This window comes from Lissotriton vulgaris, unplaced genomic scaffold, assembly GCF_964263255.1.
Source record: "Lissotriton vulgaris unplaced genomic scaffold, aLisVul1.2 SCAFFOLD_1997, whole genome shotgun sequence".
In the NCBI taxonomy this organism is placed as follows: domain Eukaryota; kingdom Metazoa; phylum Chordata; class Amphibia; order Caudata; family Salamandridae; genus Lissotriton; species Lissotriton vulgaris.
The window spans coordinates 48,014-120,102 of record NW_028254282.1 but is presented as its reverse complement, the minus strand read 5'-3'; the positions used below and the strand labels follow the sequence as shown (position 1 = coordinate 120,102).

The 72,089-nt window shown below is 46.6% G+C and overlaps 1 pseudogene; it reads right to left on the bottom strand.

Moving 5' to 3' along the window:
• Positions 1–41,106: 41,106 nt before the first annotated feature.
• LOC147659595 (uncharacterized) lies at positions 41,107–65,821 on the bottom strand (annotated as a pseudogene).
• Between the last annotated feature and the right edge of the window lie 6,268 nt (positions 65,822–72,089).

Below are 72,089 nucleotides of genomic sequence, written 5' to 3'. Positions count from 1 at the left end.
TAGATTGCTTTGCTAGCTGTATCGTAAGTTTTCCTCCATTGCCTTTCCTTGTTCCGGTTAATTTGCTTTTGCGACCTTAGTTCCTCGTTATACCAAGGAGCAGTGGGTTTAGTTCTATTTTTGGATAATTCTTTGGTAGGGGCTGATTGATTTCTGGCCAGACCCAACTAAGTGTGAAATTGAAGTAGTGCTGAATTGGGTTCAGCGGACAGCAATGGATGAGTATGGTCCAGTTTTAGCCTAAGGTCGTTCTGATTAATATTTTTCCAATCTTTAAAAGGCTTTTGAAGAGTGGAAGTAGCTTTCTTGTTGGAAGGGGTATTGGTGGTAATTGTAGCAAATATTGCGTGATGGTCTGTCCACGGCATGGGTAAGATATTTGTTATTTGTAGGCCTTCTAAATTAGAAAATATGGCATCCAAGGTATGGCCAGCTGAGTGGGTGGGGGAGGTAACCCGTTGTTTTAACCCTAGTGTTTCCAAATCGGAAATTAGGGTAGCAGTGTCTGTTAGGTGAGCTTGGTCCAGATGAAAATTCAAGTCACCTAGGACCGTAAACGCACTTTCAGTGGCGACTGATACCTGCCTAAACAGTGATTGACGGCTCTCTTTTCTCTCCTCTCCTATGAGCCTCTGGGGAGACACCATCAAAACCGAGGAGGAGCCGGGAACATTTCCCTCAGAATCCCTGTCCAGCTCAACCAAGATCGAATTTGGAGAAGAGCAGGAGGAAATACACTCTGAGCAAATTACCAAACCCATCCCTGATAATAAAAAACGTACTTTTGAAAAATATATTCAGCCTCCTCGCCTGTTTATCAAACCTGCCCTCCCACAAGTGGTGTCAGAAGTGGGATTGAAAGGCAACATGGAGGCTGCATTAGCCAAGATGGCAGAAAACCAGGAACACCGGGGGTAAGTGATGGAATGCTTCCTGACAGTAGTCGGAGAGGATCGGGGTAAGCTACAACAAGTACTCACAGGACAGAGCCAGACTCATGGAGCAGCTAAAGATAAAATTACTGAGGCTCTTGGACACCAGAGAGGACCCACCACCCTTCCCTCTGTAGTCTTACAACGGTACGTGAGTGGGGAAGACCCTGACTATTTTTTCAATAATTTCGAAAGGATGGCCATGGCAGCATCTTGGTCACCCAATAAATGGGGCCAGTACTTGGGACCTCTCCTGTCTGGTGATTTACAAGCAGCCTATCAGGTTGCTACAGTTCCAGGGGTAGCTCCTTATGCTGATATAAAGAGGTGCATCATGGAGAGGTTGGGTGTAGATGACAAGACCTACCGGCTAAAACTACGGCAAATGAAGGAAGGACTCCAAGAGACACCTCAAGCCTTGTACGGTAAAAGATATGGCAGGTTGCTGGTTAAAACCAGCCACTACAGATAAAGATGGAATCATGGCCAAAATATATTTGGAGCAATATTTGTCCTCACTTCATCCGCCCATTCAGAGGTGGGCGCGTCAACAGGCTAATTTGACCCTTAAAAACTGCCGTAGAGATTGCTAGTGCCTACAACAGAGATCAAGAGATTCAAAAAGGGGCGAGAGGGGTCAACGGGGGAAGGAGGAGGCCCAGGAGTACATCGTCATCCCCATCCAACCCTAGCACAGAAGCCAAAACCCATAACCATGATTCCTGGAACCCCTATTATCAGACCTCCTACTATGGGTCCTCAATGTTTCCAGTGTGGAGGGATGGGACGTATTGCCCGGTTTTGTCCCCAAAAGGAGGAGCCCATGGAAATAGGTATCGCCCGCGACTACTATTGCCCCCCTTCAGAAAAAAATCACCTCCCTATACATCATCCGCTGTACAGTATCAGTGAATGGACACCCCGTGACAGCTCTGGCTGATATGGGATGCCTACACAGCATAGGCCGAACTCAAGACCTGAGATCCCGCCTTGGCCCGATTGATGGAACTGCAGCTATACGTTGTGTTCATTGTGACACCAAACTGTACCCCACGGCACAATTACAAATACAACACCCCCATGACCCAGGAACCACTTTAACTGTAGGACTTATACCCCGGTTACCAGAACAAGCTATACTCGGAAACGATTACCCAAAGTTATCTCAGTTGTTGCACAGCACTAAACTCGAAGATGAAGAATGGTGGGCCACAGCACCTTTTTCACAGGATACAGACAAGGAGTGGCCACCATCAAAAACTAGGAAGAGTAGAAAACAAAGGAAGGCAGAAAAAGGCAGGAATCCATTGGTTTTGCCCTTTCTACAAGATGAGAACCCCTGGGAAACCGATAGAAATTTCCATGCGGCACAAAGGGAAGATCTGGTGTTAGAGGAAGCATGGAACAAGGCCCTAGAGGTCAAAGACCCACACCACGTAGGTCCATATTTCTTTAAGAAAAAGGGGTTGTTGCATAGAAAAGGGAGTCCCACTCAGAACCCCCAGCTATTGATCCCCGGTCCATTCAGGGAAAAAGTGTAGTATCTAGCCCACAGCCACTTATTGGGGGGACATTTTGGGGCAGGCTAAACTGAAAAACAGATCATGGAACAGTTTTATTGACCTGGCATATACCAGCATGTGAAAAAATACTGCAGAGAATGCCGGGTATGCCAACAAAAATAACAGATACCATCCTCCGACAGCACCCCTTCAACCACGTCCCATAATAAAACCACCCACAAGAAACCCTACAATCCTCAACTGCCAACCTCCTCATGATTCCCCACACAAATAAGGTCACCCATCCCTAGCTTCGACAGTGGCGGAGGAGACCGCTGGGCCGGGAGATGAGGAGATGCCATCACTAAATAATTTCTTGAAACTTTATTTAATTCCCTGCGCGGATATTTTCAGGCGCTAAAACAGAAAATGGCCGGAGAGCACCGCGAGTTGCGTCGAGATGTAGATGGATTGGGGGAGCGAGTGGCGGCGGTGGAGGAGGCGGAACAGTCCAGAAGCGAAGAAGTGGAGCAGCTTCAGCAAGAAGTTATCCACCTCAAAGAACAGCAAGTTGACCTGCAGGCGCACGCGGAGACCTCGAAAATCAGAAATCGCTCTAGGAGGAACAACATTAGGGTCCGAGGCGTTCCATCCAAAGCAGAAGAGGACAGTGTCACAAGCTTCTTGCAGGGAATGTTCCGGGAGATTCTGGGGGAAACTGACGACTTTGCAATTCGCATAGACTGGTCACACAGGGTAGGCCTGGCATGGGGTGCACCTGCCCCCCCGCCGACATCCTGGCCTTCCTGCCTGACTTTCCCTTGAAAGAGAGGATCCTTCGAGAGGCGCGTCAGAAACAACCTCTCCAATATCAGGGATACTAGATTGCATTGTATCAGGACCTCTTGGCCATCACCTTACACAAGAGGAAGGCCTTTAAGGTGGCCACGACGTTCCTGCGTGACAAAGGCATCCCCTACTCGTGGGGCCACCCCTTTAGACGGATCTTTAAATGGAAGGGGACCCTGCACCAACTCAGATCCCTGCACGACACGTACGCCCTCCTGGGCATTGACCTCCATGAGGAATCCCAGTCACAGGAAGCTTCTCCGCGATTTTCACAAGAGAAATAACCACGGCCCTCGCGAGATGGGTGGCAGCGAGTGGGCCGCAGGCGTTCGCCCAAGGTCAACTTAAAACCGGACCCGGCCACTGTGGCACAGGAACAAACCTCGGCTATCCAGGAGGTGTCTAAGGACACAGCGGCATTGAATTGACCTAACAGAGATGGGGTCTTTCTTCGCATTCTGATCATGCGGGTCAGATGGGGGGGCGGGCCGGGGCGAACGGGTCGCCACAGCCACTTGCTCCTTCACATAATGTCACCACAGACCAGAACTGGGTGTTATCCGGCCTGGGACTATGAAACGACTCTGGGAGTTCTCTGTTGGGGTTAGAGCGGGGGTGGAGGGGACTGGGGTGCTGGGGAAGGCTTTGGGGAGGTTGGGGTTAGGGAGGGGGGAGGTGGGCAGAGGGTGTTGGGGCTCGGGTGGGGGTTGGAGGAAGGCGGGTTTGGAGGGGGAAGTTGGGGAAGGGGGGGGCGGGTAGATGGGTGCGACGGGATGGAGGTAGGCGTTGGGTGAGTTACGGGGTTGAGGGGAGGGGGGTGGGAACCAGTGTGCTGGCAGGGGCCCTGTGCGCAAGGTGCAATGAGACAGAAGGGGGCGAATCTTGCACACACCACTCATCGACGCCACGATGACTAACGATACCTTACAAATCGTAACACTGAATTTGAAGGTCCTCAATAACCCCATTAAAAGGCGAGCAGTACTATCATATCTAGAGAATTCAGGGGCGGCAATATGCCTACTTCAAGAAAGACATTTACTTTCTAAAGATTGGCACAGGCTGAAGTCCGGGGCATTCCCTCAACAATTCTTCTCCTCCACCCCTGATAAAAAGGCGGGAGTCGCGATTTTAGTTGCCAGGCATTTCCATGGTCAAGTCAGAGACAAAGTGGGGGAGATTAAAGGCAGACTTCTGGCCCATAGTATCACGGTAGGCAACATGCAGCTGACGGTGGGGTCCTTATATGCCCCGAACATGGGGCAAGAACCTTTCGGTCGGCACTCCCCAAGATATTGTACATCTTTCAAACTATTCCTGTGACCCCGCCGGCCGGGACTATCACACAATTGAAAGCAGCGATCCATCATTTTGTCTGGGGGGGAAGAGACCGCGCATGCACAAACAACTGGCATACCGGGGAATGGACGAGGGGCGATGGGGATTTCCAATTTACAACAATATTTTCAGGCAACGCAGCTACGATACTTAGTTGAATAGTATAGGCCTGAATCAGTGAAGAGATGGCTCTTCCAAGACAGTGGTTTTTAGGTGATAAGTTATCACCGGACCCTTCCTGCACTACAGATGCTAACCTGTGAGGTTTGCTAATAATTTATCTCATTGAGTATTATTTTTTATACACAAATGATTAATCTTTATCAACCTTTTGTCACTTAATCTCGATATTGTTGTAATTTATTTACATAAACAAAGAAACAAATTGTTTGCCTATTGTTAGAGTCCATATGCAGAATAATACATGTCAATTAACAATCATCAACACAAATAATTTCATGTAATTTCACTTTACATCATAACATAATGTTTTTGTAAATCCCAATGCATTTCGAGATCATCTGATCTCTTCTTCAGGGGAACTGCAATGTAAAAAAATTCATATCAATGTCATATACATCTGTTTAGAGTCAAACAAAGAGGATCAATTATATGGGGTTTTACAAGTTTTGTGGCATGCAGATAATTAGCAAAAGTTATTAGTTCCTGATGTGAAAAAACGAACAGCACATGTGTGGATGGACAAGTGAAAACAGCTTACCAACGACTTGGTTATTAGTTCTGACTGAACTTATAAGGTCCAATAAAGCCTCTCTAATCTGGGTCACGAAACCTGGAAAGTCAGAAGCAAGAAATATATAAACCTGCTGGTATACAGAAGGTGGACTTAAAATACAGCGACTGTAGAATGCTGTCCTAACTAAAATATGGGGCAACTTAGCATACCTGTAAAGTACGAGGAAAATTATGATGATGTTTAGGCTGTAAACTTCCAAGACAGAGCCATGGCTCAAACATCTCTGCGGAATATTCCATTCCTACGCCGCCCGCACAGACCACGATACCTCCAGAATTCGCCCCTTCACGCGCACCATACAAAGGGTGTGGGACTCGGTTGCTGCGAGGTGTAAGCTCACAACCTTCCCTTCGCCGCTCACTCCTCTATTGGACAATCCAGAGTTCCCCCCGGGCACGGATCTTCGAGCATTCCCGCAATGGCGATGTTCCGGCTGTAGATCTGCAGGGCATCTCGACAAATTAGAGGGCTTTCTCCCATTCACCGAGCTGTCCCAAGGGTACGACATCACATCGCCACAGCTCTTTCAATACTTTTAGCTGCGGCACTGGCTTCTGCAACCCACGATTAGCCCACTTGTTGGTAGACGTATGACCGCGTTTGAGAAATGGTTGGTAACGAGGGACTCGGATCGAGGCTTTATCACGGATCTATACAAGATGCTTACTCCTCTCCCTTAGACACGCCACACTGCAGGGCAGAGACGCTGGGAACAGGAGTTGGGGAGAACATTAACATTCCAAGAGTGCCGAGCGATTTATTACAGAGCCAATCACACAGTGAGGAATGCAGCAGGCAGAGAATCAGCTGTGAAATTGGCCACGTACTGGTACCTCACACCTGCGAGGCTTCACAGGGGTAACCCAGCCCAGAGCGCGTCCTGCTGGAGGGGATGCGGGGAAATAGGCACGCTAACACATCTCTTATGGGAATGCACTGAAGTCAAGGCGTACTGGACCGCAGACCTCAATGGTATAGATAGTTCCATAGACACTGAAATCCCACAGCTTCCGGCCTACACCATTCTAGGTCTCCCGAATTCACTCACTTTCCCTCTGAAATCCAGTAGGGGGCGCCAAATGGGACTTTGCGATACAGTCTGCCTCCCAGCACATACTTTCCTTCTGGGGGACAGACACAAGGCCCACCCACACGGGCTGGCTGCACAGACTTTGGTTCACACTAGGGATGGAACGTATCCAAGCTACACTTACACAAACTACAGCAACATTCCACACGGTATGGAAGCCACTGCTTACACTTCTCTCTCAACAGTTCAATGAAAATACGTGCCTTAGATACCTCCGTCTATTGCGCCTGACAGACACAAATGATGATACCATAGAGCCCAAGAAGAACGCACCATGAAGCGTCGTACTTGAAACATCCTATACTCATAAGGTTCGGCACACTGGTTGGGGAGGGGGGAAGTTTTGGGGGTTGGGTGGGGGGTTTGTTCTTCCTGTTTTTGCTAGCTAAGCTTCACGGAAGATTATTGCTCGATGCCACAACTCATTGGAGTGATACAATGAGAGAACGACTATGGGATCCTACAAACTGTGTGAGTTATTTGTTGTATCATACGAAGTGGATCGTCCAGCATGTTCGCCACTTTTTTTTGTGGCCGCAATATTGCATTGTATTATCTGTGCTTTTTTCTTTCCCTGAAACCAATAAAACAAATTTAAACATAAAAAATTCAACATTCCCTTCCACCTCCAAGCAGATGATACCCAGATCTTCTGGAAACTTCCTCCACTGAAGACATTCAGAGACTGAACGGCACTCTAAGAGAAGTCCAACACTGGCTATCGCGCAACCACCTAAAACTCAATCAAGACAAGACAGAAATCCTACTAATCTCCAACGATGAGAAGAACCCTCAAATGACAGAATGGCTAAAAGGGATTGATGCGCTCAACTACAAACCCACCTTAGCCTACTCTGCAACATCTCTGGGAATCACCCTGGAACCTAAATTAGACATGAGCAAACACATCAAGAACACTGCAAAGAACGCCTTCCTCAACCTTTAACTACCCAACAAAATAAATCCCTTCAGCCCTCTGAATGACCTCAAACAAGCTACTCGAGCACTTGAGCTGTCCAGACTAGATTACGGGATTGCAACCCTCACAGGATCAGCCAAATCTCACCTAGCTCCCCTAAGGTCAACTCTGAACGCAGCAGCCAGAACGGTCACAGGAGTAAAGAAATACGAACACATCTCCCCTGCACTCATAGAGCTAAAAAGCATCCCCATCGAAATGTGGACCTATTTCAGAACTGCCTGCCTCACGCACAAAGCGCTGCACACAGGGAAACCCACCTACCTGGCTGCCAAACTCCAGAAAGCTGCTTAGACAAGAAGCCTGAGAAGAACCAACTCCCTACTCCTTATCCCTCCGAGAACTTGCAAACAAAAAAACGCATCTCGATCCTTTGCAGGAAAGGTACCCAAAATCTGGAACATCATACCAGTCCATATCAGGACTAACCCCTACTTCTTGCAATTCAAAAGGCAGCTCAAATACTTCCTCCTCAACCGATCTCTCCCAAATGGATAGATACCACCTAACCACCGAAGCCTGCCCACAGCAGCACACAGACACTTTGACATTAAGACCTCTAGCTCACTCTCGTCATGGGTTCTCTTATATCCCCCCCTCCCTGGTCTAATCTCGCCACGAGTCATTGTGCTCTTGTTGACGACAAGTCTTTGTGCATACTATTGTGTTAACATACCCTACGAGTGACACTGTGCTCTCTACGATGATATTATGCGATGCGTCTTGAGTCATTGTACATACGATTATGTTTATGTATCTTAGGAGTGATCCTGATGTAAAGCGCTCCGATACCTTCGGGTCTGGCTAGCGCTATATAAAACTCTAAAATAAAATAAAATAAATAAATAGATACATAAGAAGTGAACTGTAATTTTCTTTCTATATATGATTTATATGTCTATCATCATATGGAAACCCTGTGATGACGTTCACAAACTCAATAAAATAATGTTTTTTTTTAAAAACAAGAAAAACAAGCAAAGGTTTTGTTCAAATGTTTTTGAACTACCCTGTGGAGGTGTTGGGTAATGTTCCCATTGAGTGTAATTGTAAACAGTGCATGTGACACTAGCTTTGTGTAAGAAATGGTGGCAATAATGTTTTTAATACAGCAGGACTCCATAATTTGATATACCATTATACAATTCATTATTAGAAAATGCAGCTGATTGCTCTAGAATAACCGTGGGCAGAGAACTCCGCTCTGCTCGTGGAGTGTGCGGAGTTTTGCCTCGTCCGCGTTCCACAGAGAATGTTGAGTAGGTAAAACTCTGCACACTCTGCAGCAGAGCAGAGTTGGCTCGCCGCCCGCCTCCGTTTCTTGGGAATAATGCGCATGCGTGGACGTGCGCGTTTTCTTAAGCAGTATTATAATGGCGCGAAGAGGAGGAGGGCAGCCCGGGGATGCCACAGTTAAGGGGTAAGTGATTTTTAATTGTTTTAAATTAGTGTTAAGGTATATCTTAATAGGAAGGTGGAGGCGGGCGGCGTAACAGAGCAACTCAGAGTTCCATGGAACTTGTTGCAAACTCTGTGGCACCCTGCTTAGCACCACTATGCACACTACACCCAAGGTTACTCGAGATCTGCAAGCAAATTATGCACAGTTTCAATGTCCCAATCATCAGATAAAGTACTAGAAATGAAGATATCATTTAAGGAAATTTTAAACAAATATGGAATTTTCAATAGGTCATTCGTACCGTATACAACATATGATACTCTGTCACAAACTATTCCTTCCGGAACTGGAACTGATGTAATCATCACCAGGGACAGGTCTTTTAGTTCACGGTGCGATGATGTATGTGGTTTCAGTACCAAGTTCACAAGTATTACTGCAGAGCTTTCTGGGAGATAGTGTCCGCCCAGGAGCAGGAAAAAGACAGTCACCAAAGCAATCCAGAGGACCAGAAACAGTAAAGTCACATGAAAAACAGGTAACCAGGTATAGGTTCAGGCACACAACTTAAATGTGAAGGCAAAGTAATATGAAATATAATTACTGAGTGCTCCTAAGGGAGAGGAATACGTTACCACTCTATCCCACAAAACCCAAAATAAATTCAGGGTACATCAATATTCACAAAGAAATTCTCCCTGAGCTCTACAAAAGTATAAATTAAACATTACAATTGTTCAAGTAACACAGAAATTATGTATAAGTGCAGAAGCAGTCCAAGTAATCTTTTCTTCTGTTTTTTAAAGTTTAAGTAACCTGGAAAATTTATAAACATCAATCTTAGTTGTATACCAATCAATGCTCGAAGACGGACAGAATCCAAGACCTTTTTTTAATAGTGAAATAATACTATCCAACAGTTCAAATGATGAAAGATTGATAATTTCTATCTCATTAATCAAGTCATTCATTTCTTCCAAGAATGAGTCCTCATCCCTGGTCTTGTTTTTTCTTCTTCCTTTCCCTCTTGTTCCTCTCCTTGTCTTTCTCCTCCTGTATCTCTGAATCTCCCACCTGTTTCTCCATTCCCCATCCTGAACCGATGGACCTTGGAGCAGTGCACATTTTTCAGAAAAATGTGCTGCCAGGCTTTTGGCTTCACATGACAACTCATTGCCCAGAAACAGGATAATGAGGTGGGCAATTTTCGATTTTTTTAAAATTAAATTTCTAACCCAGCTTGGCGAACCCAAGGGTTATGTGGTTCACTGTAGCCAAATGTTCCATTAGCTCATAACCTGTCAGATAAATATCATCTACATAGGACAATGCTGCCTCATCTGAAGTTTAAAGTAACTCAATTACCCTGGCTGAAAACAGCCCCGGGCTGTTCTTATACCATTGAGGTAAATGACAAAATTGATGCTGTGAACCTAGCACTGAAAATGCGGTAAAATATCTGCTTTCAAGCGCTATATTCTGACAGAAAAATCTATTTGATATATCTAGGGTTGTTTTATATTTATTCTGCACAGTGTTATTCTTAGCATGGCACTATGTGCATTTTGTAATACAAATATGCATGTGGAAGTGTTCAAATGTCTGTAGTCTAAGACGAGACAATATGAATTGTCCGGTTTCAATACAGGAAACAAGGGATTATTCACGGGTGAAGTGCAATTTTCTATCCACCCTGATACTCAAGTTGTTCTAGGATTTCCCTAACTTGCATTTTTGCTTCATGTTGTATTGAGTATTGTTTCTGCGGCTGAGGAACTGGTTTTAATGGTATTTCGTGATAAGGAGACTCATCTTCCCACCCAACATGATAGTGGTAAAATGCAGGAGCCAGCGCTAATGCCCACTCCTGCACGTATGACTGTTTAACTGATTTTGGAACGAGGTTGGAGAAGGCTTGTAAAATAACCTTTCCTCCCAGTGGGCATTCCATTACGAACTCGGGAGGCCAATTCTTTTCAGGCAAAAGAAAGTCATAACCATGTATCAGGTTCTCCTAAAAGAGAGCCTTGATCTACCTGGTTATTGTCCCCTCCATTTGGAGCATTATTTTGTATAAATGGTGTGGGACACTTACCCTTGTATCAGGCGTTTCCACCGTGATATGCTTATTCAGTGTTACTATCACCAGAAAATCCATCAGGTTCCAGCGAGCTATTGCGACTTCTTCCGTGCTGCCCTGCAACGTCACTTCCCACTCCCCATTCAGAAGCATAGTCCTCAGTAGTCTAGGTATGTCTTATTTTAATTTCTGCTACCTTCTTCTTTTTGAATTGAGGTTTTTGAGTCTTTTGTTTGTCCTCTTTCAGGATTTAATCTGAAGTGTGATGCATTTCCCTTTATGGCTTCACATGCTCTTCTGATCTGCGCTCTGACAGTTCACCTCTCTCCGAACCTTTATTGGATGAATCCTGAAAGGAACAAGAGGAATGTGTATCAGTATCCTGATGCCTGTCAGGTTTTTTTTAAGTTATCACGGTTTCTCAGATTGTATTTTTTGTCAGTGGATTCCTGCTGAGGGTACCCACCCTGCGATTATGTGCTATTTGGTTTATTTTTTGTTTATTGTCCCATTTCTTCCTGGAAGGATTGGTTGCTTGCTTAGAGTTATCCTTTTCAGAATTACTCTTAACTTGTGTTTTCCCAGATCTGGCTCCCAAATTATCTCTGCCTAGCGTAGCATAGGTTTCCTCGATAAGTCTAGGTAATTCCCACTCCTGCTTTGCAGGAGTGAATGCCCTCAGGCATTGGTGTATTGCCAATGCTGCTGCTTCCCCTTTTATTTTACTTAACATAATGGTCGATACCGCAGCAAAATTGCCCATCAGTTTCACCCCTAGTCCAGGGTAGGCCCTGCCCATACTCATTCTGCACCTGTTTTAGTATATCAGGTACAACTGCTACTGAAGGGGTACAATGAGTTCTGGTGTAGACTGCAGTGAAAACTGTCCCAAGTGGCACAATCTTCACTAGAGGGGGCCATCCTCATTGACAAGCAAATTGTTAATGTTCTGTGTTTATCCTGTGGTCCAATATGGGGACAAAACACTTCAAGCTGGCTTCTTTTCTGTGCTATCCAGAATGGGGTTTGCATTTGAGGGTTGAAACCCGTAGCAGCCAATTGAGGTTGTACAGCGTGACCCATCTGCGCAGCGTTAACTGTCAGTGTTCTCATGATGTACTGTGTAAGATTTCTGTAAATCTTTACTAAATCTTCATATAGTGTTGTTATTTCTGCTGTATTTAAATTAACAAGATTAGAATGTGGTGTATAAGCAGCAAGGACCGGCCAAGTCACTCTTTCTTTACTGAGCGGACCGAGTCCTACACTTTCTACGGTATGGAGGAGGGCCCCTTTAAAACAATTTATATGTTCTTGGTAAGTTAACAGAATGTTTATGTCCACAAATGGTAAATAGTCCTTGGTGTCTCACTTTCAATGTAAATGTGAATCAATTTAGATCGAGCATTCCCAAGCGGGAATTTAACCCAAGACTAGTATACCTCTGTTCTGAATGCTTCATGTGCCTCGACCACGAAGGTAACATCACCACCCATTGCCGGGAAGCCGTAATGTAATAATTTTCAGAGTAATTGCATGTCTGTAATTTTCTGTAACATTTAAGGCAACCACATCCTTTCCACCGCCTCCTCCATTTACAGACATTGTGTGAAGAGAGTAGAATTTATGGAGATTCATTTATGGAGATAGTGTTTGCACAATATGGGAACATTTTATTCTACAAGCTTGAATAATCTACAGCTGAAAAAGCGGCTATACCTACTCAGCTGAGGCGGATTTTCCTTCCCACCACGTACGTTGTGTAGGTCCCACTAATCTGCAGTACCTGCGTGTTTGTTTGGACAACATGAATTTTGGGCGAGGTGCCTAGGCTGATTCCGGACACCCCCGCAGGATGTGTTGGCCTAGAGACCAGCTAGCTCACAGCGCCACCCTAAGCCCCCCAAACCTTACCAGGGGGTGAATTGTTTCTGGCAACCACTGAACATGACAACCCTGACCCCTCAGGGATTGTAAAAACAGATCTGAACCTTTCGCTCAGTCACTCGTGCTTACTCATGCTCAGAGAAATAAACAGAATACACAGTGGGACGCTTTCAATATATTTATTTATTGAACCAGTGTTATTCTTGTGAAGAATTCATGTGCTGCGATAATCACTAGACAGAAGAAGATGGAAGTGATTACAAGCACCAAAATAGTAAATAGTAGGTACAGCTCTACCAGGGTGCTAAAACAGTGTATATGTACAGGCATATAAACAAGGCTGCAATAAGGCGCAATCCTCATATTCAAAATCCTACCAAGTCCAAGACTCAGCAGCAACCACCACACCTAATGGCTCCATCCCCCAGCAGACTTTGACTACCCGGACAACCATCACCTCTGAAGATACCCTCAGGATCAGGAAGAGCATCCACTCCAGAGCCCCCTCGGATCCATGCCCTCACCACATCTTCAACAGTGCCTGCACCTCCATTGCATATAAGCTCTGCCACACCATCAACTACTCCATCAAGTCCGCCACCTTCCCCGAAGATTGGAAACATGCAGAGATCAACCCTCCTGCTCAACCCCCTGCTGAAGAAAACCTCTGCCGACCTGACCCAAGGGACTTCAAGAACTACATATCCAACTCTCTGCTCCCCTTCCAAGCCAAAGTCATTGAGAAAGCCATCAACGCCCAACTCTGAGAGTTTATCAAAATGAACAACATCCTGGAACTCACCCAATCGGGCTTCAGAAGCAACCACTGCACCCAGACCACTCTCCTCACCACTCAGATGACATTCACACCCTCTTCGACAGAGGCAAAACTGCTGCCCTCATCCTCCTAGACCTCTTGGCCGCCTTCGACACCGTCTCCCACCACAACCTCTGCACAAGAATCCACGTCGCCAGCATCCGCAACAAAGCCCTCAAATTGATCTGCTTCTTCCTTACCGGCTGAACGCAGAGTCAGACTTCCGCCGTTCAACTCAGAACCAACAGAGATCAGCTGCGGAGTGTCTCAGGGATCCTCCCAGAGCCCAACCCTCTTCAATATCTACATGACTCTGCTTGCAGCCATCATCAGAAGCCACAGACTCACCATCGTCTCCAACGCCGACGACATCCAGTAGATTCTCTCCCTCACAGATGAACCCACAGCCGCCAAGAGCATCCTCCAAAATGGGGTGAAGGCAGTTGCCACCTGTATGAAGGACAACTGCCTCAAGCTTAACTCAGACAAAACAGAAGTCCTAATCCTGGGCTCCTCTCCCTCCACCTGGGATGGATCTTGGTGGCCTGCAGCTCTCGGTATCCCCCCACACCCACAGACCACGCACAAAACCCCAGCATCATCCTGGACTACTCGCTTTCAATGAACCACCAAATCAACGCTGTTTCGTCCTCCTGCTTCCACACGCTCTGCCTCCGCCGTAAGATCTTCAAGTGGATCCCCACAGAGTCCAGGGAAATGGTCACCAATGCGCTCATCAACAGCAGACTCGATTACACCAATGCATTCTACGCCAGCGCCACCCAGAAGCTCCCAACAAAACTGCAGACCTCCCAGAATGCCTCCCCAGACTCATCCTGAACATCCCTTGCTGCAAGCACCTCACCCGCCACCCGTGACACCTTCACTGGCTACCTGTCAATAAAAGAATGACCTTCAAGCTCCTCATGCATGCCTACAAATCCCTCCACAACACCAGACCTGTAAACCTCAACCACCGCTGCTCCTTCTAGGCTCCCACTAGACATCTCCGCTCTGCCCAACTGGACCTGGCTACCATCCCATGAATCCACAAGACCATGGCTGGAGGAAGATCCATCTCCTACCTCACTGCAAAGACCTGGAGCTCCCTGCCTCGGCACCCCAGGCACTCACCACTGCTGCCACAATTCAGGAATGACCTCAAGACCTGGAGCTCCCTGCCTCTGCACCTCAGGCACTCACCACTGCTGCCACAATTCAAGAATGACCTCAAGACCTGGAGCTCCCTACCTCTGCACCTCAGGCACTCACCACTGCTGCCACAATTCAGGAATGACCTCAAGACCTGGATCTCCCTGCCTCTGCACCTCAGGCACTCACCACTGCTGCCACAATTCAGGAATGACCTCAAGACCTGGAGCTCCCTGCCTCTGCACCTCAGGCACTCACCACTGCTGCCAGAATTCAGGAATGACCTCAAGACCTGGAGCTCCCTGCCTCTGCACCTCAGGCACTCACCACTGCTGCCACAATTCAGGAATGACCTCAAGACCTGGAGCTCCCTGCCTCTGCACCCCAGGCACTCACCACTGCTGCCACAATTCAGGAATGACCTCAAGACCTGGAGCTCCCTGCCTCTGCACCCCACGCACTCACCACTGCTGCCAGAATTCAGGAAAGACCTCAAGACCTGGAGCTCCCTGCCTCTGCAGCTCAGGCAATCATAATGGCTGCCGCAATTCAAGAAGGACCTCAAGACCTGGAGCTCCCTGCCTCTGCACCTCAGGCACTCACCACTGCTGCCAGAATTCAGGAATGACCTCAAGACCTGGAGCTCCCTGCCTCTGCATCTCAGGCACTCACCATTGCTGCCACAATTCAGGAATGACCTCAAGACCTGGAGCTCCCTGCCTCTGCACCTCAGGCACTCACCACTGCTGCCACAATTCAGGAATGACCTTAAGACCTGGAGCTCCCTGCCTCTGCAGCTCAAGCACTCACCACTGCTGCCAGAATTCAGGAATGACCTCAAGACCTGGAGCTCCCTGCCTCTGCACCTCAGGCACTCACCACTGCTGCCAGAATGCAGGAATGACCTCAAGACCTGGAGCTCCCTGCCTCTGCACCTCAGGCAATCATAATGGCTGCCGCAATTCAAGAAGGACCTCAAGACCTGGAGCTCCCTGCCTCTCCACCTCAGGCACTCACCACTGCTGCCAGAATTCAGGAATGACCTCAAGACCTGGAGCTCCCTGCCTCTGCACCTCAGGCACTCACCACTTCTGCCACAATTCAGGAATGACCTCAAGACCTGGAGCTCCCTGCCTCTGCACCTCAGGCACTCACCACTGCTGCCACAATTCAGGAATGACCTCAAGACCTGGAGCTCCCTGCCTCTGCACCTCAGGCAGTCACCACTGCTGCCACAATTCAGGAATGACCTCAAGACCTGGAGCTCCCTGCCTCTGCACCTCAGGCACTCACCACTGCTGCCACAATTCAGGAATGACCTCAAGACCTGGAGCTCCCTGCCTCTGCACCTCAGGCACTCGCCACTGCTGCCACAATTCAGGAATGACCTCAAGACCTGGAGCTCCCTGCCTCTGCACCTCAGGTACTCGCCACTGCTGCCACAATTCAGGAATGACCTCAAGACCTGGAGCTCCCTGCCTCTGCACCTCAGGCACTCACCACTGCTGCCACAATTCAGGAATGACCTCAAGACCTGGAGCTCCCTGCCTCTGCACCTCAGGCACTCACCACTGCTGCCAGAATTCAGGAATGACCTCAAGACTTGGAGCTCCCTGCCTCTGCACCTCAGGCACTCACCACTGCTGCCAGAATTCAGGAATGACCTCAAGACCTGGAGCTCTCTGCGCCTCAGGCACTCACCACTGCTGCCACAATTCAGGAATGACCTCAAGACCTGGAGCTCCCTGCCTCTGCACCTCAGGCACTCACCACTGCTGCCAGAATTCAGGAATGACCTCAAGACCTGGAGCTCCCTGCCTCTGCACCTCGGGCAGTCACCACTGCTGCCACAATTCAGGAATGACCTCAAGACCTGGAGCTCCCTGCCTCTGCACCTCAGGCAATCACCACTGCTGCCACAATTCAGGAATGACCTCAAGACCTGGAGCTCCCTGCCTCTGCACCTCAGGCACTCACCACTGCTGCCACAATTCAGGAATGACCTCAAGACCTGGAGCTCCCTGCCTCTGCACCTCAAGCACTCACCACTGCTGCCACAATTCAGGAATGACCTCAAGACCTGGCTCTTCGACTGAACCGCAGGTCCACCCCCCACACACACTCAGCGCCTTGAGACCCTCACGGGTGGGTAGTTGCGCTTTATAAGATTACTGATTGATTGATCAATTGATTGATTGATTGATATCATACCTGTTGAGCTGCTGGGAGGGTTTCAGGTATTCCAGATTAGGACGGGCGCACAGCCGTGTGATCGCAGGGTTTTAAGGTGAGTTCAAAGTAACAGTTTCCAGGCAATGGGGCGGGCGGTAATCCCTCGTAACCGCTCAGGGTGGATAAATCCACACAGGTAGGCACAAAAACAACAAATACCCCTGCTCTAGGAAAAATGCAGTAAAGTCACAGTAGTTTCTGGTTGTGGAAACAGTAGTAAGATAAGCACATCAACATATATCAAAGTCAGTAGATGGCGGTATGCCAGAAGAAAGTTCGATAATGAGTAGAATTCTTGTTGTGGAAAGCAGTTTATTGTTTCTCTTGTTATGGCCAACACGTGTTTCATCGCAGGGAAACCAGACTGCGAATCTTCAGGGCTGGGTATAGATACAAAAAATGCATTTGTATGATTGTCCTATGTGAGCTAAGCAAGTGAAAAAAGGTGGTTGGTGGACCCTTCGTGATACATTGTGGGCATGCCATGGAGTGACTAGGTGAAAAAACGTATGACTTGAATTCTGGAGCTTAAGTGCCTTTGGTGTGTGTGACTGGTGAAGTTTTTATACCGTGGTTTAAGCAGATTGTGTGGAAATGACTGCAGACAAACTGTGGCTGGGAAGTTTTTAAAAGGGAAACACATTGACCAGTATGCATAAATACATTTTGAAGATGGAAATACATCGAGGCGAAAAAACTGAAGTGCAAGTGCTCAGATGTACAACCCATTGTGACCTGAAGTGACTGCTAAGTGGGTACTTAAATGATCAAAACATATATCCAAACATTTTGTAGATAATATTGACTAATTAGTGAAATCCGACCGGTAACCGTTCTAATGCACACTGGTGTCTTTCCGAGTAACCTTAACACCAGTGATTTACCCTTTCCGTGTTGCCATTCCAGTACACTCTATCGTATTTAGTATTTCTTCTAAACTTTGCCAATAATATTACATAAATAATGACATAACACCGCTCTAGTCTTTCTGCTACTGAGAGGCGGAAATGAGGCTTAAATAGACGTCCCCACTTCCGGCCGGGTACCGTCTTCGACAAACGGCGCCGGGAACTACAGGAGGGGGAACGAATGGCAACAGGTAAAGCATCCAGCTTTGTACACCGGCCTTTACGCACTTGCCCACAATGTATCACGAAGGGTCCACCAACCACCTTTTTTCACTTGCTTAGCTCACATAGGACAATCATACAAATGCATTTTTTGTATCTATACCCAGCCCTGAAGATTCGCAGTCTGGTTTCCCTGCGATGAAACACGTGTTGGCCATAACAAGAGAAACAATAAACTGCTTTCCACAACAAGAATTCTACTCATTATCGAACTTTCTTCTGGCATACCGCCATCTACTGACTTTGATATATGTTGATGTGCTTATCTTACTACTGTTTCCACAACCAGAAACTACTGTGACTTTACTGCATTTTTCCTAGAGCAGGGGTATTTGTTGTTTTTGATATCATACCTGGGCAAAGTTGTGATAGAGAACAGCTAGGGAAGGTATGCTGAGTGATCCATCTTAAGAAACTCGATTCACAGGGTTTCTGTGTACTGCTTGTGCTACATTTTAGCATAGAGCTTGAAAGTAGATCTAGGGTGGTAGGATGAAAGAACTTTCCAACCATATTAGAAATGTTCATGTTATTTTCCCTGACCATGTCATGCACTACTACATTTATTTTTGCATTCTGTGTGGTTACCGTTCATATTTTATGCACTACCCTTGGGCTTTATAAGTACATATTTTAACTCATACCCCATGCTTCCTAATGCACTTTTGAGTGTGTTATTCACTTATGAAAGAGGGTTTGGAGTTTCGCTTTGTCCCTGAATCACCTAGTGGGAATGATAACGACCAGAAAACACTCGTCACACAGCACTGCACAGTGGGCAGTATATTTCATGTCACCTCTACGTTCCATGACCCTAAGACGAAGCTCTGATTTGACTTAGATGTCGACTGAGCAGGGCGTGGATTGAAGAAGCTTCTTGAGGCGAGCCCATCTGACATCACCCTGGCGGCTCCCTACACACATAAGAGGCACCGACGAACATCAGGGACCACACTGATGCTGCGGAGGTGCAGCCAGAGTGTCCCCACTATTGAAAGACTCTCCAGTGTGCCGTGACCCACCCAGAGAGCCGCAGCCTGCGTGCATCTGTAGCCGTGGTCTCCCATGGATTGCTCTAGCCTTGTGAGGGCGGGCCCGCTCTGCAGTGGTAGAGGGAAAGATATCGCAGACACGGGCCTGGAGGGCTGTTGGTCTAGATAACACTGGTAAGGCACCCCCAGAAGGAGATGCCCACTAAGAGACGATCATGGGCAAGAGGCACTCTGCTTGATCTCAGGATCCAGGCCTGTGATACATGCCGAGCAGGTCGTCCCCCGCCACCACAACAAGGTGCACCAACCTTCCTTGGCCCTATGGGGCTACTATGCTAAACAGAGGACCCTGATAATTGGGCCAGGCACAGAAGACTGGGCATTATGCTCCCGCATAGCCGGTGAATACAAATTGTTGCTCTCTTTCTCACTATAGACTAACACCTTGAGATGCGCTGAGAACACCTTAAGTGAGCCTGATGCCCTGGGCTGGCGGGACCGAGGAGGATATGGAGCATTCAGACCCATGTAAAGGGTCCCACATGTGCTGACCTTCTCCCCTTACTAGAAGGCAGGGAACCAATCACCACCCCTGCACTTAGACAGTGCCCTAGCTGGGCACATCAACATTGACTACTTCATCACACTGATGAGGAACAAAGGAGAAAGAGCGGGCACCAGAGGGGAGATTCCTTACACCTACCTGGCAGCAGTGACTGCTGGGGTGGACATGTCCTATTGATTAGAGGGGTGAAGAGCGGGCACCAGAGGGGAGATTCCTTACACCTACCTGGCAGCAGTGACTGCTGGGGTGGACACGTCCTATTGATTAGAGGGGTGAGGGGCGGGGCACCAGAGGGGAGATTCCTTACACCTACCTGGCAGCAGTGACTGCTGGGGTGGACATGTCCTATTGATTAGAGGGGTGAGGGGCGGGGCACCAGAGGGTAGATTCCTTACACCTACCTGGCAGCAGTGACTGCTGGGGTGGACACGTCCTATTGAATAGAGGGTTGCGCACTAAGCCTTCGCAGTACTTCAGATGCAGACCCCTCTCGACTCACTCCGGCACAAAGACCGTCAAGAAACGGCAGCACAAGGGACACGGACAGTGGGAGGAAGGAACCTCAGTATCCTCTCTTCCAACAAGAGGCCCTACAGACCACTGCCCCACAGAGTTCACAAGCCCAGGGAGAGCACTTTGACAAACATTTGCGAGCAATCAAAGATGTGAAGGTCACACTCAGACCTAAACTGGACGCTCTGGCAATGGAAGTGGGGCTGCATCGGGCTGACCAGATCAACCTTACAGTCAGGCTGGAGACACATGAGTGTGCCTTGGTAGGAATGTGCACTACACTGACCAAGATGCAGTCTGCTACCTGTTTCTCTTACCCGCTCCTTGTGCCCTTGGAGGGGGAAACGTGGCTATCCTGCGGCCGCCGCCGCATCTAATCACGGACTCACCAGCCTCTCGCAGTAAGGAACTGCATTTCCCAGAGGCCTGTGGTGGCGCTAGCTGTCCGCGTCATCGCTCAGCACCAGGAGGCGCATTTAATCGACCGAGGCCCCACGCAGCACGGGACGCTGCAAACCCTGCCTTTTTCTCTTACCGGCTCCTTGTTCCCTTGGAGGAGGAAACGCTGCTATCCTGCATCCGCCGCCGCATCTAATCATGGACTCGCCAGCCTCTCGCAGTAAGGAACTGCATTTCCCAGAGGCCTGTGGTTGCGCTAGCTGACCGCATCATCGCTCAGCGCCAGGAGGCGCATTTAATCGACCGAGGCCCCACGCAGCGCGGACCCGCCCGCGCCCATCAGAGGCCGAAAGAGGTCAGGCTGGGCCACCCCCCTTAATTGTCATCTATGGACTTACAGAACCCTCAGGACTAAGAGAAACTCCAATCAAGGTTGGGGGTTGGAGTCGGGTGTAATATCCACAGTCCCAGATTTGTATCGCCAAGCCTCAGGAGGCGGCTATAAAGAGGTTGTGCCGGACTGAGAAACGCCAGAGTGTTTTCTATCATAAGGTACTGAATATTGTCCTCCTATAGGGGATCATTCTCGTCATATTCTGGGGATTGTTGCCATTACCTGTGATATGAGTAAACGCAAAGAGGCAAGCTCAGCTCCAGGGGGGTGGGGGGGGGGGCAAGGGGGACTTTGGATGCTTTTCTAATAAGGGCTGAGTCCCTGTTAATCCATTAAATTCAGTTGACTGAAAAGAGGCTCTCATTGGATAAGCTAATAGAACACAAGAAATTGTCCATGGGTTCTATAGCTAGGTGTCCACCCCCCACTACTGGGATTCCCCCTGGTCAATACAACACGGTAGCCAGTGCCATCACTAAGGCTACAATTCATACTACCTTATCACCATTGAGGGTGGACCTATCTCTACAAGCCATTGAGTCAATGGACGATGACCGTAATTAGATGCATAACACCACACAAGAGGGGGAGGGTATAACAGGCCGCACTTCCATGACACTTGACTTAGTAGGGTTAGGGGAAGAGGAGGATGTCATATCTATAGACGTGGCAGACAAAAAACTCACCCCAATGTCCAGTGGTGAGGTGGTCACCCGATTTAAAAAGGCCCTGCAGGCCAAGGGTACATCAACTATGACCACCGCCTTAGCTGAGGCCAAGGCCCTAGCTAACAGCTCAAGGAGAAGGGGACAACATATTTTTAAAAAAACAAGGCAGAGGGGAGGAGTGAAAGTGAAGGGGGTTACTGAAGAAGGGGTATCTACAACCCCCACCCTGTGTCAGAACTGCAGAGAGACAGCGACGCCGCAGGGAAGGGACAGAGAACTAATGTCAAAGTTGGAGACGCTATTAACCTCTCATCTGGGGGCCCTGTATGAGAGACTGAACGTGATAGAAGGGCAACTTTCATAGCTACTCACACAAGGTAGTACTGTGGCCTCAATGGAGAAGGGGCCACAGCCTATGGGGAGGGGGGACGCTGAGACTAGTACACACCCCAAGGTAGCACATTCGGTAGATCGCATGGGAGGGGCAAACAATGACATAGTCCTGCACATGTCTAGGCAAGAGGTGGTAAAGAAGAATCCAACAGAGGGAACCAATAAGAGCAAGGACCTAGGCCCATCTAGTTCTAGGGAAGACAACGGGCAGACAAGGGAGGAGAGGCTAGAGCACAGATCTAAAAGTAGAAGTAGTGCAATGAGCCCAATAAGTAGTAGTAACTGCTAATGTAACCAGCAGCAGTTTTATTTGCAATAAGTTTCAGAGTAGGAATCCAGACAATATAAGCAAAGTCAAAGAGGGTGTGTCGCTACCCCACTAAGGACACACAATACATAGCACGGTTTATGCACAGAGACAGAGAATGAGACCTGTAACTAAAATAATACGGATTTTTTTTTAAAACCTCTAATGACACTGTTGTTGTAGATACAGGCTAAATAACCAAAAGGCTAAACCGGTAGAGTGCCCCAAAAGACACTTACCTCTGGTATCAGTATTATATTACAGACAAAAACAGGGGGTAACCGAATTAGAATAACATCTAATTGCGACCAAAATTAATAAAGGTCGACACTGATCATAGAATTCTCTCACAACATCACAAGAGAGGTGCCCAAAATTATACAAACACCGGATAACTTATCTTCTCCCTTAGCCTGCAAAGTAAAAAGACAGGTCTATTAATAGAAATGAATGTATCCATTCTTTAGTATATAAACAAAGAAACAATGCTTGCAATGTAACCCCACACAGGTCAAATTGAGGAAAGACCCTGTTCAAAGAGTCTCCGACGCTGCCTGCAGAATTAAAGGTATCCAGCGACGCTGCATTGAGGGACATAGAACCCCATTTTAGCGGGTGAGTAAAACTATATAATCGCTAAAGCCCTGAATATCAATCGTGGCAAGAGTTCTAATTCTCGACTAATGGCAATGTACTACTAACAGGAGCATTGGGGTTTACCACCTATCACCATAGCCCCCTTTCTCTAAAAAATTAATATCGTTTAGTTTCACTGTATCCTACTCCACCTATCCATTTGAGACCACCAGGGATAATGTACAATTACCCAGATGTATAGACTGTGCAAAAAATATAATTTCTGCCTCATTTTACTTCCAGTTTTATATCTATAATACGGTGGCCCCCCTCCAGCATTATCCTCATCAATGCAAAATTCCTGAGATAATAAGGTAAATAGACACAGGCTAACTATTATCAAGGGGTCCAATTGGACAAAACAAACTTTTTGTTTATAATTTTTAAAAAACAAGCATGATGACCTTGTATTCCTTGCAGAAAGGGACCGTTTACTGGATTTAAACAGACCAGATGCTCTACAAAATTGAGGGACATCGATCCTAATCCCCTCCGAAATTGAATATGAGAGGGATAGTAAATTACTAACTCACAGGTATGCATTATGATTTTCCCTCAGATGCTACCTAGAATGGTTACCTTCTGTGACCATATTTAAGAACCATGTGTATAGCCTGTTATACCTCAAATGCCTGAACGATGTACCAACGAGAAGCCCTATTTGACCAATAGAAATAACCTATTGTTGTGTGTATTGAAAATGTGCCTAAAAACAGTAATAATCATGTTTTTTTAAAAAAAAAAGAATGCTAAAGAATGCCATGATATGTATCTAATTGTAATGTTCTTTTGTATAGAATTGTTTGTCCTGAAGAAGGTGGTATCATTCATACACCGAAACGCTGCATCGACAACTCCAACAACTGTGATTCTTTGATCATTTTTAACTGTGTATTTTCTATTGATTTTATCTTTATACTGTAATTGCACTGAATATTTGGCACTATTATCTTATTGTACTACATTGTTTTAATTGATTTGTAATAAATTGTATTATTTATAACATACACACTCCTTAGGATTCTTGATTTGTTGAACACATGGTTTTAATTGCATAACACTGTACATCATTTGTGTCAATCTGGCTTTTTGAGATATAAGGGAAATACACTAAAGGTTTCTTATCAGTTGAATGTCTTGGGACTTTACTCTAGAGCACAGATCTAACACTGGTGCTATAACTAGATCTTCCGGGGGTAGAAATGCTAAACCCGAAGAACCAGGGTCATCACTAGAGGACCAGGCATTGGACACCCGGGATTTACCCGTACTAGACCTCCCACCAGCTGCAAGCCCCTACACAGTAGTTCTGACAGGGATCCCAGCATGTAGAGACGCGAGGGAAGAAACCACACGCTCCTTGATCAACAAAGAAGTTCATTGGTTGGCCAATAATTTAGGCTTTAACATTAGAATCACAGGCATATTCTAATGGCCAGAAGAGTGTCATGGATCGGAAATAGCAGGAAGGGTTTCCCGGGAGTCTGTGTAATTTTAAACTTTAGGTATCCGGAAATGGCCAGAGAACTTTTGTATTACCAAAAGTGGGGGGACCTACCAAAGAGGAGTGTGGTACTAGCATCAGACTGCTCCCACTTAGTTTCTTTTACAGAGACCTGATACACCCTATGAACAGGTAAGATCTGAGGCGAAAGCCTGCAAGGTCAACCTGGGGGGGATCGTCCAGAACCAATATTTAATCGATACGCGCCACTCCAAAGTGTTTCCGCCTTAAGTGAATTAGATTGACTGGTTGGGGGGCCAATCCTAGGACAAGGGGTGGCACAGGAGGATGTGCACCACAGCAGCGATAATGGAGGGTTAGTCTAGGAGATGCCGGTGATGTCAAAAACGCCCCTTATTCATGGAGCCCATAGCACGCTGGATATAGAGACAAATCCACGTAGATTAGTTGCAACTTTAACTGGGCACATTGACCAAATGTCTAACCCTCCAGTAGTAGGAGGGCAGGGAAATATTAATATAATCTCCTGGAACATAGCAGGCCTGTCCAGTAAACTTAAAAATCAGGACTGGCAAGGATATATCAGGAGATTTAACATTATTTGTCTGCAAGAAACGTGGGAGGCAGATTGTAGCGCACTAGCACTGGAATGCTACAAAATGTATTCTGTTCCAGCATGTAGATCCTCTTCAGGGCGAGCCAAGGGAGGCCTAATTACTTATGTGGATTTGAGGTTACATCGGAAATGGGAGGACTTAGTTTGGGATTCAGAATGCACACAGGGAATACGGTATACGAACAAGGGATTAAAATTAATTTTTATTAATTTTTGTAATGCCATCAAGGGCGGACAGACATTAGCCAGCTTGGTAGAGCTGGAACATAGGTTGATAGGATTAGAATTGCATGGGGTTGCTAGCGCCCAACTGGTGGTGTTGGGAGATTTTAATTGTCACTTGTGCCCCCACTTAATTAGCAGTAAGGGGGAATGGTCCGCTTGCCCAAGGGAAGAGGGACTGCACATGGAACACAGCAGGGAGGGATTTGAGTTAAGCAAGCTGTTGGGCACACATGACACAATGGATTTGATAGGAGCAGCGGGGGACTATTGTATCCTCCCATCCTTTAAAGGGAAGGGAAGGGGCTCTGTTATTGATTTTATTTTTGTTCCAAGCTCCTTAATATGTCAGATTTTAAGTTTGAATGTGGAGTTTAGCACCTTCAGGGACCATAACCCCCTGGTGTTGATCCTAAGGGACCCTGACTCAGTTAAACATCCTCATCGTAGAGGGGGCGTGGCCGAGAGCCGAGCATGGCGGACGCTTGCTGAGTTAGCTCCGTCCTCTGCCCGGTAAAACCAGCATACTATCCTGATACCCTGACGGCCCTGACGACCCGCCCGGGTCCGGAAAACTGCGGAGGCACTGCTGAGCGGACCGGTCGGAGTCTGGTGACCGAGGTGACACTTTGCACGTCGCCGACACATCCGACGCGGGGGAGGTCTGCTGGGAAGACCGGAGCCGCGGCCTCCAGTGGTGAGTGTGCCCGTACGGAGTGCGACCAGCCTGGGGGCGCCGAGCTGGAGGAAAGTGGAGTGGGCAAGGGACCGCCTACGGAGGACGAGCAGTGCCAACACCGCCCCCCGGGACCCCGTTGACACACTTGATGAGCCCCCCTGGTGCAACTTGCCGGAGTGACGCCGGGAGCTCTTCTGCCGCTTAGGGCCCACTGGAGGAAGGGAAACCGCGGACCTGCCAGACACGCAGCGGAGGGAGGCGGCCTGGCCGGGGACGAAGTGCAGCTGGACGGCGGAGAGGCCCGGCGGCCACAACTGAGGCCCGGCGGCCCCAACTGAGGTCCGCGCCATACTCGACTTGCGACGGCCCGGACGAAGAAGGCTGGGGCATCCTGCAGTACAGCTGTCACACGCTGTGATCCCCGAGGTGCAGGAGACGGCCCGGTGCTGTGCACGGCCCACACTGGAGGAATAGGGACACCGCCGCAGACGAGCAGAGCCTCGGACTTGCTGGGAACGTCACACTGTCGGAGAGGGGGCCCAGCCACTGCGGAGGCATCCGGCGGTAAGGCGGCCATATTGCCTACCGGCGGGGGACCTTCACTGCGACGCAGCACCTGGAGCACTACCCTGGTGACTCTGGCGGCAGCGCAGCTCACACCACTGACGCCGGGAGTGCTGCACATTGCAGGGGTCACTGGAACAAGGGAGCCGATCGTTACGGCTGTGGGGAGCTGCAGGATCTGCGGGCGGAGGACCCACGCACACTGGCGTAAGTTCCCCTGAGCGCCTAACGGAGAGACTCTGGCAGGGGGTGGACACCGCAGGGGTGCAGCCAGTCTGTACGGACACGCCTGAGGAAGCGCTAACGAGGACACACTGGGCCCGCCGACCCTCTTCTGAGCAGTACCCTGATAAGGGAACGGACCTTGCTTAGCACACCTTACTGGACGCCGAGCAGCTGAATAACAGTGGCCTGGGGTGCACCCCCCCCCCCCGAGCAGGGAAAGGCGATACCTTCGGGGGGCCAGGTGCGACAAGGAGGGAATACGCCGACTGTACGCAGGGAAGGGGACCCCCTCAGGTCACAACCACCGCCGCACTGTCGTCCAGAAACATGGGCAGGAACAGGACCAAGATGCCTGAGAGGGGCGCCGACCGGACTCTGCAGTCTACAGGCTCGGAAGACCCACTGGCCTCCTCAAACATCGAGATGGTGCCTCCGACGGGCAAGACTTCACAGGAGGCCAAACTGGACCTTATTCTGTCTGAGATAAGGGCTTCGAGAGAAGCGCTTGAAACGCGCATGGACAGTATGGCGACGGGTATGTCTCTACTACGCGCCGACCATAACAAGCTGGCGGAGAAGGTCACGGAACACAAACTGGCTCTGGACGACCTGATACCGCAGCAAACGGAGCAATCCACGAAAATGGAAAACATGGAGAAGCAGATGAAGCTGGTATGGGAGAGGATGGACGAAGCGGAAGGGCGGGCTCGCCGCAACAACGTGCGCATCCTAGGAATTCCGGAGCGCAGCGAGGGGAGGAACCCAACCCAGTTTGTTGAGGATTGGCTGAAGAAACTCGCGGGGCCACAGGAACTTACGCCACTCTACAGTGTGGAGAGGGCGCATAGGATACCGTCTAGACCACCAAAGCCGGGAGCACCACCTCGCCCCTTAATAGCCCGCCTGCTTAACTACAAAGACAGGGACATAGTCTTGAGAGTGGCACGAGAGAACGCGCCGATACGCTTTGAGGACAAAACTATCTCGATCTACCCAGACTTCACCCCGACGGTGCAAAGGGCCAGGTCAACGTTTATGGGTGTGAAGAGACGCCTGCGCGACAGGAATCTTAAATATGCCCTGCTGTTTCCAGCCCGCTTGAAAATAATTCATAACAACAAATCACTCTTCTTTGACACGGCTGAGGAGGCGGCGGAATGGATGGAAGTGACGCTGACGCCGCCCAACTCGCAAGATCCATTTGAGGAGGGTAGACAGAGGGAAGGACGCTCGAAGGGCGAGGAGCGGCAGCCTGGAGCGAGTGCCACACACGAGGAGGAGGCGGGCACGAGTGGTCCGGATCCCTTGGCTGGGATGCGGGTATCACAGGAGAGGTCCCTGCTGACAGAGGCCGCTTTGGCTGCACACAACGCGGATGGTGAGACGGTGCTGGATAGCGCCTCCGATTCCCGGACAGAGGTGTCTGGTTCTGCGGACAGCCTGCAACTGTTTCCGAAAATAACCGCACAAGAAGCTAACGATCTTTAAAGGGACTTCGGAAGACTCCGACTGGTAATGTACAGACTGCATGTGAGACTCTGGGCGGGTCGACTGGGGCCGGGGGTACGAACACCTGTCAGGGCACGCCGCAGGGATTCCAGCGGGGCCCAGACGAGGGAGAGCGGGCCCACACCCCCCAGGGCGCAGCAATGGTTCTGTTCAATTGGCACCCCAGTTGGGTGCAAATGTTTGGACCTCACAGTTCTTTGAATGGGGACCTTGATGTTTTGGGACTGTTTGTAATTAGGGCACTCATGGAAACCTTCGCAAGACTAATTGGAATAGGGTGGGACACGCTGAATATAATTGTCGCTAACAGTCATGGGGTCCCTTAGTGAATACAAAATGTGCACCTGGAATGTAAGAGGCATGGGCTCAATTCAAAAAAGGCATAGGGTGCTGGCACAGCTCAATAGGAGGCGTGTTGCTGTGGCATACTTACAGGAGACGCATTTGAATAGAGATGAAGGTGGGAAACTGCTAAAGAAATGGAAGGGGCAGCTGTTTGCTACTACTTACTCAGTGTTCTCCCGGGGGGCGGCGATATGGATCAGGAACTCTGTCCCTTTTAAGATACTGGAAGAAAGGATCGACCCAGAGGGAAGGTATGTGCTTCTAAGGGGGTTGTTGGATGGTTCCCCTGTTGTGCTTGGTAGCGTGTATGCGCCAAATACGGGTCAGCCGGTTTTCTTGACCGCGCTTAACAGAGTATTAACTGAATGGTCGGAGAGTGTGTGGATTATTGGAGGGGACTTTAATGCAGTTCTAGACGTATCACTGGACAGATCGCACCCACCACTGCAGGCTACTGAAAGTAGAAGGCAGGCTGAAGCACTCTCGCAGTGGGCAATGGGCTGGGGGCTGGCGGATACTTGGCGATGCACGCACTTGACGGATAGAGAGTACACCTACTTCTCCCCACCCCATGGTCTACACACGAGAATAGATCACATGTTCTGTAGCACAACATTGCTGGGGGGGGTAGTGGCCTCAGAACACATGGGCAAGACCCTTTCGGACCACAACCCAGTGGAAGTCACGCTGAGATGGGGCACGATACCCACACCGATACCGACATGGCGTATGTCCCCGGAACTGCTTGAAGACACTGTTTTTAAGGCAACTATAGCAGAGGCAATCACGCAACATTTCCATTTTAATGGCGGCACGGCTAGTACGCGTCAGATCGAATGGGATGCCTTTAAGGTGACCATAAGGGGGGATGCAATGAACACACGCTCGGGCATGAGACGCCTGGTCTTAGAGAAGCTTAATAAAGTGGAGGGCAGCCTGGCCATGCTGGAGAGGGAGGCTGCGGGCACGAACTTACCTTTTACACCTTTGCAGGAGGCGCACATTCAACACGCCGAGCTGTTGGAGGAACTGCGTGTCCTGGACTACAAGGAATATACATGTAGGCAACATGCCCACGCTGACAAATCTGGGCCCTTGCTGGCCCGATTGCTGCGGGATAGCCCTGCCCCCACTCCAATACTGGAGGTTCTGGACCAAACTGGGAGGCTGGCTGTGACACAGATCGGTATAAATACCGCCTTTCGTGACTATTACGAGTCACTGTATGGTCCACATCGACACATGTCGGACGAGGCATTCGAGGAGTTCATGACGGGACTGGAACTACCGCAACTGGAACAGGCCCAGAGTGAGGACTTAGCGCGGCCCATAACGGTTGCGGAAATCAGGCAGGCAATACGGGCACTCCCGAGAAACAAAACCCCGGGTACCGATGGCCTACCGGCAGAATTTTACGGGGCGTTTATTGACCTGTTGGCCCCGCGGCTTTATGAGGTGTTTAACGAAGCAAAGAAAAGCAAAGGGTTACCGCAGTCCGCGCTGCAGGCCCTGATTGTCTCGTTGCCTAAGCCGGGCAGGGACTGTTTACGGCCAGCTAATTATAGACCGCTATCCCTATTAAACACCGATCACAAGGTGCTGAGCAAGGTGTTGGCACTGAGACTGGCACAACATATTCCGAGCCTGGTCCACCCGGACCAGTGCGGTTTCGTGCCCGGTCGAAGCACTGCAATGAATCTGAGGAGGCTCAGTCAGCTCATGTTACACGAGCGTTTACCTACGTCAGCTGAGGGCTGTATCTCATTGGACTTGCGTCAGGCATTTGACTCACTCCGGTGGGATTATATGTTTGCAGCACTGGCACGGTTTGGGCTCCCGGCTGGCTTTATTGATTGGATCCGATTACTGTACACTCATCCCACTGCTAGGGTCCGCACGAACAGATGCATATCGCCACAGTTGGACATAGCGAGGGGCACGAGGCAGGGTTGCCCTCTATCCCCGCTATTGTTTATACTGGCGCTAGAGCCACTGCTGTGCAAGCTTCGGCTTCGAGCGCAACACAGGGGCATCACGAGGGGAGGCGTAACTCATGTGGTGTCGGCCTACGCCGACGACATCATCCTTTATTTAAGAGACCTGCACGGTGATCTGGACCCCATTCCTGGGCTCTTTGAAGACTTCAGTGCACTCTCCGGCCTCACGATAAGCGAATCTAAGTCGTATGGGTACTGCTTTAATGCCCTCGACACGAGCGCCCCCTTACCATTTCCGCCCCACAGTTTTGAAATGGCGGAAACAACCTTTCGCTACCTGGGGATACAGATCTATAGGACGGCGGCAGATATGCTTGACGGTAATCTGGGCCGCGCTGTGGCAGCTCTGAGGTCGCAGGTACAATTCTGGACCACGCTGCCATTATCGGTGGCGGGCAGGGTGGCCATCTCTAAGATGGTAGTGCTCCCAAGACTTCTTTACTACTTTACGAACTTGCCCTTCTTGGCGACAGCTGCTGTATTCTGAACCTTGAACACCATGCTAACGGAGCTGGTCTGGGGACGGGGCAGACGGCGCATAAGCCTGGCGAAACTACAGCTGCCTACAACGGCTGGCGGGATGGGAGTCCCGGACTTCCTGGCATATTACTACGCATGCCAATTACAATGGCTGGCCTATTGGCTAGCGGGTCGCAACCTGCACGAAATAGGCATGTCCGAAGCGGATAGGGAGAGAGGAGTCATACACACCCTGTTGCTGCCTAACGCTGCGATCCCTGGGCAATCTCCCCCCCTGCTCAAGTTGGCCATTACCTGCTGGAGGCGGGCCGTACGATACTCGTCTCCGGCCTCTTCCTATGCCCCAACGATACCACTGCTGGGGATCCCGCTGGGGACAAGCGTATTGTCTACCAGGGCACTCGCTACGTGGACTGATGCCGGGGTAGCACAGGTGGGCGACCTATTTAGTGAGGGACATATGATGTCCTGTGAGGACTTTTGCACGGTGCACCATACGCCTGGGGGAATGTTCTTACTACATGCAGGGGTGCGCGACTACATCACACGGCACTGGGCACCGGACGGCATAGAACCAAATACAAATCCACTACACACGATGCAATACCTGATGGGTACAGGGAGCCATTTAACAAAATGGATTACAAGTGGTATACGTGAAGGGAGGGCGGTGTCGCTGCAGCCACTGCGCGAGGCGTGGGAGAGGGATGCAGGTCGAGTGTTTCGAGATAAAGAGTGGGAGCGGGCCCTTGCATTCCCCAGGAAAGTCTCGCGGAACCCAAAATTTAAATTCATCCAACTCATGATCCTACACCGCGCATACCTCACACCCCACCGATTGCACGTAATGTTCCCCAACACACTGGATTCATGCCCCCGGTGCGGCATGGAAGATGCGAGGATAATACACATGTTATGGGAGTGCCCGAAATTAGGTTATTTTTGGGCAACGGTACACACCGCCTTACACAGGGTGTCCCCCAACAGACAACACAACACTATATCCTCTAGCTTACTGGGACTGGGACCTGCAGAACGCAAGAAAAGTGTGGCCACAAGGTTTGTTGACCTAGCAATGCTACTGGCAAAACGTACCATTACTATGAGGTGGAAGTCGAGCAGGCCCCCTGACCCGGAGATGTGGAAGGCGGAGGTGGTGAGGTGGGGCAAGGCGGAGGGAATGGCAATACAGACCGAGGAGCGTAAAGGCTTGAGAAGGATTCCTATATCCCTCGAATGGAACACTATTATGTTATCTTTTGAACTGTTGGATGAGGATGCTACCTCTGTGGGGTCGTCCTTGAGTGATTGAAAGGAGCTGATTGCTTTGGGGGTCACCGCTTCATTGGATTCCCCTGAGTACCCGAATGTCAAGTGACAGTGACCCACACAAAGACACAGGTGCACTGCACAGGAAGAACTCAAATTGGGCTGTGATGCCCTTTATATGGACCTTCATGGCATAGCGACAAAGGGGTGGATTAACAAGGGATAGGGTACATACTGTACCGTCATGTCTGAACCCATACTATGCCTGAATAGGAGTGCCGGGGGAGGGATATTGGGAGGGGGGAGTTGGGGGGGTTGAGTTGGGAATAGTGTAACAGGTTGAAAATAGGAAAAGGCAATATGAGCGAGTACGGTACAACTGATGTATTTCAATGGGATGTAAGACAAGTGACTGCATGTACTGTAACGATTGTGCAATTTTACTATCCTGCAAATAAACAGTTTTAAAAAAAAAAAAACATCCTCATCGTAAGTAGACCAGAGGCTCCTTTACAGCCATGGACTGGGAAGGAGACTGAGATGGTCAAACATCAATTGTGATAAATTCTACAGGGCACTACTGACGGAGAAAACCCAGCAGGTCTGGAAGTGTCTAGACCCAACAGTAGAGGAGGTGGACCACATAAATGCATTTGAGGGAGTAGCACATTGTATTGACGGCCTGCTTAGACGTAGAACGCCAAAAGAGGATGAGGATACTCACAGGTGGTTTGATCAGCAAGGCTCTAGTGCCTTGAGGGAACTGGAGGCAGCTTTAAAGATTGTTCCCAAAGATAAGACAACGGTGTCCACTTGCCGGGGGAGGTATAAACAGGCACTAAAACAACGCAAAACTTCATTGCAATAGCAGGCTTGGGAGAATCTGAGGGAAGTGGCTGAATCAAGGGATATGACCGCCTTCTGGAAAATTCTAAATAAACCCTGTTTTCAGGATAAGAATAAATCCAAGCCTGTCTGCCACGTCCTGCCAGAGGCTTGGGTGGAGCACTTTCAAGGCCTCTATAATCATGAGAGTACGAGCAATTTAGTACCATCAGCAGGGATAGGAAATCAAAGGGTTGTTGAAACCCCATTTTCTTTAGGTGAGATAAAAGCGGGAATTGAGGGCTTAACCCGCAATAAGGCCCCGGGCCCGGATGGGATCCCTCCAGATCTCCTATTAACCCAGGTAGACTTGTGGGCTTCTATTTTATTAAGAGTGATCAATACGGCAGTGGAGGCAGGGATGCTGTCATCCTGGTTTACTGCGACAATTGTCCCAATCTTCAAAAAGGGTAACAAAGGTAACCCACAATGTTACAGGCTTATTTCCCTCATTGATGTCACAGTGAAAGTCATGGGGAGAGCTATTCTTAATCGGCTTATGGATTGGGCAGATGAACATGACATCATTTCGGATATACAGTATGGCTTCAGGCCGGGTCGCTCAACCTCTGACCAATGTCTCAACTTTTATCTCCTTGTCGCCAAGTACACTGTTGCCAGCGATGAGACTGTGTACTTGGCTTTCATAGACCTCACAGCAGCATTCGACCGGGTTAACCATAAGAAACTGTGGGAGCTATTGGGGGCTTTGGGCGTGGATTCAGGACTGGTTAATATTTTAAGCACTTTGCACCAGTACACTTCAGCCCAGGGCAGATACAATGACGAGGGAGACATTTCTGATTCTTTCCCTTGCTCTAGGGGAGTGAGACAGGGCTGCATCCTGGCGCCTTTCTTATTTACTTTATATATTAATGGTTTAGATAAGGCACTGGGAGCATTAGGGGTGGACAGTCCGAGGATAGGTAGAAGAGGGATCCCGGTTCTGCTTTACGCGGACGACCAGTACTTCTGTCACGTACTGCGCGGGGCCTTCAGCACCTCATTGATGGCTTTGTCATCTTCATGGAGAACCCGGACCTGTCCGCTAATCTCTCCAAATCATACATCATGGAGATGGGAAAAAGGCCAGGCAGGAAATTCACCTTTAGGATCTGCATCCACTGTCTAGAAAAATTGCAGGCATTTTCTTATCTGGGAATTTTATTTGATAGCCGCATCAGGTTTAATACTCTGTCAGATGAGAAATGCAGATCTCTTATCAGCTCTTCCGGGGCAATCATGAATTTTGCACTCAGGTTGGGTCGCTGGGCTCCTGAGCAAATCTTGAATTTGTATAGGGCCATCTGTAATGCCAAAGCACTATATGACAGTGAGATTTGGGGTTTCATTGACCCATTAAGGATCCAAATAGAAGAAAATTAATTCCTTTGACATTTGAGCACCCCCTCCTATTAAATCCACGAAGAGTTAGGTCTCATTTACATCAGAGATGAGATTCAATTGAAACCTCTCACTTGCTGGCTTAAAATATGGACTAACCCTGAAGCGGCTCTAAGCAAACAGATAATAACTGATTGCATTACCAGGGAGACCCTGTTGGGCCTAGGTTTTGCTGATTATTTTAACACCCCGAGATCCTTGTTAGCCCGGGACAAGGCGATTGTTCAGTCCGCTTTCTTAAAGAACAAGGCCTCCATCAGGGAAGACACAGAGATGGTAAAACCATCCGTGAGAGCCCACCTCTTGGCTAAATCCAGCCCAGGTTTGGAACCATACCTGTCTTATTTTTATAATGCTCAGGACAGATTCCTGATGACTAGATTTAGGTTGAACCTACTCCATAACACACTGGGGTGTCCTTCGGGGTTTCTATCATCCATAGAGTTGAGGGGCCCCTGCGGCTGCGACTATAAGTCTCCGCAGGACACGCTCCATTTTGTTTTGTTGTGCCCCTATTACGGTCACCCCAGGAAGTTGTTTTTAAAGAGCATTTTAAAGAATGCTAGGTTCAAACACGGAAAGGTTGCGCTATTGTTCTTGAAATTGTCTGAGGAGGCCTTCACACTTTTTTGCACTGTTAATTTCCTAAGGATGGCCGCAAGACTGAGAAATACTAAGGACAGGGGATTATGACACTGGTCGTTAAATTATTCTTTTTTCTCTTTGGTACCAACACTTATGATGCCCTTCTCCTTGTTTTTTACAAAGATGAATTTTATGCTTGGGGGTTTTTCCTTTTTTACCATGTTGGTTTTATATTACCCTTGTTTCGTAACTTGCCCTTTTTGAGTGTAATCTGCTCAGGAGTGTTAGACTTTCTAACTTTCAGCACATTTTTAACCTTATTACCCACAATGATTTGCTCTGTTATTTGCTAATATTTTGTACCAACTGTCTAGGTACCCGGTAGAAGGTTTTATTTCTTGTTTTTTTTTTAATTCTAATTGTATTGTACTTTTATGGTATTGCTGTATACCGAATAAAGTAATTTTGATTGATTGATTGATTGATTGATTGATTGATTGATAGTGGAAGGTCAGGCATTTGTTGTGTATGCTGGTCCTACGTTGTGCAAGGCCATGTAGGCATGACTCATCATCTTGAACTGGCATCTCTTCTGAATCGGGAGCCAGTGTAGTTTCTTGAAATGGGGTGTGATGTGGATCCTTCTGGAAGGTTGGATATGAGTCTTGCCACTGAGTACTGTATTGTCTGGAGTCTCGTCTGGAGGCGTGCAGTGATTCTTACGCAGATTGTGTTTCCAGTGTCCAGTCTGCTAGTGATGAGGTCTTGCATGATGGTCCTTCTGGTGTTTGCCGGGAGCCATCTGAAGATCTTGTGGAGCCTGCAAAGGGTGTGGCAGCAGGTGGATGAGATTGCATTGCCTTGTTTCTTCATGGATAGCTTGCTATCCAGAATGATGCAGAGGTTAGGGGCCTGGTATGTTGATGGGGGGTGTGCCGTGCTCCATGGGACACCATGGGTCATTCCATGGTGAGGTGTTGTTCCCAAAAATGAGGACTTCCATTTTGTCTGTGTTGAGTTTGAGACAGGTGTACTTCATCCAAGCCCTTGATACAAGCCCTGGCAATGCCGAGTATATGGGGTGGGGACTTTAATTCTGCCATGACACCTCCCTAAATAGATCCTTCCCCTACCACAACATGAGAATGCAATCAGAATGACCCATGCATTGTGGACTGGGTTATGCTTACCCAGATGTGAAACATCTGGTGACAGATAAATCCTCGTACACGAGAATACCTGTTGTTCTCACCAGTACACTAACTGCACACCAGAATCGGCTCGCTTCAATGCAATCCCTCTGTGGATTCCTTGGCCTTGTGATCTGAATGTCTAGGCCACACACTTTCAGACCACAACCACCTCAAAATGATGATTCAGTGGGGCAGACGACATGCACCAGTATCTACTAGGAGGCTGTGTGCCCCGGCCCTACAGGACAGAGTCTTCTGTGATACTGAAGGTACACATGTCGCCATATTTGAGACGAAGGAAGGGACTGCCTATACAACAGTGATAGAGTGGGGTACCTTTAAGGGTCTCACATAAGGCCAGTGCATCAAGATGTAGCATTGTGTAAAACATGCCTTTGCGAGCCCAGAACCTCTCTCTTGAACAAACAATATGAACAACGGAAATAAATGTGAGGTAGCTGCATGAAACTAGAACATGATCACCCCTCTGCGAAAGGAGTAAAGAGAGGCGGAGGTCAGACTAGGAACACTACACTATCAGATACTAGCATGGCTACTAAGGTCATTGACCCCAAAGACCCCCAGAAAGGCCAACAGATCCTCGGTGGGAGTGATATTGAATGTACAAGCAGATATAAACCAGGCTTTCCTGTAGTACCAGACGTCTGTATACCATGCTGTGTTGGGAGTGCAAGCGCCCCAATTAGATGAGTATTTGAATAGACTGACAATCCCCAGACTTAACCCCCTTCAGGGACATACACCAGACGAAACCCTGACCACTGAGGAAATTGGCTTCATGATTGACTAGATGGCGTGCAACAAAACTCCTAGGATGGTCGGGTTTGCGGTGGACTTTTACTTCACCTACAGAGCAACCCTCTCTCCAAAGCTACTCCAAATGTACCAACAGGCCCGGCAGGTGGGCACATTGCCGGGATCCCTATGGGAGGCTATGATATTAGTCCTGCCTTAGCCCAACAGGGACCCCCTGGAGCTACGCTCCTACTGGCCACTGTACACCAACCACAAGATTTGCGGGAAGGTCCTTGCAAACAGGTTGCTCCCCTGCCTCTCTACATTGGCACCAAGACCAGAATGATTTCGTACCTGGGAGAAAAATATGTCTTAACCTATGGCGCCTCTCCGGCTGATGGAAAAGAATCTTCATGAATTGTCTCCATACACAGCACTCTCACTAGATATAGAGAAGGCCTTCGACACCCTTGAGTAGTTTTACTTAATGAAAGTGCTGATGGGCATGACACTAGGCCCAAAAATATTACACTGGATAAATCTCATCTACACAAACATGCTGGCCTTCATCCGGACAGGCAGAGATCTCAGTTTCTTTTGAATGCAGCAAAGATGCCTGCTGTCGATTACTTTCGCCCTAGCCATGGATCTGTTCGCTGTCCTGTTTCGGTCACAGGACCCAGCAATCAGTATACCGAGTGAGTCAAATTGAGAGGACATATCACTGTATGCTGATGATGCATTTGTGTACCTCAGGAACATGCATTCGTATCTACCACAGGTGATGGATGTTCTAGACGATTTTGGTAGGGTTTCTAGACTAAGGCTAAATTTGACCAAATCCAGCTTATATCCCATGCGCAAACTAACAACTTAAAACAGGAAGTGCTACCCAAATTAGCACTGGGGTGGCACCCTAACATCTTCAGGTATTAAGCGATGAACATACCACACGACAATGAACGTGTACAGGGCAACTTAGGTGATATCCAAGGTTTGCAGCTCCCTGTTGTTTTGGGGCTCCCTGCAACTATCAACCCATGGGTAGAGTGGAAATGCAAAAATGCTGTTAATACATTTATACTGCTTCTCGACCACTCTAGTTTACCTGCCTCTGCACTTCTTTAGGAAATTGGACTCTGTTTCTGTTCTTATGGACTTAATCTGGGGAGCGGGCCCCAAGAGAGTCGCGCTTCGCAAACTTTACTCTACCTTGGAACGGGATGGGGGATGTACATTTAAAATACTAATAAAGAACTACAAACTACTGTGTGCCTTGGAAGACGATTATTTCTCAATACAGCCCTTGTTTGTGATCTCGTTACAGTTCTCACATTATCACAGCACTAGAAGAGATGGGAGCCTGGGGTGTCTGATCACAGAAACTCATTTGCATACAAAGGGGGGTGAAAGCCTGTTCACAAAGCACAACACAACTTGTTTATGTAAAAGTTTGTACATTGCACAGGGAGTGTGATTCAGTGTGAGTGTTGTATGACAGGAACGGGCAGTCTTAGTTGCTGAGACATGAATCTCTGACGGGTGCCTCTTGAGCTCTTTCAACTGTTTGAGACTGTTTGAGAGGCAGTCTCAAATTCCCGGGGCACAGCTACCAACAGCTTCCCTCATAATCTTTGATTTTTGCATCTACAGGTGGTGCAGACGCCACCTAAGACCGTAACCTTAGAGTGCTTTCTGGAGTCAGCCTGCTTTGCTTTTTCCAAACTTTGGCCAGCAAAGGTAAATGTGTCTTCTACTAAAGTGTTCTTAGCGCGCTTTTGGTAACGTGGCTTGAGTAGTATGGCCTAAGACACGCTCAAAGGAAAAGCAAAACAGTAAAAGTCACAAATTTCAATACAGTTTATTAAAAATAGACAAGGAACTGTGAGATTCAACCCAAGTGTAGAGCAAAAAGAATATTTAATAATTATTCAGAAGCAAAATCTAAAGGTGGGCTGTGATTTAAGGATTATTAATTAGCAAAAACAACTGTCAAATCCAAACAAAAAGGTAAATAAATAAAAAACAAGCAGTTCTACTGAATCAATCAGGAAGTCACCTACAAAATTGTAGCTGACTTTGGGAGCTATGTTCGAGAGGACAAAGATAAGTTTAGTCTCAGGTAATGATTAACACTGGAATTTGATGCAAGGTTTTTGGCTGAATCAGTCTCAGAAGGTGACGAGCTGTACAGAAGTGGCTTTAAGTGCAAAATTCCCACAGAGTAGAGTTGGGTCATCAAGTTGAACCTGAATCCACGGCCATCAAAATGTGTGAAACTTCAAGCAGTTACAACAGCTGTGAAGTCTTCGGAGCATCCAAGTTATGGAGATGGTTCAAGGTTGAGGATAAGAGCCAAAGCATGGAACGTGGCAGGCCTGAGGCATGGTTAAGGGGATAGCAGGTTCCATTTGAAACAAAAAGAAGATGGAAAGAGGCCACTCATGTGGATCTTTGTAATACGAGGCTGTGTCCTTTTGGAATAGAAGTCATTAGTGTCAGGAACTGAGATCTGCATGCGCCTACATTGTTACAGACATCGAGAACTACATGTCCCAGAATGCCTTCAGGCAGAAGCAGCGCTAGTTGATAAAAATCACGTGACAAAGCGATAGCGTTGTACGTGATTCTGGCTTTCCTGGACTCTGTCAACAGCTGTGCTGTTAGAGGATTGGATTCCTGTGTTCCTTCCCATTGTTTTCCTGGGGATTAGATCCATGTATCGCTGGAGGCTCGGCTGAGCCGCTGTACTACCTCGTGTCTCATCTTCCGTGAGGACACAATCCGGATTCCTTCATTTTTGCCCACTCGTGGCTGCGGCTGGCGTCTTCTTGTGTTCCGCTCGGCTGAGCGTGAACTGCTCTTGTTCCTCTCCCGGTCGCGGCTGCGTCGGGCTGTATTCCTGATCACCGCTCTTCTGAGCGTGTGGATCACAGAAGTGAGTTCTCTCGCGGCTGCAGAGAACTTGTGGATTCCTTCTGTGTCTGGTGATTTTCAGATAAGGGGCCACGGCAGCATCTCACCCTGGACTCGATCTTCAAAGGGTATAGTTGTACCTTTTCATTGACAAACACTTGGCCTCATTGATATATGTTAAGATATATATATATATATTCCTGAGTGACTTCCTATCCTGTTCAGACAGTATACTTGTGGGAGACTAAAGTTCTGGATTTCCTTTTGTGTTTTTTCCACGTTGGGTGGAACCCCAAACTGTGTGTTTTTTCTTTCTTGGCTCAAGACTGAGACTGAGTTGTTTCCACCAAGAACTTACTGGATTTGAACCCTATTTTTAATCTTTGGAGAAGGATAATTTTGTTCTATTTTTGTTCTGGGATCCGCGGGGTGTGGATGTGAGTATGATTGAGTAAAAGGATTTTTTGTGTTTCAATACACGGTTACTGGTGTGGTGTTGATGAATGGTTATTGTCTTTTACAGGTGGTGTTGTTTATCTGTTCGCAAGAAGAACATCTTGTTGGGAAAGACCTATAAGGTATAGTTAGGATTAAAGCGAGAACATATGAGAGTAGAAAGGATTGCTGTACAGTATTAATGTTATGCTTTTCTGTTACAGGTAATCCCTTTCCACCGCAGTTCCTACCCTTTCCCATCCCTCGCTTGATTATCTCTATACTCTGTATATTTCAATAGTCAGAGTGTGGGGGAAGTCAGGAGGTGGACCCCATATAGTATCACCCTGATCCTGAGGAGCCAGAGAGGACGTGACAATTAGGACTATTTAGGATGGGGCCAAGAATGGTTTGCATATGGCTGACCTCGTCTGTAGTTACACAAAGACTAGAGAATGATGTGGTGGGATGTTGCAGAGATTAACTACCAGTCCATCCATCACCTTTAGTTTTTCTCAATGATCAACCCTACGTGGTACGGACATAAACAGATGTTGGTCCCATAGAGACCTATGACAAAGGGACTCCTGCTGCAGCCCCCTGGTGAGGCTCGTTAAGGCTGGAAACAGTTTGAGGTTCAAGCATTCCTGATCCTTGGAGGCGTGGCCTCAAAGTTCAGGATCGAATGGACTCTGTGAGTCAGAGCCATGGATTATAAACACTCAGCAAACAAAACACGCTGAATGGAATGAGGCCACAAATAGTTACAAAAGAATGAGGTTAATTCAAGCATTTCCATCCCACGCTGTGTGCTTTTCTCAGTAGACAGTTTGATGGACAATCAATGTCTTTGTGGCTGCTTCATGTAAATGTTTTGCGAGTCTGAAAGCTCCTCCCCCAGGGTTTACAGTGAGCACCTTTTATTTTCCCACATTGTCTCTCTTATGTAGAAAGGTTACATTTACAACTAAAGTTTTTGTCACATTGAGAGCACAAGTCATTTTCTTTCTCATTGTGGGTTCTCTCTTGTTGAATGAAACTGAATCTCCAGCAGACTCTTCCCTGGCATTTAGAACAATGAGGAGGTTTTTTCCAGGTAAGTTCTCGCAGGTTGAGTGAGACCAGATTTCCGACTGAAACATTTCCAGCATTCAAAGAGCTAATACGGTTTATCCCCAGTGTGAGTTCTCTCATGTCTAGTGAGAGTTGTTTTCAATCTGAAGTTTTTGTGGCATTCAGAGCACTGATACCGTTTATGCCCAGTGTGGGTTCGTTCATGCACAGTAAGGTTGGATTTCTGACTGAAGCTTTTCCGGCACTCAGAGCACTAATAAGGTTTTAGTCCAGTATGAGTTCTCTCATGTTCAATTAAACTGGATCTCTGACTGAATCCTTTCCGGCACTCAGAGCACTGGTAAGGTTTTTGTCCAGTGTGCATCCTTTCATGTACAGTAAGGCTGGATTTATGACTGAAGCTTTTACAGCATTCAGAGCACTGATAAGGTTTTTGTCTAGTGTGAGTTCTCTCATGGTGAGTGAGAGTTATTTTCCGACTGAAGCTTTTCTGGCATTCAGAGCACTGATAGGGTTTGAGCCCAGTATGGATTCTCTCATGTTGAGTTAAACCGCATTTGTGATAGAAACTTTTTTGGCATTCAGAACACTGATACGGTTTCTGCCCAGTGTGGGTTCTTTCATGCACAGTAAGGTGGGATTTCTGACTGAAGCTTTTCCGGCACTCAGAGCACTGATAAGGGTTTAGTCCAGTGTGAGTTCTCTCGTGTTCAATTAAACTGGATCTCAGACTGAATCCTTTCCGGCACTCAGAGCACTGGTAAGGTTTTTGTCCAGTGTGGGTCCTTTCATGAGCAGTAAGGCTGGATTTATGACTGAAGCTTTTACAGCATTCAGAGCACTGATGAGGTTTTTGCCCAGTGTGAGTTCTCTCATGGTAAGTGAGAGTTATTTTCCGACTGAAGCTTTTCTGGCATTCAGAGCACTGATAGGGTTTGAGCCCAGTATGGATTCTCTCATGTTGAGTTAAACCGCATTTGTGATAGAAACCTTTTTGGCATTCAGAACACTGATACGGTTTTTTCCCAGTGTGGGTTCTTTCATGCACAGTAAGGCTGGATTTCTGACTGAAGCTTTTACAGCATTCAGAGCACTGATAAGGTTTTTGTCCAGTGTGGGTCCTTTCATGTACAGTAAGGCTGGATTTCTGACTGAAGCTTTTACAGCATTCAGAGCACTGATACGGTTTATGCCCATTATGGGTTCTTTCATGTACAGTAAGGTTGGATTTGTGATTGAAGTGTTTCTGGCATTCGGGACATTGATAGGGTTTTCGTCCAGCGCTAGTTTTCTCATGTTTAGTGAGGTGGGATTGATAACTAAAGCTGTTCTCACAGTCATTGCTCTTATTTGAGTTCTTTGTTTCTCCAAGTTGGGTTTGTTCCTGGATACATGCCATCTTAAGACTGAATCTGATTTCTGATCGTGTACTTGTTTGTTACAACTCAGCATTAACTTCTAAAATACATTTCAGATGCTCTTCTTAACATATGTATTTAACTAATTATAGTTTTTACCTGGAAATTATTTTCCTACCTCTAAAGGCACCGATCTAACTTGTCTTATTAACTTTCACTGAGGAGCCCATTGTATTGATTAAGAGGCCTCTCATGGATTCATTTTCTCCAAGTTATGCCGGGGTGAATTTTCTCAAGTTTAATTAGTCTCATTTAGTGATTCTAGTTTGATCACATTTGATTTAGGAGTTTTAAAAGCACTGATAAGGTCTTTGGGCTTTAGTGTTTGCCTGTAAGGTATGTTTGTTCATACAAGTAATGACAGATGATTAGGGCATGCCAGGGTGGTTTATGAATTATCAATAGCGTAACACTGGCCCCTTTTATACTTTCAGTGCCAGTATATGCTTTTTTGCTCAGTGGCTAAGACAGGTACATGATCCACTTTGGAGTTACAGGACACTTTGAAACCACTCGGATCAACCCAAGAGACAGAGCTGGTGGAGAAAATCTTCATATATTGGAAATGATAATTCAGCATCTTTGCTGTAACGACTTCTGAGACAGAGTATTTACCATGACTTTCTTTTAAACAATCTTTTCTCTCCTCTCGTCTTCAGGAGACAGAGACAAAAGCTTGCGCTTGTAAACCATGAATATTAGTCTTTTTTTATTTATTTTTTTAATTTTTTGAAAACCTTTATTGTGCATGAAGAAAAGAACAAATACGGGCCTACAACCATCCGGCCGGCCACAATACTTTTAAGCACAGGTGCATGCAATACAGTTCCTCAGCGGCATCAGGTGGAATAGCAACAAGCAATGAACGTTACACTGGATGGAAACATGTCGCCGGGGAGAAGGAGAATTCAAGGTTAATTTTTAAAGTTTTTTTTGTTTTTCCGTCATAAAGATAAATCTGTGAAGAATAAGAACTAAGGAGAACTGAGTCCGTACAGTAGCTTCACGACATGGGCAAGCGACGCCATTGCTGGAAACAATAGTGGAAGTTAGCACCACGGACAATATGGCGGTGCAAAGTAAACAACAAGATCATCAGTCAGCATTTACGCACCACATACAGCGCCACCCCCTCCCTACTAACCTCGATCGCTGACTCAGATTCGAAACAGGATAAGAAAGCGCAGAGAAATAGAAAAAATAAGGCCCATAGAAATTAAATGAAGAAAACTAAATCTCTCCCCCACCCTACACCAATGCGGAGGCTACGGCCTACCCCCCCCCACCCCCCGGCAGAGTGTCTGTCGCCCATTAAAGAACCCGAAATATAGACAAAGAAAAGAAAGAAAGGAAAAGGAGAATAAAGAAGAAGGAAGAAAAACCCTTAACACTTGTAATATAGGGAGTGAGAAAAGAATAAACTAATCTACGACTCCCAGAAAAAGAAGGTGGGGAGGAGCCCACTCAATATCAGGTCACCCGGACTCCCCAACCATCTACACTTCTACACCGTGTCCATCAATAAGTTCGGAAGACATAGGACCAAGAAACAGAACGAAATCAGTCACACCCATGTCCCCGGGCCAGCACAGAACCCGCATCCCCATCAGGAGGAGTAAAAAACAGAACATAGCAGTTACAATCTTAAGTGGGGAAAATCAGGATATTAAACAATCAGCATAGCAAAATGCGGTTCAGTCCGTGGCAGAAATTCTCCGATACCCGATGAGGACCAAATTCCAAGTCTCCCGAACTCCTCGGCCATAAAGTACGCTCCACTCCACACGTAACACCAAAAACAGGACTTTCATGGACGATATGGAATAAGGAGAGACATCATGGAACATTGCATCACACGTTGAGGAAGCGCCCCATCCCGGGTCCCCGTCCGCCCCACATTCACATTCCATAGGAAAAAGGGACTTTCCTAGCCCTGGCCAGATTTCAAGCGTCCCCCAGAACCCGGCCCCGGAAAAGGACCCGCCCCAGACAGAACAAAGGAGTAAGATGGCCGCCCTCGGCAAGGAGACGGTCCCAAACCACAAAATGGATACCTCCAGTCAAACACAATTGTAGCGATCCAAAAGAATGCCACTTCCAGGTCCGCCTGATGTTGCATAAACCGAAGAATTGGAGTCACACCGTGCATAACATATTCAGCAAAGGAAGATAGTAGCATCGTCAGCAGCGCCATGAACAAGGATAGTAGGTCAATGCCCGAGAATGGAAACTTTGTCAGGATGGGAAACAATGTAGCATCAACGGTATGGGCTGGCGGCAGTTCCGTAGAATATTCACTGTAAGAATGTTGCTCCAGTTCACAGTCACGCGGCAACAGTGTCTCTATTGCAGTGCCAAGAGAGGGCCGATCGGTGCGGCAAGGGGAGCCGGCCGACGATGCACCCTCCGAGCCGAGAGTGGCTGCGTCCAACTTCGCGCCGAGTGCGCGAGAACATTCACGCCATTCTGCCCTCAATTCAGCAAGGGCGCCAATAATGGAGGCTAAGGTGTACACAGGCGGGCGGTTCAAGGTATCCACAGCCCGAGGTCCATCAGAGTATTCCATACGCCTCTCAAGGCCATGTAAGGCGACCCAGGCAGGGGCCGATATGGAGCCCATCAGTACTGCAGAGGGGATGGCCGCCATGTTCGGTACAATGAGGGGTGCACCGATCACACAAACGAGTCTTACAATAGGCAGTGAGGGTATAATCACACGACAGGAACTGGGCCCCCCAATTGCGAGCGGTAAGCAATAGAGGTCCCCCTCGTGTGAGCCCAAGCTGGAGGAGTCCCAAAGGCGAGCCGCAGCGGCCAGTCCCGCGCCGACAAAGAAGAAAACAGCGCGGCTCACCTCGGCGTCGCTCAAAGTAGGAGTAGCGGTGCAGACCCACAATCGGTCGTCCAACAGTTTCACCGGGGGAATCAGAGCAGGGGCTTTCGCAACCCGCAGGTCGGCAGGGGATGACAGGCACACCAGTCGTCAGGCAAGCCGCAGGAGCTCCGGCCGTCTCCGGCTGTGCGCAGCAACCCGGGGTCTAGATCCAGGGCTCGGCTCCAGTCGTCGGGCGAGCAGTCCAGGAACACCATCCAGCAGGCAGATAGGGACACCGGAGAAGCACCCCCGGCAACAGCGCGCTTCCCTCGTCCTTTCGCAATAGCGCTGTGTCAGGCTGGAAAACAGGATAATGTTGCAGAAGGCACAAACTCGGGGAGCCGGGCGACTACACGTCCGTCTCCGCCGCCATCTTGGCTCCTCCTCGAATATTAGTCTTTTTGACGGTTCTGTCACATCACAACACGTCTACAGATGCTGATCGGTTGGGGAGGGTTTAGGTCTCCAAAGCATTTCTCATAAACCATAAAAACAAAATGTACAGCACTGAGTTTTCTCAAGTGCACTGCGTGGGGATCAATTGTGGCCAATGTTCTCCTCAATCTGAGTTACTGACACTTGGTAAACATTGATGGCCATTTTACTATAGGGATTTGACAACTTTCTCATTCACCAGTTTCTTCCGCACCAACATCCTCACCATTCCTGGCACATAGAATGTGTTTCTTCTCAAGAGCTCGAGAATGTTTTAACTTTCCTTAAAATAATCCTTTTCGTTGTGTTTCACTAAATTTAAACCTTTTTTCTGTTCATGCTTCAGTCACCTGTAGAAATGGAGTCAAAAATTGTAAATGAACACAAAGAAAAAATATATGTGACCTTATACTTTGCACAAAGAAAGTATTGACAAAAACAAGCCAGGAAATCTGTTGAGTATCATTTCTGATAGTGGTGAAACAGCTTGGGGACACTGTAGATTGGGAGCTTCGAATTACTGGAGCTCATGGATGTGAGAGAAAACGTATTTAATAATTAAGAAAGAAACACAAGTTGCACATATATTGCAACATAGATTCTTAGAAGCAGCCAACACTATCAATTTACACTCTCTGTGAAAGAGGCTCTCATGATAGTGAGATATTTGTAATTCTTTTAATGAATTATTAGATGTTACTTACTCCCCTACTCACTTAAACTAGTCATCTATTCCTTTTTCAAGGGATCTATGAAGGGACATTTTATTGAAAAAAGGAATTCGCCTAGTTGTAATCAATGCTTTAAATGCCACTGTAGACTGACACGGTGTCCAGTTAGCTCAGTGGAATTCACTATTTCAAATTGTGCGGATGATAAGGACTTACTTGGTGGCTCAGAACTCATCACACTCCTCCGACAGGAACCAGGCACTGCAACACCTGAAAAAGTGAAAAAAACAGCACAACAGTAAAGGAAACTAAAAAGGGTCAGGAAAAGAAAAACACAAAATAGAGCAAAGGGGAAAAAAAGCTATCTTCCACTTTGACCTCAGGGGTCCAGCACAGGAAACTGTGCAGCAGATGCTTGTGAACCCATAAGTTACATATAAACACAGTGCCTCCAAGGTCAGCACCAGGTACGGCTCCACCGGTTGCACCACCCTAAAGCAAGCCTTGTGTGCATGTGTGTCCACACACATATACTGTGTCTTTTGGTTGTAGTAGATAAGACAGAAAAGGATAGTTTAGGAGGAAGTAAAGAGATGAAAGTCAGATCAAGAGAGAAAAGACGCCGAAAGAACAGTCAGAGGGGGGAGAGTATCACCTGGTGTAGAGGAGAAGACAAATGTGCCAATAGTTAAGGAACTGCTGGGCAAAACCAACCTAAAAAGGAATCAGACCTGCACTACACCCCCAACATTTCCAGGAGGAATGTGGCTCCATCATATTATTATCAGAAGGTTGATAACAACAAGAATAGTGCACAGAGGGAGTCAAATGTTGAAGCTGAAGAGACAAAAACAAAACTGAGATCAAGAAAGGGAATAGAGAAAGAAGAAACCGGGGAAAAGGAAACTTAAGAGTTATAGGAATCTTTACCTGACAGTTATGTTATATTTTGTTCTTCCAAGGGTGGCAGCCACGCTGCACTGCCTGGTCATCCCAGAAAACCTTGAAAGGAAGTAAAGAAATAGTTTTGTGTCAGACGACTATCACACTTCATCACATTTTACAAAAAAACGTCGTGTACTTGCAAAACAAAAGAATCTCTTGTTCTCTGGAGGCCATTGTGAAGCAAATATGGGTATGAATAAATACTTTTTTGGTTCACCAAGAACCATGATCCCTTGCTGGAAAAGGTCTCTGTGAATATGGAGTGCACCCACAGTCTCAGAGAACAAACCCTAACAACCCAGTCCGCGTCTTCATAACCCCCATCTTTCCATTTACAGACCATGAAACTTGAAAATCAAAACAATCTGGTTTGCAAAGGTATGTTAATGTCCTTGTACATAATTCTGCCCACCGTTCATAATTCAGTCAACCAGGCTTTTAGTTTTATACAAACCATGGTCTCAGAGCAACAGCAATTCAAGTTCAAGCTGATGCAGAGTTTGAATGCCAAGCAATGGAAGTAACAAAGCATCAATGTGTTGGTGCTTTTTATCTATAACTTATCTGAAGGGATGATGCCGAGGGTCAGTATAAATAAATCCTTCACGAGACAAAGCTGGGAACATTGAAATGTTTAGACCTCCATTGGAGACAACGGAGCAGCAGCAGCCTATACAACCTGATATAGGCCCGCTGCTCTCAACATTACAATGTCCTAATACACAGCCTCTGCCTCTCTGAAATATTTGGATTGGACAGGAGAAGGCAGAAGATAGAGCCTGCAGCAGGGCACACAGGAGCCTCCCCCCTTCCTCCTCCCGTAGCTCGCAGTGTCACTGGCATCTCGGAAGGAGGGGGGGTTCTGCTCATCTCCTGCATCTCCCGACTCACCTGAATGATGAAAAGCAGTTTAGCTGAGCCGAGGGAGAACCAGGGGCTGACTTCAGCCTCCTTTACCAGCGATTGCTCTGACTGTTCAACAATTAACCCCTGTGGTCCTGCATGCGGCTGTTAACTGTTCAACATTCACACTTACAGCAGTTCGGAGTACCGGAGGTGTTTCAACCCCCTCGGTCTCTGGGACACCATTGTTTTATTTACACATTCTGCCCTCATGGGGCAAACAGTGTAATGGCCATATAGTCAGCCGTAGCAGGCAGTACAGCCCCTTAAAGGATCACTCCCATGGTAAAGGCCCTTGCCTTTGGAGCTACAACAAGTTTCAAAGCTATATTAAAGGTTTCAAATAATTACTGAAGGCATAAACATGGTTACTCAGTCAGAGAAATAATTGTCATAATATTTGCAGGAGGATCACATAAAGGTAACCTCCAAAGTATATCAAAAGACAGACTCAAAAATAGCTCTAGCTGTAAAGTCAATAGACAGAACACACACAACAAATGTATGCTAAGAAACAAGAAAACTTTTTTCTATAATATCAATTAGCAAACTGACTAGAACCTGCTTAGTTATAGGCCTCTCCTCCTCTGCACTCCTGGGCAAGCCTCACCTCCTCTGTACCCCCTGGACAGGTCTCACCTCCTCTGTACCCCCTGGACAGGTCTCACCTCCTCTGCGCCCCTGGACAAGCCTCTCCTCCTCTGCACCCCTGGACAGGCCTCACCTCCTCTGCACCCCAGGACAGCCCTTACCTCCTCAGCACCTCTGGACAGGCCTCTCCTCCTCTGCACCCCTGGACAGCCCTCTCCTCCTCTGCCCCTCCTCTGGACAGACCTCTCCTCCTCTGCCTCCCCCCCGGGACAGACCTCACCTCCTCTGCCCCTCCTCTGGACAAGTCTCACCTCCTCTGCATCCCTGGACAGGCCTCTCCTCAACTGCATGCCTGGGCAGGCCTCACTTCATCTGCACCCCTGGAGAGGCCTCTCCTTCTCTGCCCCACCTCTGGACAGGCCTCTTTTCCTCTGCCCCCTGGACAGGCCTCTCCTCCTCTGCCCCCTGGACAGGCCTCAGCTCCTCTGCCCCCCTGGACAGGCAACACCTTCTCTGCATCCCTGAACTGGCCTCTCCTCATCTGCATCCCTGGACAGGCTTTTCCTCCTCTGCACCCCTGGACAGGCCTCACTTCATCTGCACCCCTGGACAGGCCTCTCCTCCTCTGCCCCTCCTCTCTGGACAGGCCTCTCCTCCGCTGCCCTCTGGACAGGCCTCTCCTCCTCTGCCCCTCCTCTGGACAGGCCTCTCGGTGAAGGATTCTCATTAAGGGCAGAGGAGCCCAGAGTTCATTCCACACCATACAGCACCTCTGACTCCGCCCTGAGCCTCGGGGCGCTATGCACAGACCCTGAAGAGAGACACTGCTCCCCTGGACCTGTCCAGAGGCGCCCCCCAGAGGCAGGACTGTGGCTCGGACCGAGGTGCTTTAATACCACACACCAGACACGAGGCACTACACACGAGGCACGTGTTCCTCCCTCAGAATGAGGGAAATAAGGGAAATGTCCTGATTCATTTCCATCTTTCAGCCCCGGGGCCTGGCTCCAGTGATGCTGGCCCCCCCCAAACCCCCTCAATGATCCGTCCCCAATAGTGACCTTTAACCCTGAAGTGTCCTCTCTGGAGGGGGCGGATCTCTGGGGTATTTCTGACTTGTGGTGATGATCGTGTCTTGTGCAGCTGACACTGAACCCCACTGTACCCCACTCCTGATGTCTGTCCCTCTGGGGGTGTCACACTGTGTGTATCTCTTCATGGGCACAACTTGTGATAATAAATGTTTAATCCGAGGCGCCTTGACTCCCCCCGGCCTCCTTCACGCTTTATAAACATCCTAAAAGAACTGCTGCTGCCTCCCCCTGGGGGCCACTGTGGAAGATTAGGAGGGGCCCCTCTGCTTCTTGGAGGGGCCCCTCTGCATCTTCATGTGGGAGGGCCCCTCTGCATCTTCATGTGGGAGGGCCACTCTGCATATCCATGTGGGAGGGGCCCCTCTGCTTGTCCATGTGGGAGGGGCCCCTCTGCTTCTCCTTGAGGGAGGGGCCCCCTGCTTCTTCTTCTTGTGGGAGGGTCCCCCCTGCGTATCCTTATAGGAGGGTGCCTCCTGATTCTCATTGTGGGGGGCCTTCTCTTTCTCCATGTGGAGGGGCCCCCATGCTTCTTGTGGGAGGGGCCCTCTGCTTCTCCATGTGGGAGGGGCCTCTCTGCTTCTGATTGGGGGGCCCTCTGCTTCTCATTGTGGGGGACCCTCTCTTTCTCCATGTGGAAGGGCCCCCATGCTTCTGTTTGTGAGAGGGACCCTCTGCTTCTCCATGTGGGAGGGACCCCCTGCTTCTCCATGTGGGAGGGGCCCCCTGCTTATCCTTGTGGGAGGGGCCTCCCTGTTTCTGATTGGGGGGCCCTCTGCTTCTCATTGTGGGGGGCCCTCTCTTTCTCCATGTGGAGGAGCCCCCATGCTTCTGTTTGTGAGAGGGGCTCCCTGCTTCTCCATGTGGGAGGGACCCCCTGCATCTCCATGTGGGAGGGGCCCTCTGCTTCTCTATGTGGGAGGGGCCTCTCTGCTTCTGATTGGGGGGCCCTCTGCTTCTCATTGTGGGGGACCCTCTCTTTCTCCATGTGGAGGGGCCCCCATGCTTCTGTTTGTGAGAGGGGCCCTCTGCTTCTCCATGTGGGAGGGACCCCCTGCTTCTCCATGTGGGAGGGGCTCTCTGCTTTCCATGTGGGAGGGGCCTCTCTGCTTCTGATTGGGGGGGCCCTCTGCTTCTCATTGAGGGGGGCTCTATCTTTCTCCCTGTGGAGGGGCCCCCATGCTTCTGTTTGTGAGAGGGGCCCTCTGCTTCTCCATGTGGGAGGGGCCCCTCTGCTTGTCCATGTGGGAGGGGCCCCTCTGCTTGTCCATGTGGGAGGGGCCCCCTGCTTCTTCTTCTTGTGGGAGGGTCCCCCCTGCGTATCCTTATAGGAGGGTGCCTCCTGCTTCTCATTGTGGGGGGCCCTCTCTTTCTCCATGTGGAGGGGCCCCCATGCTTCTTGTGGGAGGGGCCCCCTGCTTCTCCATGTGGGAGGGACCCCCTGCTTCTCCATGTGGGAGGGGCCCTCTGCTTCTCCATGTGGGAGGGGCCTCTCTGCTTCTGATTGGGGGGCCCTCTGCTTCTCATTGTGGGGGGCCCTCTCTTTCTCCATGTGGAGGGGCCCCCATGCTTCTGTTTGTGAGAGGGGCCCTCTGCTTCTTCATGTGGGAGGGACCCCCTGCTTCTCCATGTAGGAGGGAGCCCCTGCTTCTCCATGTGGGAGGGGCCCCCTGCTTATCCTTGTGGGAGGGGCCTCTCTGCTTCTGATTGGGGGGGCCCTCTGCTTCTCATTGTGGGGGGCCTCTCTTTCTCCATGTGGAGGGGCCCCCATGCTTCTGTTTGTGAGAGGGGCCCTCTGCTTCTCCATGTGGGAGGGACCCCTTGCTTCTCCATGTGTAAAAGATTCTGTAGGCCTTCACACAGCGCCAGGACACCTCCGGGTATCAGTTGCGCTGTACAAATACCAATAACATTACCATTAACACACTCAAGTGTGAACAACATAACATTAACAACCTTACATATATGTCTTATCAGAATGCCATGACTATCGCTGCGAGGCATCAGAGCTCTGTCCATGGTCCAAGACCTAGAGAGTCAACATGTGATTAGAGGGGAGATGGTTTCTAAGAGTGATAGAGGACTGTTAATGCATCCCAATGTGATATTCTTTAAAGAGGTGCATTTTCAGCTCTTTTCGATCACAATTTGTAGCTCTGACAATTTCATATATGCCTGATGTATTATTTCTATTACAGCTCTTCTGCATTGAGAAGGCTCATCCTAGAATAGCAGAGGGGCAAAACACATGCTGACAAATCGAGAATGAAGGGATTGTGACAAGGTCGATGAACACTAACAATATATCCTATGAAAAAACTCAAATTTTTAATTGATGGAGCTCAAAGAGCGATAGAAAGTGATAAACTGAGAAAAACGTAACCTGGAGAAATACTGGAAATTAACATAAATTGAAAACTAACAAAGAACTACACAACCATAGCTGTGTGACCTGGAAGTTGATTATTTCTCAATATAGCCCTTGTTTGTGATTACCTTACAGTGCTCACGTTATCATCCGCACTATAAGAGATGGGAGCCTTGGGTGTCTGGCGACAGAAGCTCATTTACATACAAAGGGGGTGATGCCTGATCACAACGCACAACACAACTTGTTTATGTAAAATGCTTGTACACATCACAGTGTAAAGTGACTCAGGTAACAGTACGATTGTTGTATGACATGAGTGGGCGGTCTTAGTTGTTGAGACATGAATGTCTGACGGGTGCATCTTTAGCTCTTTCAACTGTTCGAGAGAGGGTGGTAGTCTCAAATATTGGGGGCACATCTACCAACAGCTTCCCTCATAATCTTTACTTTTTGCATCTACAGTGAGTGCAGATTCCACCTAAGACAGCAACCGTTGTCAGGTAGGTGATCTGCTTCCTGGAATCAGCCGGCTTTGCTTTTCCCTACTACGGTCGGCAATGGTAAATGTGTCTTCCACTAAAATGTCACTAGCTCGCTTTTGGTAACGTGGCTTGAGTAATAAGGCCACGCTCATAGCTAAATCAAAACAGTGGATGTCATAAATTTCAATACAATGTTGAAAAAAAGAGACAAAAAAATTCAAAATTCAAACAAAGTTTAGAGAAACAGGAGTATTTAATAATTATTCAGGAGTGAAAATTAACACCAGGTCAGTAGTTTAAGGGTTATTAGCAAAAACAACTGTCCCAAAGGAATTAAAGGACTCATTAGTTGTGTGTTCAAAACCACAAAAAAGGAAAATGAAGAAAAATAGCAGATCCACTGAACCAATCAGGAAGTCACATACAAAAAAGTAGGGGATCTCTCTAGCCATGTTCGAGGGGCACTGGTAAGTCCAATTTTTGGTGATGATCAACACTGGAATTGGATGTATGACATTACCACGCATGCTTTTACAACGCATGCTTTTACAACGCATGCCATTACAACGCATAATGCTTTTGGGTGCTGGATAGTGAATAGTTTAATTTACTATTCCAACTCCAGTCCCCGTGGACACTAGGGAAGGTTATTGGATAGTAAATTAACCTATTCCCTATCCTAGAGCGCCCCCCAGAGCAATGCGTTGTAATAGTTTGCGTTCTAAAAGTTGCGTTGTAAAAGCACTTCGTTGTAAAAGTTGCGTTGTAAAGGTTGTATACCCTGGAATTTGATGCAATGTTTAGGGCTCAATCAGTTCCAGAAGCTGACGAGATGCGCAGAAGTGTCATGAAGTGCAAAATTCCCACAGAGTAGAGATGGGTCATCAAGTTGAACCTGAATTCACGGCCATCAAAATCTATAAAACTTCAGGCAGTTACAACAGCTGCGAAGTCTTCGGAGCTTCCAAGTTATAGAGATGGTCCAAGGTTGATGATAACAGCCAAAGCATGGAACGCGGTGTGAGACAAGCAGCGTACTGGAGCTCACGCTGGAGTTTCAAACATGCAATTTGTTACCGTCAAGGTGTATCACAGCAGGGTTAAAGGTTGTTCAGCAAATCAAACCCATATCTCACTTATCAAAGTGGAAAGGATACCAATAAAGGCAGATCAAGGTGCAGGAATCTCAGGGTTTGGGCTCTCTGTGCTTACACTGTAGCCGTACAGCGAGGGTGTTCATCGTATAAAAATATATACAAAGGATAAGACCTCAGAACCAGGTAAAAGCAAAGTACATTTCTATGCTTATGTTGTGGTGAAACCAACAAAATTAGGTGAAGAGAAGGGAAAATAAAAAAGCAAATCACGATAACATGGTTAAGAACATGGAGAAATTACCTGATCCTAATACGGTAATGATAAATTGCTGCTACAGGAGGCCCTCAGGAGGCGGGTGATGTAGCAAGTCCAGGAAAATTACTTCAAGGTATTCGTTGCCGCTCCCCAGCGAAACAAACACACCGGACAAGTGCTCTGGTGTTCGCGCAGGACCAACCCATTTGCTCTAATACAGCCCAAGTGCCCGCGTCCACTTTAGCGTTACCACAAAAAGGAAGCACTCCGGTTGAGTTGGACACCTCGAGCTTATTCACAAAGGTACCTTACACCTGTGAGTAATCTATACATACAAGGATGCTTGTAGAGTAACTTTGCCAGTTTTAGCTATTCACCATTACGATACAGTTACTCAAAAGTGTGGACTTGCACATCTGCACACGCTTAAACAGAGGTGGAGTAAAATTTACAAATGTAACTTACTTCGGCCAAAGTGGAGCAATAGAAAGTGCAGCACCATACATAGCCAACCACTGGGAATGCAACACCATCCCTTAGAAAATAATGGAGAGAGAGACTTAAAAATCGAACCCATTAAAAACATAAAGATAAAATAAAATTATGTATCTTGCCTTTTAAAAATACACACTCCTTCAAAAGAATGCTATAAAATTACATATATTTAAAAATACTTTCAATGAATTCTATACATTATTTTTTAAGGATGTACCCCTCCGAATAGAGGTGAATGAGGCAAATCAGTAATTTGGAGTACATAATAAGAAAATCAGATGATTTTAGCTCGTTGGGATTTTGAAACAGATTTGTGAGAAAAACTTTTTTTTACATTTAAAATCAATTAAATCTCTAAGTAAACTGTGAGTTATTATTGTAGCATTTTGTAATTTGTTCTATATTTAAAGTTTATAACATTTACATTTGTATTTAACATAAAAATATTGTTTCCAAGTGTAATAAACAATTTGAATATACTTTATATTTTTACACAGGGAAAACTCCACCCAAGTTGAATATATAGAAGATATATTTGTATTAAGATTTAATTAAAGGTGCCCCACCTAAATTAACATTTATAATATGTATTAATCATTTTTAAATGTATTGTATTGTAATTGCATGTATATAGTGGTTATTACCCCTCACGAGGCATCAAAGCGCTTTTTCGGAGAGTAGCACACTACTACGGAATCCATTAAAGGATTAGTGGTGAATTAGTATAGTGAAAATTGAAATTAATTTGAGTGGTGGACAAGTTAGTCTGTTATTTGGATTGAAAATATGAAAATCTCTGCAATATGGTGTCACCTGATTGCCTGAAATAACCTGAAATTTGATTTTGGCCATTAATTATAACATATGTAATTATACTTCACTAAAAATTAATGTTATATTAGTGTTGGAATTCAACAAATGTTATTAAAACATTGTAAAAAAAAAATCTTTTTCTTTTTAGATATTTTTTGCCTTGAATGACATTTGTTTAGATTTTTAATTAGTTTAAAATATTTAATTTAATGTCGTTTTAATTTAGGTCTGTACCTCCATTATTATTAATGGGAGTGTGTTGCAGTTCCAGTGGATGACCATGTGCGATGTTGGACTCTGAGCTCGGGTACATTTACAACTGTTTTAGGTACATCATGGCTGTTGTGACTTTAGAGGTGTGGTTTGTAAATAGCAATGGGTTTACTCCTTTGTGGGTGAGTGCTTGTCCGTCCCTACACCCCTCCTTACTCCTCCCATAGCCCCTCCCATTTATTCATAAATATTTCCCATTTTACACCCACTCCCTCTATGTCCCTCTTGCATTTACTACCAAGTCAGTCTGCCATAAGGAGGATTTCTGCTTGCCAAAGGAGGGATAATCACTGCCAAAAGCTCACCTTGGGGGTCGCGCCGCTGGTGGGAGCATTTCCGCATTCGGCGGACAGCCTGCACGCTCCCAGCGTGCGCTTGACCACGAACTACCTGCCGCTTGACCGGAGGACTGCGAGGCCCAGCAGCCTTCACTGCTGTCAGCTGGTGCCTCTTCCCCTGGCGGTCACGCCCTCCTGTTCGAATCTTCATAAATCAACTGGTCCTTCCCGCGTCGCGGGACGCACGCGGGACAAAGCGCGGGGCGAAGCCCGGGCCAAGGGCGGGCCCGTTTAAGCCCGTTCAAGACCGGGCAAGACTGGACTGGGCCACCTTTTTTTTTTATCTCTGCTTCCTCCCTCACCATTACTGCTGTTACTGTACGTATTTTAATCAAGTCGTTCTCAGTCTGTAATTATCACCTCTAATCTGTTACCCTTGTAACGAATCATATTGTATCATGTCCCCCAGAACCACCAGGAACATTGTCAAAAATCAGGCCCAGGCTGCTGCTCAAGTTATTGGCCTGATAGACCAATTTATTACCAAAGCCAATGAGGCCATTGAGCAGGGTATCACCGTGTTGGAACGTAGAGTTTCACAGGACCTGGCCATCGCTAGACGCTCCTCCATGGGCTTACTGACTATAGCAAAAACCCCTCAGCGTCCCGCAGATTTACCCACCCCACTGATAGAGCATGCGGAGATCCATACTGTTCCTTGCACAGTGGATCTGTCTGCATCCCTAGACCTCTCAGAATCACATCTGCTGCAGTCACTGGAAAAATCCCCGGCCATTTTTGCAAGCCAAACTAGTGTGGCTGCCACTCCATCCGCAGAGAGGGGTTCACGTGAGGGAGCAATCCCCAAAAAGAAGAGGAAAACTAACAAACCTCACCATTCCGTTAACTCTGCCACCAAAACTGTCCACATAACCCTTCCCACCTCCCCCCTCCCTACACAGCCCATTGACCTCGTCCTAACTCCCCATCAATTACCTACCTCTCCACTTGCACAAGCAACAAACCTCACTACCGATCACATAAACCTCAGCTCTAGCAGCTATGATAGCGAAGGTGGTATGGTTAACGATGGTAACCTAACTAGTAACACCTGTAATAATGGCAACTTACTCCTTAGCAAAATCGGTGATCTAATTAGACTCTATCTAAAACCTATAGAAAAGTCACTTCATCAGGTTGAAACCCAACTAACCCAACTGTCCTTAGCTCTGAACTCAAGCAAAGTTTCCAACAAAGATACCAACCCAGCTCAAGGGAGGCCCCTCAATCTCAATGCAAAAACATCTAAGATAGGTTCGACTGTATCAAATCCCTCCAACACGAACCTAAAGGCACCACAGAAACAGCTACAAAAACAGCCACCATTAGTTGCAACTAAGGTCCAAGTACCACCTAAACCCCCCAATCCCCTATCGATCCCACTCCCGACCCACTCTAAGACACAAACCTCTACACAATCAAAACCCCCCTCTGCCCTACCTACCCCGGCCCCCACATGCCCAAACCACCCTGTTGCATTTAATACCATCCCGAGAAACAGAAAGAGGAGGGGCCATCCTATCCATCTTCCCCCTGAAGCTTCTCCCCACGTAGTAATTATGACAGATGTTCCGGAACTCTCTCCCAATCAGGATGAACCGGTCTGGTCACTAAAAAACAAAGTAATCTACTGGTTGTCCAACAATAGACAATTACCAACTTTTCTGGACAACAGAGTCACCACAGTGCGTAGAGTTCCCTGGCTAGGCACTTAGCCAAAAAACATCCAAGGTGATTGCGTTATAGTGAACTTCGCTGACCCGAATACAGTAGAGCACATTTGCTCCTGGGGTGACCACACATCCACTGAAGGGATAGTCACTCATAGATTGTCATATTTCTACCCTCCGGCTCCGTGACACAATGTTGGTCCCCCTTGGAGCTGGACAAGAGTGGGGAATTGGGACGGGAACAGAGACCGGGGCCATTGGGCAGGTTATGGATTCAGCAATCCAGCTCCTGGTCCCCTTACAAATTGGAGAGGCCCACCCCTAACCAACAGATATGAATGTCTCGATATGGTTGACTGACCATCAGCTCCCCCCTCTAATTCTAATGGTAAAAACAATATCCAAATTCAAACTACTTATATCTCCAGAGGAACACTGATGGCAGGAGCAACTCCCATATCCCCCCCTGGCTCTCTTGTAGAGCCTTTTACCCCTCGGGTGGAATTATCCCCCAACCCGGCAATTTTTCCGGATCAAGAACACAAACACGATTACCCATCCCTCCCTGAAGAGTCACTCAAGAGGCAACCATTCAACAATCCGGCCTTACGTGAAATACATCTCTATTCTTCCACCCTTCTTCCAAATACCCCGTCCCGAGACCCACCACCCCTTGCTAACTCACAGATTTCAAATCCCACCCTACCCCTAACTTGGGAACTCCCAGTTATTTACTGGAACGTAGCGGGCCTCAGATCTAAGATTCACCTCCAGTCATGGATCAATGTGATCAACAAGCACAAAATAGTTTGCCTCCAGGAAACCTGGGCTATTAACCCTATTCACATCCAGGGTTATAAAACTTTTCACGTCCCCGCCAGTCCGTCCATGCATGGAAGACCCAAGATTGGCTTAGTAATTTATCTCTCTAATAAAATCTCGTCCACGACTATAGAGGTATCTCTAGCGTCACCAACTGCTCAAATCCTAAAGCTAGTCTTTGATAAAAGTTCCATCTACTACTTTATCAATATGTATAACAATTCCTCCCCCGTTGAGTGTGTAAAGTCACTGTCAGAAATCACCCTATATCTTCATGAACAGAAAGCAAAATACCCGCAGTTACAATGTTATGTTGTGTGGGGTGGAGATTTTAATGTTTATTTGTGTAGCAATTATAAAAAAGGTATCTGCGGGCTCCAAGATGAATATGATTCCCCTATTACACATTTTATCCACTCTAGCATTGGTATCACTTTGAATGAATGTCTTTTTTCTTTAGAACTTGAGTTTGCTAATGAAACAGTGTATCCCCCTGTCGAGTTTAAGCCGACCTTTCACGGCAGGGGCCTTTCCACCACCATCGACTACATTCTGTGTTCACAAACTCTAAAGAATCGCTTGAAACATTTCATAACTGGTACTGATCCGTCAAGCGACCACTACTCTAACAGTATTATCATTATACTCAATTCAGCCTCACTAGCCCACAGCAAGACTAGTCTGTTAACCCAGCAATCTCTTGCTATGGACAAAATAAACGGCTACACAGTAAAATGGTCAAAGCTAAACCCCAATGATGTTACTAAAAAGATTATTCAAAAAACTCTTCCCCTAATAAACATCTGTTTAGCGGAGACTTCATCTCCTCATATGATCCTCTCTAATTTTGTTAACATCCTAAAAGCTATCCAGCAGGAGCTCACTCGCCAACATAAGGCCCATGACAAGGACTCCCGGGGGTGGTTCGACACCCATTGCCGCAAAGCCCTCTGCGCGCTAAAAAGCGCACTTCATAGACAAGATAGGGACGTGGCTTTAATAGCCACATTAAGAAGGAAGTACACATTGGCCCAAAAAACCCGAAAACGGGAAATAAAAAATAATCTTTGGGCCCAACTGCACGAGAGTACAAGGAGTAAGGATAGCTCGCTATTCTGGCGAACAGTTAAGTCCCCCTTCTTAGTAGATCCTACAGCTGTCCGTCACCTAGATGTGGCAGTTTCTGCTGAAAAATGGGTGGCGTATTACTCACAGATTTTTGGTGACCCCTCCTCTGCAACCTTAACTTCCCAAACTGCAGAGGAAGTCCTTACCATGGATAATATTTATCCTATCGACCTCCACTTCGACCTCCCGGAGGTCACAGCTGCACTGACTTCCTCGAAGACCGGGAAAGCTCCTGGCCCCGATGGAGTTCCCCTCGATATATTTGTGAGTAACTTAGACTTATGGTCCCCAATTGTCACTCAAGTTATGTCCGCAGCTTCCAAGGCTGGCCTAATTGACTCCTGGTCTTCATCTGTGCTTTTACCCATTTTTAAAAAGGGTGAACGCGATAACCCAGCCTGCTACAGACCCATTTCCCTCTTGGATTCACTGGGTAAGGTCGCCGGGAGACTAATCCTGGAACGTCTCCAGGATTGGGCCAAAGAGAAGAAGATCTTAACCGACCTCCAGTTTGGGTTCCAAGAGGGATTGGGCACTGTAGAACAGGCCCTTAATTTGACACTGTTAATGGGCAAATATGCTAGGGCCAAAGGCGGAAACCTCTATTTGGTGTATGTGGATCTAAGTTCTGCATTTGATTGCGTAATACACTCCAAGCTGTGGGAGATTCTGAGCAACCTGGGAGTAGACCCTCCACTTCTTAAATTCCTCCGAGAACTCTACACTGATGCTAAAGCATGTGTGAGGTACGGCATTAATGGGGAGCTATCGGATTCATTCAGCATAACAAAAGGTGTCAGACAGGGGTGCGTCCTTGCTCCGTTTTTATTTAATATCTATACAAACGGCCTGGAGCAAGCGATGCTAGAAGGCAACAAGGATCTCCCCTGCATAAACAACCGGCCCATCCCAGCTCTATTATACGCTGATGATTCCGTTATTCTGGCGAGAACCCTAAATCAGCTCCAACTCCAACTGGACAAGTACTGTCAATTCATGCTTTCTCTTGGTTTAAAAGTAAATAAGTCCAAGACTTTTGTGATGTACATAGGCAAGAAAACTCAGAAACGTAAACCTCTTTTTATAGATAATGTCAGACTAGAAAATGCTAGGGAATAGTCTTACCTGGGGATCCTTATTGATGATCATATTACCTGGAAACCTGCAATCACCAGTAAACAAATGCAGTTCCAGCGCACAACTGCGGCGCTGACTTCTTTTTCCAGGAAGTTGGGCAAGCCCGCTCCCAATGAGTTGCTCAAAATCTATCAAGCCAAATGTCTGAGTGTGGCAACTTACGGAGTGGGCGTATGGGGCTATGCTCCTGCCGGAGAGCTCCAAGTAATCGAAAATGATTTCCTGAAATATGTATTAGCCCTCCCTCGAAGTGCTCCTAATTACGGACGCCATCTCGAGCTCGGTTTGGACTATCTAACTGACACCATTAGATACCAACCGATCCTCCTTTGGCACCGTATATGGACCAAAGAGCAATGCCATCTCACTCGGTCACTAATAACCGATTGCCTATCCCTGACCCACTGGAAAAAGATCCCTTGGCTACTTTATGTGTTTAAGTTTCTGAATGATCTGAATTGGTTAGCATTTTTTACTGACCCTCCCTCAATTATGGACATACCCAGAAAGACTCTGAAAGAATTATGTGTTACCCACCTAAGAGACCTTGGCATATGTTCAGAAATTGGTAAACATTCAAACAGCCAACTAATGGCGATTCAATCCACTCCTGGCATTCAACCATATTTGTCCTTTTATTTGTCAAACTATGATAGATATGTTTTAACTAGATTTCGCTTTGATTCTTTTTGTCGTCTTGTCTCGTTCCCCGAGGTTTCAGACTGGTCACACAAATTAACTAGATGCCCCTGTGATGGCAAAACACTTCAGTCTACCTTGCATGTAATTTTATTTTGTAGTTTTTACGAGACCCCGCGTAAACGCTGGTTGGCTCCACTTCTTCGCCAAATGGGATTGAGAAGATGCAGACCTGCTGTCTTGGCACTACAGTTTTTAGACACACAATTTGCTGCTAAGTCTATAGCTTGCTTTTTAAAGGCATGTCTGAAAACCCGATCTCAATTGGCTGTTTCTGCTTTGTAAACTTTTATATGCACAATTTACATTCAATTGTCAACCCGTGTTACATTGCATAGGCGATAATCTTTTTAAAGACTAAATTTATTGTTTTGTTCATGTATCAGTTAATATTGTACATATGATAACTTTTTTACAAATTTGATGCAAATGTTTTTCTATCATGCACTTTTATGATTGTAAAATCAATTGAAATAAAGTTTCTTTGACTGACTACTACCAAAAAGTATATAAACATGTGCGGAAACTCTGCAGTCGAGGCAGGCAACTCCACAAAGAAAGAGATAGGAGAGGCAGAACGACAGCACACAATTTGTGAATCACATTTTCTTGTATTTTAGTTGTCCTATAGTAGTTTATGAATACACCTGATTATCTGTGAGACTCTCGGGTGTATCTGATGAGATTGTAAAGCATGTGAAACTGTCCTCAGTCGATGAGAAGCAGGTCCATTTGTAGCAAAAAGGACATAGAAAGAGGCAGCTGAAGTGGATCTTTGTAATACAAGGGCATGTCCCCTAGGAACAGAAGTCATTAGGACTATTTACAGTGGAGCCAAGAATGGTTTGCATATGGCTGGCCTTGTCTGTAGTTGCACAAAGACTAGAGAATGATGTGGTGGGATGGTGCTGAGATAAACTACCAGTCATTCCATCACTGTTAGTTTTTCTCAATGATCAGCCGTAAGTGGCACAGACATGAACAGACGTTGGTTCCATAGAGATCTACGACAAAGGGACCCCTGCTGCAGCTCCCTGGTGAGGCTCATTAAGGCTGGAAACAGTTCGAGGTTACATGCATTCCCGACCCTTGGGGCGTGGCCTCAAAGTTCAGTATCAAATGGACTTTGTGGGTCAGAGCCACAGCTTATAAACACTCAGGGAACGAAACACACTGAATGGAATGAGACCACAAATAGTTACAAAAGAATGAGGTTAATTCAAGCATTTCCATCCCTCGCTGTGTGCTTTTCTCAGTAGACGGTTTGTTGGACAATCAATGGATTGATGCTTTTGTGGGTGCTTCATGTAAAGGTTTTGCGATGCTGAAGGCTCCTCCTCAGGGTTCACAGTGAGCACCTTTTATTCTCCCACATTGGCTTGCTTATGTAGAAAGGTTACATTTACAACTGAAGTTTTTGTCGCATTGAGAGCACGGGTAATTTTCTTTCTCATTGTGCGTTCTCTCTTGTTGAATGAAATTGAATCTCCCAGGTCCCAGTGACTTTAGCTGGGTCAACCCCCTATTAGTATACAAAATTGAATCTCCAGCAGACCCTTCCCTGGCATTTAGAACAATGACAAGGTTTTTTTCAGGTAAGTTCTCGCAGGTTTAGTGAGACCAGATTTCCGACATTTTCAGCATTCAGAAAGCTAATCAGGTTTTTTCCCAGTGTGAGTTCGCTCATGGTGAGTGAAAGTTATTTTATGACTGAAGCTTTTCTGGCATTCAGAACACTGATACGGTTTATGCCCAGTGTGGGTTCTCTCATGTACAGTAAGGGTGGATTTCTGCCTGAAGCTTTTACTGCATTCGGAGCACTGATACGGTTTCAGCCCAGTATGGATTCTCTGATGTACAGTTAAACTGGATTTGTTATAGAAACTGTTTTGGCATTCAGAGCACGGATACAGTTTATACCCAGTGTGGGCGCTTTCATGTACAGTAAGGCTGGATTTCTGACTGAACCTTTTCCGGCATTCAGAGCATTGATAAGGTTTTTGGCCAGTGTGGGTTCTTTCATGTAATTTGAGATTGGATTTGCTACTGAAGCTTTTACAGCATTCAGAGCACTGATAAGGTTTTTGTCCAGTGTGAGTTCGCTGATGTTGAATCAGACTGCCACTAAAACTAAAGCTTTTTTGGCACGTGGAGCACTGATATGGTTTTTGTCCAGTGTGGTTTCTTTCATGTAAAGTGAGATAGGATTTGCGAGTGAAACGTTTGCAGCATTCAGAGCACTGATAAGGTTTTTGTCCAGTGTGAGTTCTTTCATGCAATTTGAGATTGGATTTGCTACTGAAGCTTTTCCAGCATTCAGAGCACTGATACGGTTTTTGTCCAGTGTGAGTTCTCTCATGTACAGTAAGGTTGATTTTCTGACTGAAGCTTTTCCAGCATTCAGAGCATTGATAAGGTTTTTGTCCAGTGTGGGTTCTTTCATGTAAAGTGAGACTGGATTTGGTACTGAAGCTTTTACAGCATTCAGAGCACTGATACAGTTTATCCCCAGTGTGGGTTCTTTCATGTACCGTAAGGTTGGATTTGCGAGTGAAGCCTTTCTGGCATTCAGGACACAGATAGGGTTTTCGTCCAGAGCTAGTTTTCTTATGTTTAGTGAGGTGGGATTGAGAACTAAAGCTGTTCTCACATTCATTGCTCTTATTCGAGTTGTTTGTTTCTCTAAGTTGGGTTTGTTCCTGGATACATGCCATCTTAAGACTGAATATGATTTCTGATCATGTACTTGTTTGTTTCAACTCAGCATGACCTTCTAAAATACATTTCAGATGCTCTTCTTAACATATGTATTTAACTAATTATAGTTTTTTCCTAGAGATCATCTTCCTACCTTTAAAGGCACCGATCTAACTTGTCTTTATAAACTTTCACTGAGGAGCCCCTTGTATTTACTAAGATGCTCCTCGTGGATTAATTTTCTCCAAATTATGCCCGGGTGAATTCTCTCAAGCTTAATTAGTCTCATTCAGTGATTCTAGTTTATCACATTTGATTTAGGAGTTTTAAAGGCACTGATAAGTTCTTTGGGCTTTAGAGTTTGCCTGTTAAGTATGTTTGTTCATACAAGTAATGGCAGGTAATTAGGCCATGCCAGGGTGGTTTATGAATTATCAATAGTGTAACACTGGCCCCTTTTATAATTTCTGTGCCAATGTATGCTTTTTTTGCTCAGTGGCTAAGACAAGTACATGATCCACTTTGGAAGTTACAGTACACTTTGAAACTACTCGGATCAACCCAAGAGACAGAGTTGGTGGGGGAAAATCTTCCTATATTGGAAATGATAATCTGGCATCTTTGCTGAAACAACATCTAAGAAAGAGCATTTACAATTTGTTTCTTTTAACCAATCTTTTCTTTCCTCTGAATCACAGGAGACGGAGTCAAAAGCTTGCACTTGTAAATCGTGGATATTAGTCTTTTTGACGGTTCTGTCACATCACAATCTGTTGGGGAGGGTTTAGGTCGCCAAAGCATTTCTCATAAACCATCAAACAGAATTTACAACACTGAGTTTTCTCAAGTGCACTGTGTGGGTATCAGTTGTGGCTAATGTTCTCCTTAATCTCAGTTACTGACACTTGGTAAACATTTATGATCATTTTCCTTTAGGGATTTGACAACTTTCACATTCACCACTTTCTTCCGCTCCAACATCCTCACTATTCCTGGCACATAGAATGTGTTTCTTCTATAGAGCTCGAGAATGTTTTAACTTTCCTTGAAATACTCCTTTTTGTTGTGTTTCACTGATATTGAAACCTTCTTTTTTCTGTTCATGCTTCTGTCACCTGTAAAAATGGAGTCAAAAATTGTAATCGAACACACAGACAAAATATTTGTGACTTTATACTTTGCGCAAAAAAAGCATTAACAAAAACAAGATAGGAAATCCGTTTGAGTTGCATTTCTGATAGTGGTGAAACAGTGTAGATCGGGAGCTTGGGATCACTGGAAATTGAGGATGTGAGAGCAAAAGAAGTAAATATTTAAGAAAGAAACACAGATTCTCAGAAGCAGCCACACTATCAAATTGAAATTTCGGTGGCAACGGCTGGGGTCATAGTGAGATATTTGTAATTCTTGTAATAAATTACTAGATGTTATTTACTCCCCTGCCCACCTAGACTGTTAATCTATTCCTTTTTCCAGTGATCTAGGAAGGAACATTTTATTGAACAGCACAACAGTAAAGGAAACCAAAAAGCGTCAAGAAAAGAAAAACACAAAACAGAGGAAAGAGAAAAAAGGCTATCTTCCACTTTCACCACAGGGGTCGGGCGTAGGAAACTCTGCAGTAGGCCTGGGTGGCAGATTCCGCTCGTGGAATTTGGGTAATTTTGCGTTCTGCGGAGAACACGGAATTGCCAGAAATTCTGCGATCCGCGGTTTCACTGAATTCTTTGCTTGTTCGCGCTTTCAAAATGCATGTTTGCAAGATATTTCTCCCGAGCACGCAAACAGCATTTGCGAACAGGAAAAAAGTAATGCGAACGGGCGGAACAAGCAATTCCGCGTGCTTGCTGAACTTTTGCGTGCTCACAGAGATTTTTTACCGTTTTGCGAAGCTTTGCATAGCGCAACTACTCAAATTCCGCCCACCCCTACTCTTCAGCAGATGCTTGTGAACCCATATGTTACTTCTAAATACAGTGCCCCCAAGGTCAGCACCAGGTGCAGTTCCACCGGTCGAACCACCTTAAAGCAAGCCCTGTGTGCATGTGTGTCCACACACATGCACTGTGTCTTTTGCTTGTAGTAGACAGGACAAAAAAGGGCAGGATGGGAGGACGCAAAGAGATGGAAGTCATATACAGAGAGAAAATATGCAGAAAGAACAGACAGAGGGAGGATGGTATAATGTGGTCTTGAAGAGGAGACAAATATGCCAATTGTTAAGGAACTGCTGGGCAAAACTGACATAAAAAGAATTGGACCTGTACTACACTCCCAACATTTCCAGGAGGAAGGTGGCTCCATCAGGTGATTATCAGAGGTTTGAAAACAACAAGAATAGTGCACAAAGGGAGTCAAATGTTGAAGCTGAAAAGACAAAAAAACAGAGATAAAGAAAGGGAATAGAGAAAGAAGAAACAGGGGAAAAGGAAACATAGAGTAATAGGAATCATTACCTGACAGTTATATTATATTTTGTTCTTCAGAGGGTGGCAGCCATGCTGCACTGCCTGGTCATCCCAGAATATCTTGAAAGGAAGTAAAGAAATGGTTTTGCATCAGACGACTATCACACTTCACCACATTTTACAAATAACCGTCCTGGACTTACAAAACAAAAGAATCTGTTGTTCTCTGGATGCCATTGTGAAGCAACTCTGGTTATGAATGCATATCTTTTTTTTGGTTCAAGAGCCATGATCCTTTGCTGGAAAAGGTCTCTGTGAATATAGAGTGCACCCACAGTCTCAGAGAACAAATCCTAACAATCCAGTCCACTTCTTCATAACCCCCATCTTTCCATTTACAGACCATGAAACTTGCAGATCAAAACAATCTGGTTTGCAAAGGTACTTTAAAGTCCTTGTACATAATTCTTCCCACCGTTCATAATTCAGTCAACCAGACTCTTAGATTTATACAAACCATGGTCTCGGAGCAACAGTAATTCAAGCTCAAACTGATGCAGAGTTTGAATGCTGAGCAATGGAAGCAACAAAGCATCAATGTGTTGGTGCTTTTTATTGATAAAATATCTGAAGGGATGATGCGGAGGGTCAGTATAAATAAATCCTTCACGAGACAAAGCTTGGAACATTGAATGTTTAGACCTCCATTGAAGACAACGGAGCAGCAGCCTATACAACCTGATATAGGTGAGCTGCTCTCAATGTCCTAACACACAGCCTCTGCCTCTCTGAAATATATGGATTGGACAGCAGAAGGCAGAAGATAGAGCCTGCAGCAGGGCACAGGAGCCTCCCCTCTTTCTCCTCCCGCAGCTCGCAGTGCCCTGGCATCTAAGAAGGAATAGGGGGGTTCTGCTCATCTCCTGCATCTCCCCGGCTCACCTGAATGATGAAAAGCAGTTTGTCGAGCCCAGGGAGAGCCAGGGGCTAACCTCAGCCTCCTTTCACAGCTATTGCTGTGACTGTTCAACAATTAACCGCTGTGGTCCTGCATGCGGCTGTTAACTGTTTAACATTCACAGCAACAACTGTGAAACAAAGGTTTCAGAGTACCGGAGGTGTTTCAACCCCCTCAGTCTCTGGGACACCTTTGTTTTATTAATAAACACATTCTGCCCTCATGGGGCAAACAGTGTAATGACCTTATAGTCAACCGTAGCAGGCAATACTGCCTTTAGGACCGTTCCCTTGGTAAAGGCACTTGCATTTAGCTTTGGAGTTACAGCAAGCAGTAAGGTCAAATTAAAGATTTAAAATAATGGTTACTTAGTCAGAGAAATAATCATCATAATATTTGCAGAGGATCACATACAGTTAACCTTTAAATCATATCAAAAGCCAGACTCAGATATAACTCTAGATGTAAAGTCAATAGACAGACCACCACAACAAATGTGTGCTAAGAAAAACAAAAACCTTTTTCTATAATATCAAATAGCAAACTGACATAGAATCTGCTTAGTTCAAAATCAAGAAAAAGTTCTTACGTACAAAATCAGTAAGAGGAGTGACATGTAGTCTGCATTTTGGAAAAGGGTAAAATAAAACAATTGCAACAAATATCCCAACACAGTACATTTTATAAGTTTTTAGACGGAGAGAACACATTATTGACATGGTTCACGATGAGGTAAAAATGACAACAACCAATGAATGTACATCAAAACATAGCACAACAAAATTAAATTTTATAAAACACACCTACAACATGAATAATTATTTCTGACTTCACCTAAAAGCGAGAGATTGGCATTGGACCTTGCATGTTCTACCATACAATACAGCAACATGGGACAACAATAGTATTAATTCTTATCAGGTCCATTACTATCCTCCTTTTTCTACCTGTTTATTTAATTCCCGTGATAGTAGAGTTACATGGGCTCCATATCTCTTCTTTTAGAATGCCTTGCTTAAAAATGTTATCAATGACAGGTATATGCCCTCCTCTGCTTCACGTGTACGGTTGTACTAAGGAGTGTGTGGACACACTGCATTCGGTTTCACCGTGATTTAAGCTGGCTCTGCACTTTCAATAATATTCACATTTCTTTCCTGCAAAATTCCAAGCCTCTTGATTTACTGTGCAATTTATAATCTGGAGTTAAATACTCTTATGTAAAGCCTGGAAACAAATTAACTCTCAAGTTGCCGAATGTAATATAGAGTCTTCACATTGTGTTTGAATACCAACACCATCCGATGTACAGTAATTTACACAAGTCATTTCACAAAGTGATTCCTCAACATTATAACTGGATCTTAATCACAGTTTAAGTTTCTGGCCATTCATCATTGACACAATATGTACGGGAACATTTGCTGACACCATATTAGTTATTTATTAGAAATGCCTACAACTTGGACTCCTTTCCCAAGAGGGGTGGGTTGGGAGCTCCCGTCAGTCTGACTGTGGAACGGGAGTGAGGCTCATTTATTGATTAAAAGAGATGCTGGATTCCCATTTACTTATTCTACAAAAGGGCCACTCTGGGTGACCTCTAGGACTGCACCAAGCATGCAACCCTTCTCCCTTCTCAGGCACAGTCATTGTGTCTGATCAGTCCAGTAGAAACTCCTAATGTAGGTGGAATTTGTGGAAAATCATTGTTAATCACTGAAGGATTTTGTTGAAATCCTGAATTTGTTAAGAATTTGGCGTTCTAGGCTGTATTGGGCTGTGGGGCCATCGGGTCTGAAGGCGTGTTCCGATTTAACGGCCTTTGAGTCTGCATGCTCAGCACAGAGGCCAGTTGGGCTGGGACCATTGACTGTGACATCCCATTCTGTTCCCTCAGATTCATGTTTCCGTTTCCCAGTTTGATGCAAGCATGGCAAGGGGCGCATCTTATTCTGCATATTATTAATATTTTAGGTATTTATATTGTCATGTCATGGTTAGTAAAACCAATACTTTGAGAAAAAATATTTCTGGGTGCATCGCTAAAAGACAGACAGACATAAAACCACAGGCGCCCTCTTCTGCCCGGTCTCCGACTTTGCTATATTGTGTAAATCTGCTCTAACTCGCGATGGTTGGCACTCGCTCACTATGCTTGCAGAAACTGTGTGTGCTAATTGTGATATAGATTAAAGATGGTACATTTCTGAAAGTTCATTAAGTCCACCTACTGCTGTGTTGAATTTGATAATTAGTGTTGCTCCTCTTTTGGTCAGCGAGGATAACGCTTTAGAGAACAGAAGATGCCATCCTTTGCTGAGTACCCATGTTATACAACAGTAAAGTGACCGGAAAGGCTGAACTGCGCTTGTATAATCGTGACAGACATCTTGAGTTCACAATCCAAGTTCCCTCAGAAATTATGAGATCAACACTATTATTCCTCTTTTAAGAGCATTTTAACTTGACTAAGACAGGATTGTCATCCGTTAAGCTCTATGTAAAAAAAAGTGCTGGGATTCTAACTCACATGTTCACTTCATGTTGATTCCAACCATGAACTAGATTGCGATAGTTTCACGTATCTATTAGAGTAGTAATAGTGCTATGTAATACATCGGGGCAAATGATTGCGCAAATGATTCCCCTCCCCCTTTTTTATTGGACTTCGGGAGAACTAACTATGGGCAAACAATGTATACGGGAAATCGTATGACAGCTAAATGATGATCCATTGTGTCAAATATGAGAGACTAAGATCACAGACGTATTTATGGCACAAAAGTATCTATGGGTCTCAGAAAAGGTATTGTACTATTCATGATACAAATCGAACCAAAAAACAAAAATTAAACCAGGAGAAGAAACAAAGGAAAGGTGGAATGGTCTAATCCTAACCTGACCTGCACATTTAAGGATACCCATCAGTCACCACTCGATACCGCCCTTCATCATTTGGGGCTCCTTGTAGACCTTATCACTGCGGGATATTAGTGACGTATGAGGATAAGTTGGAACATCCTTCATCTCCAGATTAGACCATTCCACCTTTCCTTTGTTTCTTCTCCTGGCTTCATTTTTGTTTTTTGGTTCGATTTGCATCATGAATGGTACAATACCTTTTCTGAGACCCATAGATATTTTTGGAATGTTGGTTGGTTGAAGCTTTTATTCGATATGCAAGATATCTTGAAAGCGTACACAAAATACAACATTTACAAAACTAGAAAAAACATTTTTAAGAAGCAATATTGAATTTACATTTAAGAAAGATAAAAAGACATATAATGCCAGAATAAGTTAGCTAAAAACGAATTAAACCGCTATTGACAATCTCTTGCAACGAATCAACCAAAAATGCTTTAAAAATTTGGCTACACCACAAACAATGGGAGGGAAAGTGTCCGTCATTAGGATGCGAAGGGCTACCAGATAACTACGCGTACCCATATTGCAACATAGGGGTTTGAGCCAAAAACTCCTGGGTTTAGCATAGTCCGGACATTCAAACAGGATATGCGATATAGACTCTGTCCTAGTGGTACAACGGGCACAAAAGGGGGACGTGTGGGCACCTGATTTCCACTTTGACACCAGGGCCCCAACTGGAAGGGAGCCCACTCTGAATTTAAAATACAGTGCTCGATCAGCTGGAAGGGTAATTAGGTCCAGGTAAGGCTCGTAAACTACTACATCTTTTATTGCTAAAAAGGCAGCTGTAGATTTTCAATGACTAGAATTTATAACTAGCTGATCCGCAACCCAATTCCAGTATAATCTTTTCAGAACATCTTTTGGTGGAGCCGTTCTTGATGACCAACAGTCCCCCAGCCCAAGGAATGTGTCTATGCTTGGTCTTTAAAACTCCCTAGGGCCCTTA